Below are 62,801 nucleotides of genomic sequence, written 5' to 3' on the forward strand. Positions count from 1 at the left end.
AGCGAGTGCGCAGAGAGTAACCGGGAGCGAGTGCGCAGAGAGTAACCGGGAGCGAGTGCGCAGAGAGTAACCGGGAGCGAGTGCGCAGAGAGTAACCGGGAGCGAGTGCGCAGAGAGTAACCGGGAGCGAGTGCGCAGAGAGTAACCGGGAGCGAGTGCGCAGAGAGTAACCGGGAGCGAGTGCGCAGAGAGTAACCGGGAGCGACTGCGCAGAGAGTAACCGGGAGCGAGTGCGCAGAGAGTAACCGGGAGCGAGTGCGCAGAGAGTAACCGGGAGCGAGTGCGCAGAGAGTAACCGGGAGCGAGTGCGCAGAGAGTAACCGGGAGCGAGTGCGCAGAGAGTAACCGGGAGCGAGTGCGCAGAGAGTAACTGGGAGAGAGTGTGCTGAGAGTAACCGGGAGGCAGTGCGCAGGGAGTAACCGGGAGCGAGTGCGCAGGGAGTAACCGGGAGCGAGTGCGCAGGGAGTAACCGGGAGCGAGTGCGCAGGGAGTAACCGGGAGCGAGTGCGCAGGGACTAACCGGGAGCGAGTGCGCAGGGACTAACCGGGAGCGAGTGCGCAGGGAGTAACCGGGAGCGAGTGCGCAGGGAGTAACCGGGAGCGAGTGCGCAGGGAGTAACCGGGAGCGAGTGCGCAGGGAGTAACCGGGAGCGAGTGCGCAGGGAGTAACCGGGAGCGGGTTCGCAGAGAGTAACAGTGAGAGAGTGTGCATGGTGTAACCGTGAGTGAGGGCGCAGAGAGTAACCGGGAGCGAGTGCGCTGCGAGCAACCGGGAGCAAGTGCGCAGAGAGGAACGGGGAGTGAGTGCGCAGAGTAACCGGGAGTGAGTGCGCAGAGAGTAACCGGGAGCGAGTGCGCTGCGAGTAACCGGGAGCAAGTGCGCAGAGAGGAACCGGGAGTGAGTGCGCAGAGTAACCGGGAGTGAGTGCGCAGGGAGTAACCGGGAGCGAGTGCGCAGGGAGTAACCGGGAGCGAGTGCGCAGGGAGTAACCGGGAGCGAGTGCGCAGGGAGTAACCGGGAGCGAGTGCGCAGGGAGTAACCGGGAGCGAGTGCGCAGGGAGAAACCGAGAGTGAGTGTGCAAAGCGTAACCGGGAGTGAGTGCGCAGAGAGTAACCGGGAGAGAGTGCGCAGAGAGTAACCGGGAGCGAGTGCGCAGGGAGTAACCGGGAGCGAGTGCACAGAGAGTAACCGGGAGCGAGTGCGCAGAGAGTAACCGGGAGCGAGTGCGCAGAGAGTAACCGGGAGCGAGTGCGCAGAGAGTAACCGGGAGCGAGTGCGCAGAGAGTAACCGGGAGCGGGTTCGCTGCGAGCAACCGGGAGCAAGTGCGCAGAGAGGAACCGGGAGTGAGTGCGCAGAGTAACCGGGAGTGAGTGCGCAGGGAATAACTGGGAGCAAGTGCGCAGGGAGTAACCGGGAGCGAGTGCGCAGGGAGTAACCGGGAGCGAGTGCGCAGGGAGTAACCGGGAGCGAGTGCGCAGGGAGTAACCGGGAGCGAGTGCGCAGGGAGAAACCGAGAGTGAGTGTGCAAAGCGTAACCGGGAGTGAGTGCGCAGAGAGTAACCGGGAGAGAGTGCGCAGAGAGCAACCGGGAGCGAGTGCGCAGGGAGTAACCGGGAGCGAGTGCACAGAGAGTAACCGGGAGCGAGTGCGCAGAGAGTAACCGGGAGCGAGTGCGCAGAGAGTAACCGGGACTGAGTGCGCAGAGTAACCGGGAGTGAGTGCGCAGTGAGCAATTGGAAGCGAGTGCGCAGGGAGTAACCGGGAGCCAGTGCGCAGGGAGTAACCGGGAGCGAGTGCGCAGTGAGTAACCGGGAGCGAGTGCGCAGTGAGTTACCGGGAGCGAGTGCGCAGGGAGTAACCGGGAGAGAGTGCGCAGGGAGTAACCGGGAGAGAGTGCGCAGGGAGTAACCGGGAGCGAGTGCGCAGGGAGTAACCGGGAGCGAGTGCGCAGGGAGTAACCGGGAGCGAGTGCGCAGGGAGTAACCGGGACCGAGTGCGCAGGGAGTAACCGGGAGCGAGTGCGCAGGGAGTAACCGGGAGCGAGTGCGCAGGGAGTAACCGGGAGCGAGTGCGCAGGGAGTAACCGGGAGCGAGTGCGCAGGGAGTAACCGGGAGCGAGTGCGCAGGGAGTCAGCGGGAGAGAGTGCGCAGGGAGTAACCGGGAGTGACTGCGCAGAGAGAAACCGAGAGTGAGTTTGCAGAGCGTAACCGGGAGTGAGTGCGCAGAGGGTAACCGGGAGCGAGTGCGCAGAGCGTAACCGGGAGTGAGTGCGCAGAGGGTCACCAGGAGCGAGTGCGCAGAGGGTAACCAGGAGCGAGTGCGCTGAGGGTAAACAGGAGCGAGTGCGCAGAGGGTAAACAGGAGCGAGTTTGCAGGGACTAACCGGGAATGAGTGCGCAGGGAGTAAACGGGAGCGAGTGCGCAGGGAGTAACCGGGAGCGAGTGCGCAGGGAGTAACCGGGAGCGAGTGCGCAGGGAGTAACCGGGAGCGAGTGCGCAGGGAGTAACCGGGAGCGAGTGCGCAGGGAGTAACCGGGAGCGAGTGCGCAGGGAGTAACCGGGAGCGAGTGCGCAGGGAGTAACCGGGAGCGAGTGCGCAGGGAGTAACCGGGAGCGAGTGCGCAGGGAGTAACCGGGAGCGAGTGCGCAGGGAGTAACCGGGAGCGAGTGCGCAGGGAGTAACCGGGAGCGAGTGCGCAGGGAGTAACCGGGAGCGAGTGCGCAGGGAGTAACCGGGAGCGAGTGCGCAGGGAGTAACCGGGAGCGAGTGCGCAGGGAGTAACCGGGAGCGAGTGCGCAGGGAGTAACCGGGAGCGAGTGCGCAGGGAGTAACCGGGAGCGAGTGCGCAGGGAGTAACCGGGAGCGAGTGCGCAGGGAGTAACCGGGAGCGAGTGCGCAGGGAGTAACCGGGAGCGAGTGCGCAGGGAGTAACCGGGAGCGAGTGCGCAGGGAGTAACCGGGAGCGAGTGCGCAGGGAGTAACCGGGAGCGAGTGCGCAGGGAGTAACCGGGAGCGAGTGCGCAGGGAGTAACCGGGAGCGAGTGCGCAGGGAGTAACCGGGAGCGAGTGCGCAGGGAGTAACCGGGAGCGAGTGCGCAGGGAGTAACCGGGAGCGAGTGCGCAGGGAGTAACCGGGAGCGAGTGCGCAGGGAGTAACCGGGAGCGAGTGCGCAGGGAGTAACCGGGAGCGAGTGCGCAGGGAGTAAACGGGAGCTAGTGCGCAGGGAGTAACCGGGAGCGAGTGCGCAGGGAGTAACCGGGAGCGAGTGCGCAGGGAGTAACCGGGAGCGAGTGCGCAGGGAGTAACCGGGAGCGAGTGCGCAGGGAGCAACCGGGAGCGAGTGCGCAGGGAGTAACCGGGAGCGAGTGCGCAGGGGCTAAACGGGAGCGAGTGCGCAGAGAGTAACCGGGAGCGAGTGCGCAGGGAGTAACCGGGAGCGAGTGCGCAGGGAGTAACCGGGAGCGAGTGCGCAGGGAGTAACCGGGCGCGAGTGCGCAGGGAGTAACCGGGAGCGAGTGCGTAGAGAGTAACCGGGAGCGAGTGCGCAGAGAGTAACCGGGAGCGGGTTCGCAGAGAGTAACAGTGAGAGAGTGTGCATGGTGTAACCGTGAGTGAGGGCGCAGAGAGTAACCGGGAGCGAGTGCGCTGCGAGCAACCGGGAGCAAGTGCGCAGAGAGGAACCGAGAGTGAGTGCGCAGAATAACCGGGAGTGAGTGCGCAGAGAGTAACCGGGAGCGAGTGCGCTGCGAGTAACCGGGAGCAAGTGCGCAGAGAGGAACCGGGAGTGAGTGCGCAGAGTAACCGGGAGTGAGTGCGCAGGGAGTAACCGGGAGCGAGTGCGCAGGGAGTTACCGGGAGCGAGTGCGCAGGGAGTAACCGGGAGCGAGTGCGCAGGGAGTAACCGGGAGCGAGTGCGCAGGGAGAAACCGAGAGTGAGTGTGCAAAGCGTAACCGGGAGTGAGTGCGCAGAGAGTAACCGGGAGAGAGTGCGCAGAGAGTAACCGGGAGCGAGTGCGCAGGGAGTAACCGGGAGCGAGTGCGCAGAGAGTAACCGGGAGCGAGTGCGCAGAGAGTAACCGGGAGCGAGTGCGCAGAGAGTAACCGGGATCGAGTGCGCAGAGAGTAACCGGGACTGAGTGCGCAGAGAGTAACCGAGAGCGAGTGCGCAGAGAGTAACCGAGAGCGAGTGCGCAGAGAGTAACCGGGAGTGAATTCGCAAGGAGTAACCAGGAGCGAGTGCGCAGGGAGTAACCGGGAGCGAGTGCGCAGGGAGTAACCGGGAGCGAGTGCGCAGGGAGTAACCGGGAGCGAGTGCGCAGGGAGTAACCGGGAGCGAGTGCGCAGGGAGTAACCGGGAGCGAGTGCGCAGGGAGTAACCGGGAGCGAGTGCGCAGAGGGTAACCGGGAGTGAGTGCGCAGAGAGTAACCGGAAACAAGTGCGCAGAGAGTAACCGCAATGAGTGCGCAGTGTGCAATCGGAAGCGAGGGCGCAGGGAGTAACCGGGAGCCAGTGCGCAGGGAGTAACCGGGAGGGAGTGCGCAGGGAGTAACCGGGAGCGAGTGCGCAGGGAGTAACCGGGAGCGAGTGCGCAGGGAGTAACCGGGAGCGAGTGCGCAGGGAGTAACCGGGAGTGAGTGCGCAGGGAGTAACCGGGAGCGAGTGCGCAGGGAGTAACCGGGAGCGAGTGCGCAGGGAGTAACCGGGAGCGAGTGCGCAGGGAGTCAGCGGGAGAGAGTGCGCAGGGAGTAACCGGGAGTGACTGCGCAGAGAGAAACCGGGAGTGAGTGCGCAGAGGGTAACCAGGAGCGAGTGCGCAGAGCGTAACCAGGAGCGAGTGCGCAGAGGGTAACCAGGAGCGAGTGCGCTGAGGGTAAACAGGAGCGAGTGCGCTGAGGGTAAACAGGAGCGAGTGCGCAGAGGGTAAACAGGAGCGAGTTTGCAGGGACTAACCGGGAATGAGTGCGCAGGGAGTAAACGGGAGCGAGTGCGCAGGGAGTAACCGGGAGCGAGTGCGCAGGGAGTAACCGGGAGCGAGTGCGCAGGGAGTAACCGGGAGCGAGTGCGCAGGGAGTAACCGGGAGCGAGTGCGCAGGGAGTAACCGGGAGCGAGTGCGCAGGGAGTAACCGGGAGCGAGTGCGCAGGGAGTAACCGGGAGCGAGTGCGCAGGGAGTAACCGGGAGCGAGTGCGCAGGGAGTAACCGGGAGCGAGTGCGCAGGGAGTAACCGGGAGCGAGTGCGCAGGGAGTAACCGGGAGCGAGTGCGCAGGGAGTAACCGGGAGCGAGTGCGCAGGGAGTAACCGGGAGCGAGTGCGCAGGGAGTAACCGGGAGCGAGTGCGCAGGGAGTAACCGGGAGCGAGTGCGCAGGGAGTAACCGGGAGCGAGTGCGCAGGGAGTAACCGGGAGCGAGTGCGCAGGGAGTAACCGGGAGCGAGTGCGCAGGGAGTAACCGGGAGCGAGTGCGCAGGGAGTAACCGGGAGCGAGTGCGCAGGGAGTAACCGGGAGCGAGTGCGCAGGGAGTAACCGGGAGCGAGTGCGCTGCGAGTAACCGGGAGCAAGTGCGCAGAGAGGAACCGGGAGTGAGTGCGCAGAGTAACCGGGAGTGAGTGCGCAGGGAGTAACCGGGAGCGAGTGCGCAGGGAGTTACCGGGAGCGAGTGCGCAGGGAGTAACCGGGAGCGAGTGCGCAGGGAGTAACCGGGAGCGAGTGCGCAGGGAGAAACCGAGAGTGAGTGTGCAAAGCGTAACCGGGAGTGAGTGCGCAGAGAGTAACCGGGAGAGAGTGCGCAGAGAGTAACCGGGAGCGAGTGCGCAGGGAGTAACCGGGAGCGAGTGCGCAGAGAGTAACCGGGAGCGAGTGCGCAGAGAGTAACCGGGAGCGAGTGCGCAGAGAGTAACCGGGATCGAGTGCGCAGAGAGTAACCGGGACTGAGTGCGCAGAGAGTAACCGAGAGCGAGTGCGCAGAGAGTAACCGAGAGCGAGTGCGCAGAGAGTAACCGGGAGTGAATTCGCAAGGAGTAACCAGGAGCGAGTGCGCAGGGAGTAACCGGGAGCGAGTGCGCAGGGAGTAACCGGGAGCGAGTGCGCAGGGAGTAACCGGGAGCGAGTGCGCAGGGAGTAACCGGGAGCGAGTGCGCAGGGAGTAACCGGGAGCGAGTGCGCAGGGAGTAACCGGGAGCGAGTGCGCAGAGGGTAACCGGGAGTGAGTGCGCAGAGAGTAACCGGAAACAAGTGCGCAGAGAGTAACCGCAATGAGTGCGCAGTGTGCAATCGGAAGCGAGGGCGCAGGGAGTAACCGGGAGCCAGTGCGCAGGGAGTAACCGGGAGGGAGTGCGCAGGGAGTAACCGGGAGCGAGTGCGCAGGGAGTAACCGGGAGCGAGTGCGCAGGGAGTAACCGGGAGCGAGTGCGCAGGGAGTAACCGGGAGCGAGTGCGCAGGGAGTAACCGGGAGTGAGTGCGCAGGGAGTAACCGGGAGCGAGTGCGCAGGGAGTAACCGGGAGCGAGTGCGCAGGGAGTAACCGGGAGCGAGTGCGCAGGGAGTCAGCGGGAGAGAGTGCGCAGGGAGTAACCGGGAGTGACTGCGCAGAGAGAAACCGGGAGTGAGTGCGCAGAGGGTAACCAGGAGCGAGTGCGCAGAGCGTAACCAGGAGCGAGTGCGCAGAGGGTAACCAGGAGCGAGTGCGCTGAGGGTAAACAGGAGCGAGTGCGCTGAGGGTAAACAGGAGCGAGTGCGCAGAGGGTAAACAGGAGCGAGTTTGCAGGGACTAACCGGGAATGAGTGCGCAGGGAGTAAACGGGAGCGAGTGCGCAGGGAGTAACCGGGAGCGAGTGCGCAGGGAGTAACCGGGAGCGAGTGCGCAGGGAGTAACCGGGAGCGAGTGCGCAGGGAGTAACCGGGAGCGAGTGCGCAGGGAGTAACCGGGAGCGAGTGCGCAGGGAGTAACCGGGAGCGAGTGCGCAGGGAGTAACCGGGAGCGAGTGCGCAGGGAGTAACCGGGAGCGAGTGCGCAGGGAGTAACCGGGAGCGAGTGCGCAGGGAGTAACCGGGAGCGAGTGCGCAGGGAGTAACCGGGAGCGAGTGCGCAGGGAGTAACCGGGAGCGAGTGCGCAGGGAGTAACCGGGAGCGAGTGCGCAGGGAGTAACCGGGAGCGAGTGCGCAGGGAGTAACCGGGAGCGAGTGCGCAGGGAGTAACCGGGAGCGAGTGCGCAGGGAGGAACCGGGAGCGAGTGCGCAGGGAGTAACCGGGAGCGAGTGCGCAGGGAGTAACCGGGAGCGAGTGCGCAGGGAGTAACCGGGAGCGAGTGCGCAGGGAGTAACCGGGAGCGAGTGCGCAGGGAGTAACCGGGAGCGAGTGCGCAGGGAGTAACCGGGAGCGAGTGCGCAGGGAGTAACCGGGAGCGAGTGCGCAGGGAGTAACCGGGAGCGAGTGCGCAGGGAGTAACCGGGAGCGAGTGCGCAGGGAGTAACCGGGAGCGAGTGCGCAGGGAGTAACCGGGAGCGAGTGCGCAGGGAGTAACCGGGAGCGAGTGCGCAGGGAGTAACCGGGAGCGAGTGCGCAGGGAGTAACCGGGAGCGAGTGCGCAGGGAGTAACCGGGAGCGAGTGCGCAGGGAGTAACCGGGAGCGAGTGCGCAGGGAGTAACCGGGAGCGAGTGCGCAGGGAGTAACCGGGAGCGAGTGCGCAGGGAGTAACCGGGAGCGAGTGCGCAGGGAGTAACCGGGAGCGAGTGCGCAGGGAGCAACCGGGAGCGAGTGCGCAGGGAGCAACCGGGAGCGAGTGCGCAGGGAGTAACCGGGAGCGAGTGCGCAGGGACTAAACGGGAGCGAGTGCGCAGGGAGTAACCGGGAGCGAGTGCGCAGGGAGTAACCGGGAGCGAGTGCGCAGGGACTAAACGGGAGCGAGTGCGCAGGGAGTAACCGGGACCGAGTGCGCAGAGAGTAATCGGGAGTGAGTGAGCAGAGTGAGAGGGGGTGAGTGTGCATAGTGTAATCGGGACTGAGTGCGCAGAGTAACCGGGAGGGAGTGCGCAGATGGTAACCGGGAGCGAGTGTGCAAAGAGAACCGGGAGCGAGTGCGCAAAGAGAACCGGGAGCGAGTGCGCAGAGAGTAACCGGGAGCGAGTGCGCAGAGAGTAACCGGGAGCGAGTGCGCAGGGAGTACCCAGGAGCGAGTGCGCAGGGAGTAACCGGGAGTCAGTGCGCAGGGAGTAACCGGGAGTGAGTGCGCAGGGAGGAAATGGGACCGAGTGCGCAGAGAGTAATCGGGAGTGAGTGAGCAGAGTGAGCGGGCGTGAGTGTGCATAGTGTAATCGGGACTGAGTGCGCAGAGTAACCGGGAGTGAGTGCGCAGATTGTAACCGGGAGCGAGTGCGCAGAGAGTAACCGGGAGGCAGTGCGCAGAGAGTAACCGGGAGAGAGTGCGCAGAGAGTAACCGGGAGAGAGTGCGCAGAGTGTAACCGGGAGAGAGTCCGCAGAGAGTAACCGGGAGAGAGTGCGCAGAGAGTAACCGGGAGCGAGTGCGCAGAGAGTAACCAGGAGAGTGCGCGCAGAGAGTAACCAGGAGAGAGTGCGCAGGGAGTAACCGGGAGCGAGTGCGCAGGGAGTAACCGGGAGCGAGTGCGCAGGGAGTAACCGGGAGCGAGTGCGCAGGGAGTAACCGGGAGCGAGTGCGCAGGGAGTAACCGGGAGCGAGTGCGCAGGGAGTAACCGGGAGCGAGTGCGCAGGGAGTAACCGGGAGCGAGTGCGCAGGGAGTAACCGGGAGCGAGTGCGCAGAGGGTAACCGGGAGTGAGTGCGCAGAGAGTAACCGGAAACAAGTGCGCAGAGAGTAACCGCAATGAGTGCGCAGTGTGCAATCGGAAGCGAGGGCGCAGGGAGTAACCGGGAGCCAGTGCGCAGGGAGTAACCGGGAGGGAGTGCGCAGGGAGTAACCGGGAGCGATTGCGCAGAGAGTAACCGGGAGCGAGTGCGCAGAGAGTAACCGGGAGTGAATTCGCAAGGAGTAACCAGGAGCGAGTGCGCAGGGATAACCGGGAGTCAGTGCGCAGGGAGTAACCGGGAGTGAGTGCGCAGGGAGTAACCGGGAGCGAGTGCGCAGGGAGTAACCGGGAGTCAGTGCGCAGGGAGTAACCGGGAGTGAGTGCGCAGAGTAACCGGGAGTGAGTGCGCAGGGAGTAACCGGGACCGAGTGCGCAGAGAGTAATCGGGAGTGAGTGAGCAGAGTGAGAGGGGGTGAGTGTGCACAGTGTAATCGGGACTGAGTGCGCAGAGTAACCGGGAGGGAGTGCGCAGATAGTAACCGGGAGCGAGTGCGCAAAGAGAACCGGGAGCGAGTGCGCAGAGAGTAACCGGGAGCGGGTTCGCAGAGAGTAACAGTGAGAGAGTGTGCATGGTGTAACCGTGAGTGAGGGCGCAGAGAGTAACCGGGAGCGAGTGCGCTGCGAGCAACCGGGAGCAAGTGCGCAGAGAGGAACCGGGAGTGAGTGCGCAGAATAACCGGGAGTGAGTGCGCAGAGAGTAACCGGGAGCGAGTGCGCTGCGAGTAACCGGGAGCAAGTGCGCAGAGAGGAACCGGGAGTGAGTGCGCAGAGAGGAACCGGGAGTGAGTGCGCAGGGAGTAACCGGGAGCGAGTGCGCAGGGAGTTACCGGGAGCGAGTGCGCAGGGAGTAACCGGGAGCGAGTGCGCAGGGAGTAACCGGGAGCGAGTGCGCAGGGAGAAACCGAGAGTGAGTGTGCAAAGCGTAACCGGGAGTGAGTGCGCAGAGAGTAACCGGGAGAGAGTGCGCAGAGAGTAACCGGGAGCGAGTGCGCAGGGAGTAACCGGGAGCGAGTGCACAGAGAGTAACCGGGAGCGAGTGCGCAGAGAGTAACCGGGAGCGAGTGCGCAGAGAGTAACCGGGAGCGAGTGCGCAGAGAGTAACCGGGACTGAGTGCGCAGAGAGTAACCGAGAGCGAGTGCGCAGAGAGTAACCGAGAGCGAGTGCGCAGAGAGTAACCGGGAGTGAATTCGCAAGGAGTAACCAGGAGCGAGTGCGCAGGGAGTAACCGGGAGTCAGTGTGCAGGGAGTAACCGGGAGTGAGTGCGCAGGGAGTAATCGGGAGTGAGTGAGCAGAGTGAGAGGGGGTGAGTGTGCATAGTGTAATCGGGACTGAGTGCGCAGAGTAACCGGGAGGGAGTGCGCAGATGGTAACCGGGAGCGAGTGCGCAAAGAGAACCGGGAGCGAGTGCGCAAAGAGAACCGGGAGCGAGTGCGCAGAGAGTAACCGGGAGCGAGTGCGCAGAGAGTAACCGGGAGCGAGTGCGCAGAGAGTAACTGGGAGCGAGTGCGCAGGGAGTACCCAGGAGCGAGTGCGCAGGGAGTAACCGGGAGTCAGTGCGCAGGGAGTAACCGGGAGTGAGTGCGCAGGGAGGAAATGGGACCGAGTGCGCAGAGAGTAATCGGGAGTGAGTGAGCAGAGTGAGCGGGCGTGAGTGTGCATAGTGTAATCGGGACTGAGTGCGCAGAGTAACCGGGAGTGAGTGCGCAGATTGTAACCGGGAGCGAGTGCGCAGAGAGTAACCGGGAGGCAGTACGCAGAGAGTAACCGGGAGAGAGTGCGCAGAGAGTAACCGGGAGAGAGTGCGCAGAGTGTAACCGGGAGAGAGTCCGCAGAGAGTAACCGGGAGAGAGTGCGCAGAGAGTAACCGGGAGCGAGTGCGCAGAGAGTAACCAGGAGAGTGCGCGCAGAGAGTAACCAGGAGAGAGTGCGCAGGGAGTAACCGGGAGCGAGTGCGCAGGGAGTAACCGGGAGCGAGTGCGCAGGGAGTAACCGGGAGCGAGTGCGCAGGGAGTAACCGGGAGCGAGTGCGCAGGGAGTAACCGGGAGCGAGTGCGCAGGGAGTAACCGGGAGCGAGTGCGCAGGGAGTAACCGGGAGCGAGTGCGCAGGGAGTAACCGGGAGCGAGTGCGCAGGGAGTAACCGGGAGCGAGTGCGCAGAGGGTAACCGGGAGTGAGTGCGCAGAGAGTAACCGGAAACAAGTGCGCAGAGAGTAACCACAATGAGTGCGCAGTGTGCAATCGGAAGCGAGGACGCAGGGAGTAACCGGGAGCCAGTGCGCAGGGAGTAACCGGGAGGGAGTGCGCAGGGAGTAACCGGGAGCGATTGCGCAGAGAGTAACCGGGAGCGAGTGCGCAGAGAGTAACCGGGAGTGAATTCGCAAGGAGTAACCAGGAGCGAGTGCGCAGGGATAACCGGGAGTCAGTGCGCAGGGAGTAACCGGGAGTGAGTGCGCAGGGAGTAACCGGGAGCGAGTGCGCAGGGAGTAACCGGGAGTCAGTGCGCAGGGAGTAACCGGGAGTGAGTGCGCAGAGTAACCGGGAGTGAGTGCGCAGGGAGTAACCGGGACCGAGTGCGCAGAGAGTAATCGGGAGTGAGTGAGCAGAGTGAGAGGGGGTGAGTGTGCACAGTGTAATCGGGACTGAGTGCGCAGAGTAACCGGGAGGGAGTGCGCAGATAGTAACCGGGAGCGAGTGCGCAAAGAGAACCGGGAGCGAGTGCGCAGAGAGTAACCGGGAGCGAGAGCGCAGAGAGTAACCGGAATGAGTGCGCAGTGTGCAATCGGAAGCGAGTGCGCAGGGAGTAACCGGGAGCGAGTGCGCAGTGAGTAACCGGGAGTGAGTGCGCAGGGAGTAACCGGGAGATGTGCGCAGGGAGTAACCGGGATGGAGTGCGCAGGGAGTAACCGGGAGGGAGTGCGCAGGGAGTAACCGGGAGGGAGTGCGCAGGGAGTAACCTGGAGGGAGTGCGCAGGGAGTAACCGGGAGGGAGTGCGCAGGGAGCAACCGGGAGGGAGTGCGCAGGGAGTAACCGGGAGGGAGTGCGCAGTGAGTAACCAGGAGCGAGTGCGCAGGGAGTAACCGGGAGCGAGTGCGCAGAGAGTAACCGGGAGCGAGTGCGCAGAGAGTAACCGGGAGCGAGTGCGCAGAGAGTAACTGGGAGGCAGTGCGCAGGGAGTAACCGGGAGCGAGTGCGCAGAGAGTAACCGGGAGCGAGTGCGCAGAGAGTAACCGGGAGCGAGTGCGCAGAGAGTAACCGGGAGTGAGTGCGCAGAGAGTAACCGGGAGTGAGTGCGCAGGGAGTAACCGTGAGCGAGTGCGCAGGGAGTAACCGTGAGCGAGTGCGCAGAGAGTAACCGGGTGTGAGTGCGCAGGGAGTAACCGTGAGTGAGGGCGCAGAGAGTAACCGGGAGTGAATGCGCAAGGAGTAACCAGGAGCGAGTGCGCAGGGAGTACCCAGGAGCGAGTGCGCAGGGAGTAACCGGGAGTCAGTGCGCAGGGAGTAACCGGGAGTGAGTGCGCAGGGAGGAAATGGGACCGAGTGCGCAGAGAGTAATCGGGAGTGAGTGAGCAGAGTGAGCGGGCGTGAGTGTGCATTGTGTAATCGGGACTGAGTGCGCAGAGTAACCGGGAGTGAGTGCGCAGATTGTAACCGGGAGCGAGTGCGCAGAGAGTAACCGGGAGGCAGTGCGCAGAGAGTAACCGGGAGAGAGTGCGCAGAGAGTAACCGGGGGAGAGTGCGCAGAGTGTAACCGGGAGAGAGTCCGCAGAGAGTAACCGGGAGAGAGTGCGCAGAGAGTTACCGGGAGCGAGTGCGCAGAGAGTAACCAGGAGAGTGCGCGCAGAGAGTAACCAGGAGAGAGTGCGCAGGGAGTAACCGGGAGCGAGTGCGCAGGGAGTAACCGGGAGCGAGTGCGCAGGGAGTAACCGGGAGCGAGTGCGCAGGGAGTAACCGGGAGCGAGTGCGCAGGGAGTAACCGGGAGCGAGTGCGCAGGGAGTAACCGGGAGCGAGTGCGCAGGGAGTAACCGGGAGCGAGTGCGCAGAGGGTAACCGGGAGTGAGTGCGCAGAGAGTAACCGGAAATGAGTGCGCAGAGAGTAACCGCAATGAGTGCGCAGTGTGCAATCGGAAGCGAGGGCGCAGGGAGTAACCGGGAGCCAGTGCGCAGGGAGTAACCGGGAGGGAGTGCGCAGGGAGTAACCGGGAGCGATTGCGCAGAGAGTAACCGGGAGCGAGTGCGCAGAGAGTAACCGGGAGCGAGTGCGCAGAGAGTAACCGGGAGCGAGTGCGCAGAGAGTAACCGGGAGCGAGTGCGCAGAGAGTAACCGGGAGCGAGTGCGCAGAGAGTAACCGGGAGCGAGTGCGCAGAGAGTAACCGGGAGAGAGTGTGCTAAGAGTAACCGGGAGGCAGTGCGCAGGGAGTAACCGGGAGCGAGTGCGCAGAGAGTAACCTGGAGCGAGTGCGCAGAGAGTATCCGGGAGCGAGTGCGCAGAGAGTAACCGGGAGTGAGTGCGCAGAGAGTAACCGGGAGTGAGTGCGCAGGGAGTAACCGGGAGTGAATGCGCAAGGAGTAACCAGGAGCGAGTGCGCAGGGAGTAACCGGGAGTCAGTGCACAGGGAGTAACCGGGAGTGAGTGCGCAGGGAGGAAATGGGACCGAGTGCGCAGAGAGTAATCGGGAGTGAGTGAGCAGAGTGAGCGGGCGTGAGTGTGCATAGTGTAATCGGGACTGAGTGCGCAGAGTAACCGGGAGTGAGTGCGCAGATTGTAACCGGGAGCGAGTGCACAAAGAGTAACCGGGAGCGAGTGCGCAGAGTAACCGGGAGGCAGTGCGCAGTGAGTAACCGGGAGAGAGTGCGCAGAGAGTAACCGGGAGAGAGTGCGCAGAGAGTGACCGGAAGAGAGTGCGCAGAGAGTAACCGGGAGAGAGTGCGCAGAGAGTAACCGGGAGAGAGTGCGCAGAGAGTAACCGGGAGAGAGTGCGCAGAGAGTAACCGGGAGCGAGTGCGCAGAGAGTAACCGGGAGAGTGCGCGCAGAGAGTAACCAGGAGAGAGTGCGCAGGGAGTAACCGGGAGCGAGTGCGCAGGGAGTAACCGGGAGCGAGTGCGCAGGGAGTAACCGGGAGCGAGTGCGCAGGGAGTAACCGGGAGCGAGTGCGCAGGGAGTAACCGGGAGCGAGTGCGCAGGGAGTAACCGGGAGCGAGTGCACAGGGAGTAACCGGGAGCGAGTGCACAGGGAGTAACCGGGAGCGAGTGCACAGGGAGTAACCGGGAGCGAGTGCGCAGGGAGTAACCGGGAGTGAGTCCGCAGAGAGAAACCGAGAGTGAGTGCGCAGAGGGTAACCGGGAGCGAGTGCGCAGGGAGTAACCGGGAGTGAGTGCGCAGAGAGTAACCGGGAGTGAGTGCGCAGTGGGTAAACGGGAGCGAGTGCGCAGAGCGTAACCGGGAACGAGTGCGCAGAGAGTAACCGCAATGAGTGCGTAGTGTGCAATCGGAAGCGAGGGCTCAGGGAGTAACCGGGAGCCAGTGCGCAGGGAGTAACCGGGAGCGAGTGCGCAGGGAGTAACCGGGAGCGAGTGCGCAGGGAGTAACCGGGAGCGAGTGCGCAGGGAGTAACCGGGAGCGAGTGCGCAGGGAGTAACCGGGAGTGGGTCCGCAGAGAGAAACCGAGAGAGAGTGCGCAGAGGGTAACCGGGAGCGAGTGCGCAGAGAGTAACCGGGAGCGAGTGCGCAGAGGGTAAATGGGAGCGAGTGCGCAGAGAGTAACCGCAATGAGTGCGCAGTGTGCAATCGGAAGCGAGGGCGCAGGGAGTAACCGGGTGCCAGTGCGCAGGGAGTAACCGGGAGGGAGTGCGCAGGGAGTAACCGGGAGGGAGTGCGCAGTGTGTAACTGGGAGCGAGTGCGCAGTGAGTAATCGGGAGTGAGTGCGCAGAGTGTAACCGGGAGCGAGTGCGCAGAGAGTAACCGGGAGCGAGTGCGCAGGGAGTAACCGGGAGCGAGTGCGCAGAGAGTAACCGGGAGCGAGTGCGCAGAGAGTAACCGGGAGCGAGTGCGCACGGAGTAACCGGGAGTGCGTGCGCAGGGAGTAACCGGGAGCGAGTGCGCAGGGAGTAACCGGGAGCAAGTGCGCATCGAGCAACCGGGAGTGAGTTCGCAGAGAGTAACCAGGAGTGAGTGCGCAGGGAGTAACCGGGAGCGAGTGCGCAGGGAGTAACCCGGAATGAGTGCGCAGAGAGTATCCGGGAGCGAGTGCGCAGAGAGTAACCGGGAGCGAGTTCGCAGAGAGTAACCGGGAGCGAGTGTGCAGAGAGTAACCAGGAGTGAGTGCGCAGAGAGTAACCAGGAGCGAGTGCGCAGTGAGTAACCAGGAGCGAGTGCGCAGAGAGTAACCAGGAGCGAGTGCGCAGGGAGTAACCGGTAGGCAGTCCGCAGAGAGTAACCGGGAGCGAGTGCGCAGGGAGTAACCGGGAGTGAGTGCAGAGAGTCTAAAAAAAGAGCGTGTACCAGATGTAAACCTGAAGGGAATGTGTTGAGTCTAAACCAGGGCTGAGTGCACAGTCTAAACTGGCTGTGAGCACACAGAGAGCCACCAAGAATGAGTGAGCACAGAATGTAAACTGGAGCGAGTGGGTAGAGCGCAACCAGGGAAAGAGTGCAGCCGATTTTAATGAGAGAGGATCTGGCCAAACGATTGGGTGCAGCTACTTGTAGGAAAATCCACTTCAGAACAGTGGAAGGCATTCAGAGTACAGAGCTAACATATTCCAGAGAATCCTGGATGCCAATGGATACACAGAATTGGAGAGGGAAAAGAAGGGAGGCTTATGGCAGATACATGGGACTCAAAACAGTGGATACCCGAGAGGTATGCTTAAAAAAGAAATGAGGAGTGAAGAGTCGACATAATAAAGTCTATTAAAAAGTTTATTAGTCACAAGTAAGGCTTACATTAACACTGCAATGAAGTTACTGTGAAGTTCCCCTAGTCGCCACACTCTGATGCCTGTTTGGATCAATGCACCTCACCAGCACATCTTTCAGAATGTGGGAGGAAACTGGAGAACCCAGAGAAAATCCACGCAGACACGGGGAGAACATGCAAATTCCGCCCAGTGACCCAAGCCGGGAATCAAACCTGGGTACCTGGCGCTGTGAAGCAGAGTGCTAACCACTATGTTGCCCCCCCCGTTAAGGGCAACAGGGTCACTGGGAAGAGTAGAGCCCCATCTTGGACGAAAGTGGCAATCTGCGTCTGTGGCCGGAAGATTTCGGTGAGGTTTTAAATAAGTTTTTGCATGTGTTCACTCTGGAGAAAGACGAGAAGTCACTCAACACCAGGTTATAGTCCAACAGAAATCACAGACTTTCGGACCTCTGCTCCTTTGTCAGATGAAGTGGAGCGAGGTGCACAGACACAGAATATATAGACGGAATGATGATAGCCCAACACTAACAGGTAAATAAGTGTCAAAGAATATCTACAGACTTTGATACTCTTGTTTACCTGTTAGTGTCGGACAATCATCACTCTGTCTATATATTCTGTGCCCGTGCACCTCGCCCTACTTAACGAAGGAGCAGCGCTCCGAAAGTCTGTGATTTCAAATAAACTTGTGGGTCTATAACCTGGTGTCAGGTGACCTCATCTTATCCACCCCGGTCCAACACTGGCATCTCCACATCATGGAGAAAGACAAGGTGGATATTGAAATTAGGGAGGTCGACCGTGATGTGAACAAATTAACATTGAAAGGATGGTGTCAGTGGTTCTCCTGGGCTTAAAAGTGAGGCACCTCTAGCCAGGGCTAATGTGGGACCATTATTCAACAAGGGAAGCATGGATAAACCAGGTAACTACAGGCCAGTGAGTCGATCAGTAGTAGGGAAATTATTGGAAGAAGTTTTGAAGAATTAATCTCCACTTGGAGGCAAGGATCAATCAGGGATAGTGGGTAAGGTTTTGTCAGGGGGCAGTGTTGCCTGGGCTGGAGAGTCTCAGCTCTGAAGGAAGGCTGCTCAGGATTGGGTCGCTTTCCTTAGAGCAGAGAAGGCCGAGGGGGTCCTGACCGAGGTGTATAAAATTATGGAGGGGCAGAGATAGGGTAGTTAAGAAAGATTTCTTCTTAGTAGAGGGGTCAATAACCAGGGGGCATTGAGTTAAGGTAAGGGACAGGAGATTTAGAGGGGATTTGAGGAAAAACCTTTTCACCCAGAGGGTGCTGGGAATCTGGAACACTGCCTGAAAGCAGTGGTGGAGCAGGGAACCCTCACAAACTTTAAGAAGCATTTAGTTCAGCAGTTGCAATGCCAGATCATACAAGGCTACGGACCAAGTGCTAGAAAATGGGATTAGGATAGGTGCTTGATGGCCTGCACAAAGATGGGCCGGAAGTTTTCATGCTGTAAAGGGTAATATATCAGCATGGATAGATCGGATAGCGCACATAAAACAAGAGAGCTGGCATAAATGGGTCATTTTTTGGTTGGCAAGAAGTTATCAGTGCTGTAGTACACGGATCAATGCTGGGACCAGAACCTTTTATAATTTATAGGAATGACTGAGGGGATGGTTGCTCAATTTGCTGATGACACATAGGTAGGAGAGTAAATTGTGAACCAGACCTAAGGAAGCTACAAAGGGACATACATCCTACAATGGAAGTATAATGTGATGTGAAATGGTCCATTTTGACAGGAAGAGTAAAAAAGAAACTTATTTATCTAAATGGGGAGAGATTGCAGAGCTCAGATTCAGAGGGTTCTGGGTGCCCCAGTGCATGAACAGGTTCAGCAAGTAATTAGGAAAACTAATTTACTGTTTATTGTGAAGGGAATTGATTACAAAAGGTAGGGAAGTTATGCTTCAGTTATAGAGCATTCATGAGACCACATCTGGAGTACTGTAAACAGTATTATCTCCTTAATTAAGAAAAGATGCAAACATGTTAGTAGCAGTTTAGGTGTACGAAACTGATGCATGGAATGGGCGGGTTGAACAGAGCTGACTTGGAATCGCTACGGTTCAGGAGGTGGCCATTTAGCCCATCAAGCCTGCACCGACAACAATCCCTCCCAGGCCCTCACCCTTTAACCCCACGTATTTACCCTACTCGTCCCCCTGACATCGAGGGGCAATTTAGCATGGCCAATCAACCCAACCTGCACATCTTTGGACTGAGGCAGGAAACCGGGGCATCCAGAGGAAACCCACGCAGACACGGGGAGAACATGCAAACTCCAGTCACCCGAGGCCGGGAATCGAACCTGGGTCCCTGATGCTGTGACGCAGCAGTGCTCACCACAGTACCACCGATATTAATTGAAACCTTTAAGATTCTGAGGAATATTGATAGGGTGGATGTGGAGAGGTTGTTTCCTTTTCTGGGAGAACCTAGAATTAGGGGTTATGGTTTCCAGATGAGGGACTACTCATTTAAGATGGATATGAGGTGAAATCTTTTCTCCCAAAGGTTGAGAGTCTTTGGAACTCTCTTCATCAAAAGGCACTGGATGCAGAGTCGTTGAATATTTTTAAGACAGGACCTAAAAAATAGATCCTTGATAAGCAAGAGTGTGAAAGTGTATAGTGGGTAGGCAGGAACATGGGGTTGAGGTTACAATCAGATCAGTCATGAGCTTATTGAATGGCAGAGCAGGCTCGAGGGACCAAATGGCCAACTGCAGTTCCTAATTCATCTGTCTGCATGTGAATTATGAAAACAAGGGAACGTGTGAGGAATAAGTGAGGACGAGCAAGAATATATCCTCAGAAATGAGAGAGAAAACATGAGAGTGAGCGAGTGAAAATGTGAGCAAGTAGGTACAGAGAAAAGAGGAACGCGTGGAGAGATAAAACATAACAGAAGCCAAAGAGAATAAAATGTGATTCCAGAAATACAATAAAAACCCTGCGGGAGGGTGCAGGAAGAAATCACAGCTGGGTAGAGAAAGCACAACGAGAGAGACAATACAGGAGAGATAGGTGAGAAAGAGAGAATGAAAAGGTGGGACAATGTTTAGAGGGCGGATGTGTTAGAGTGCACATTGGGACTGAGAGAGCAGACCACAGGGAGGGCAAACAGGAGACGGTGAGCGAGTGCACAAAGAAAACAAAGGAGAGAGTGTGAACACTAACAGTGAGAATACAGGGAAGAGTGTACAAGAGAGCAAATACAAGAGGCAGTAAGATAAACGAGAGCGCACAGAAATGGAAAGAGCTGACAAAACACAAGCGTTCATGCACACCATTTGGAATAGGCAGCGGGCGCAGACTGAGCAGTGCAGAGAGGGGTTCAGAGAAGAAGAGTGTACGTGCAAAACGCTTTCCTTTTACACTCTTGCACAATGTAGGCATTTTACCATAAAGTTTAATGAAACTTGAAAGCCCCGTACAGATCGTAGTGAGAATATTCTTTAATATAACCATTAAGTTATAGCCTCTTAAAGTACCGAAGCTGCATCCTGTGGCTAATAGGATGATGTATTTTATTGCTTCTTGTCCAGTCAAACATTTCCTCTCCCTGACCCTTTGCTTTATAAGTCCCTGAACACGCCCCCCCCCCCCCCCCCCCCCCCCGGAGAGCCACCATCTATCACAGGAGCCTGGCTTTTATCCGTAAGTAGTTAGCCAAAAGAACAGCAGGGGGTGAAGTTCATTTTAAAAAGGAAGACTCCAGGCAGATTTCAAACAATGTATTTCATTTTTTTTTTACTTTTAAAAATACACAACATTCATCCCTGCAAATACCCAGCTCCTAGCACCAAGTGAAATCTCTGCAAGTTGTAAAAATCACAAATGCACAAACCACTTACCAGAGAGCACCGACTGAAACCCATTTCCCGGAGAGAGAGAGAGAGAGAGAGAGAGTGAGAGTAAGAGAACATTCAGTAGCCATCCTTCTGAGTCCTCAGCTTGTGTCATTGCAAGACTGGGTGTCCGTAACAGTTTAATTATTTCAGAAATACTTGGGGAACTGTGTGCTTTTTTAAAAAAAAAAACAATTCGCAATTTATTATACAGCATTGAATCACTCCCCAAACTGGAGATTTCCTTCAAAGGTTATGCTACCAGCCTCTAAATATTTAATACATCTGCTACTTTCTCCTGCCCCCTCCTCCCTCCTTGTGTAATATGCTTTAATTTAATCAATAATTAAAAAAATTCCACGTTAATTGAATACATTTTCTTTTTAAATATCAGATAGGCTCACATAACAAAATGCTTGAGCCGCTCGTACAGGTTTTGGGTAGAACATTCAACTGTGGTCGGATTGGGGGCGTGGAGGTGGTGGGGGAGGGGGGGGGGGGTGGTGGAAAGACAGTAAAATGGGTGCGCGTAGGTCAGTCACCACCCAACACCTTCCAGTTATGGGCTGCATGGTGAGTGGCCAATCCATTCTGGGCCCCACCACCACAGCTGACAGTTTGACCTAAAGTTGGCCCCAAAATGCGGGGGGGGGGGCGCTGCGGAAAGGGAGTGAGGGGTTTTGGGGATGGGGGGGTTGTTATTGGTGAGGAAGAGAGACTTCATTTTATAAGCGATTTGCTTAACTCAGTTTTGCCAGCATTGACAATGGTGCCAGGATCCACAGCAAACCAGGAAATTATAAGCTGCACCTTCTTGCGGAGGAAAAAAAAATTGCATCCCCATTCTCCAATTGCCACGGCACCTTGCAAAACAAAATAACATCGATTCAGCGAAAAACAAAAATCGCTTCTCCCAACAAAAGGGATCCAGTTCCACAGGTACCACACCCCGAATGGCTGTTCGCCACGGATTTAAATTAGTGTTGACAGCCTCTTCGACTGCAGGGGGTTATCACCAGAGAGCGCACTCCTATTCTCGCACAGTCTCACTCTCTGGCGGGAGAGGGAGAGAGGGGTGGATGTACCGGGTAGTGGTGGAGCGCCAAGATGGCTGCCCCAAAGCGCCTGCCGTTTCCCAATGCGAGTCAAACGTAGAGAGCCGACATCTCAACACATTCTCCCATCTACCCCCACACTGGCTGAAGTCAGCTAGCTCAGGATAGGGCGGGGATGGATGGGGTGGATGGCGTCTGAACCAAGACCCTTCCTGGCTTGTTTGGCCTGGTCACCTTCCCCTGCGTTTGCCCTGGGGAGGGAGTCGGGGATTGAAAGGCCCGGTCCTTTCGATCAAATTCATTTTTTTGTTTAACCAGCTAAAGATGTTGCTTTGCTCAGTGAAAAAAGAACACCATCGCTCGCTATCCAAACAGGAAAAAAAAAACAACCTTTAAGTCAGTACTAGCCACAGATCATCTCGCACAAGTTTTTTTTTAAAAAAACAGAAAAAAGTTTTAAAACTTTTTTTTTTCCAAAAACACACTCGTCGTCACAATTTCTCTTTTTGCTGACATTAAATCGAAAGCAAAAGTTTTTTTTTTAAACATTTTCTTTACATAAAAAAGTCCGTAAAAATTTAATACAGTAAAATGTTTCATTTAAAGTCTGAGTGTACTGTTGCCCGTCGGTGATATACAGTCAGACTGAATTGATATCTAACCAATACTATAGTATTTACACAGTAAAATAGGAAGAATGATCAAACCCTCCCTGTCCCCACAACCTCCCTCCCTCAAAAAAAAAAGTGACTGTCAAAAGTGAACGGGGACTAGTCGTTAACTAGAAGAGCTGTCTTTGCCTTCTCAATATATTCACATATGCGTTAAAACAGTATAATACAGATAGCTATGAGGAGACGGAAAGCTGGTTATAGGTTCACATGGGCTTTGCTCAAGGACGGGGCAGGGCTGGGGGAGGGGGACAGAGAGGGGTTTATTATTCAATCCACATCTGGTTCTTCTTTAGGCTTGTAAATGGCGCCAAATTTCTGCATGTACTTCTTGATGTATTCCTTGGTTTTATGCTTCACATTTTCATTGCACTCGAGGTCCTCGGGATTCTTGCATTGCTTCAGTTCCTTGTTCATCACACCGTGCGTCAGCTGCGGAGGAGAGGAAGAGGAGGCGGGGAGAGAGAGCGCGCCGGGAAAGGTTGGGGGGGGGGGGAGGAGGAGAGAGAGAGAGCGCACAGGGGAGGAAGGGGAGAGAGAGAGCGCACAGGGGGGGGAAGGGGAGAGAGAGAGCGCACAGGGGGGGGAAGGGGAGAGAGAGAGCGCACAGGGGGGGGAAGGGGAGGGAGAGAGCGCACGGGGAAAGGTGGGGGGGGGGGGGGGGGGAAGAAAGAGAGGGCGGGGGGGAAGAGGAGAGAGAAAACCAGGGGGGCGTGGGGGGAGAAGAGAGAGAGAAAGGGAGAGAGAATTGGGGGGGGGGGGGGGAAGGAGAGGGGAGCGAGAGAGTGCACGGGGGGGGGGGGGGGGGAGGGGAGAGAGAGAGCACGCGTGGGAGGGGGAGGGGAGAGAGAGAGCGCGCGCGAGGGGGAGGAGAGAGAGAGCGCACGAGGGGGGAAGGGGAGAAAGAGAGAGAGAGTGTGCGCGGGGGGGGGGAAGGGGAGAGAGAGTGCGGGGGGAAGGGGAGAGAGAGTGCGGGGGGAAGGGGAGAGAGAGTGCGCACAGGGGGAGGGGAGGCGAGAGAGAGTGCGCACGCGGGGGGGAAAGAGAGGGGAGATAGAGAGAGAGCGCACGGTGGGAAGAGGAGAGAATGAGTGCCGGGGCGGGAGGGGGGTGCGAGTGCGGGGAGGGGGGAACAGAGTGGGGAAGAGCATGCGAGGTGGAGGGGGAGATGGGCGGAGATGAAATATAGCAGTTAATACCAATCTGCATTATATCTTCCATTCAACTGCTCTCCTCCAGCAAAAAGATGCCCAGTCTCAATGGGGCTTGGAGCTTGCCTTCATATCTATTGGTGCTGACTTCACACTGATGATTCACTCAAGTGGTAATTTAATCGGTTTAGCTCAGTTGGCAGGACGGCTGGTTCGTAATGCAGAACGACACCAACAGCGTGGGTTCAATTCCCATACCGGCTGAGGTTATTCATGAAGGCCCTGCCTTCTCAACCTTGCCCCTTGCCTGAGTTGTGGTGATCCTCAGGTTAAATCACCACCAGTCAGCTCTCCCCTTTGAGGACCTGCTTCTGGTCACCTGGGATATGGCGACTTTATCTTTAATCACAAAGGAATCTGGACAGAGAGAGCCAGAGCTTAATCCAATGCTCACAATTACACTTCCAACCAGGTCTGATTTCCCACTCTTGCCCAAAAATGGACAAGAGTAAGTGCAGACTCCCCCAAGGCCGAGGTCAGCCATTAACTACTCCGACTGCTGACCGAGCAGGAATCTCTCCTTGCCTGTGTGCTCAGCATCACGGGCAGGCAGGGCAGCTGGGCAGAGGACCATCAGCTAAGCCCGTCAGACATTTCCCAATGAGGTCCCAGAAAAGAAATCCCATAACTTAGCGGAGAGGTGTTTTCTGTGCCCTTACCTTCCGAGCCAGATGCTTAAAGTCTTCTGTTGCTACAATTCTGCCCAATTTACAGTCAGGTTTCCGGTAGGGATTCAGGCACAGAACAATAAACTGGGAGATCTGGAAAGAAGAGAGGGAGTGAGATTGTGGATAAAAGTTGGATTCTATCCCGCTGCCATTTCTATTTGTCTTCACCTCCCAACCTTGACCATTACTGGGCTAATGTTACAGAGCGAGCAAGGCCCGAGCAAGCAGGAACAAAGTTCTTTATACAGCTTATTACGTTTTGTTCAGTTTTAGATACTGCACCTCACAAAGAGCATATTAGCCTTGGTGGGGTTACTGTGCAGACCCATCACGATAATAGCAGGGTTTAAGGGACTAAATCTGGAGGAAGATTGCTTGGCTTGTATTCCCTGGAGAAAGATCGAGGGCTAACGTTAAGGATGAGATTTCTAAATTCTTGGAAGTGCAGGGTCGGATTAAGACAAGTCAGCATGGATTTAGTAAGGGGAGGTCGTGCCTGACAAACCTGTTAGAGTTCTTTGAAGAGATAACAAATAGGTTAGACCAAGGAGAGCCAATGGATGTTATCTATCTTGACTTCCAAAAGGCCTTTGACAAGGTGCCTCACGGGAGACTGCTGAGTAAAATAAGGGCCCATGGTATTCGAGGCAAGGTACTAACATGGATTGACGATTGGCTGTCAGACAGAAGGCAGAGAGTTGGGATAAAAGGTTCTTTCTCAGAATGGCAACCGGTGACAAGTGGTGTCCCGCAGGGTTCAGTGTTGGGGCCACAGCTGTTCTCTTTATATATTAACGATCTAGATGACGGGACTGGGAGCATTCTGGCCAAGTTTGCCGATGATACAAAGATAGGTGGAGGGGCAGGTAGTATTGAGGAGGTGGGGAGGCTGCAGAAAGATTTAGACAGTTTAGGAGAGTGGTCCAAGAAGTGGCTGATGAAATTCAACGTGGGCAAGTGCGAGGTCGTACACTTTGGAAAAAAGAATAGAGGCATGGACTATTTTCTAAACGGTGACAAAATTCATAATGCTAAAGTGCAAAGGGACTTGGGAGTCCTAGTCCAGGATTCTCTAAAGGTAAACTTGCAGGTTGAGTCCGTAATTAAGAAAGCAAATGTAATGTTGTCATTTATCTCAAGAGGCTTGGAATACAAAAGCAGGGATGTACTTCTGAGGCTTTATAAAGCACTGGTTAGGCCCCATTTGGAGTACTGTGAGCAATTTTGGGCCCCACACCTCAGGAAGGACATACTGGCACTGGAGCGGGTCCAGCGGAGATTCACACGGATGATCCCAGGAATGGTAGGCCTGACATACGATGAACGTCTGAGGATCGTGGGATTATATTCATTGGAGTTTAGGAGGTTGAGGGGAGATCTGATAGAAACTTACAAGATAATGAACGGCTTAGATAGGATTGACGTAGGGAAGTTGTTTCCATTAACAGGGGAGACTAGGACGCGGGGGCACAGCCTTAGAATAAAAGGGAGTCACTTTAGAACAGAGATGAGGAGAAATTTCTTCAGCCAGAGAGTGGTGGGTCTGTGGAATTCATTGCCACAGAGGGCTGTGGAGGCCGAGACGTTGAGCGTCTTCAAGACAGAAATTGATAAATTCTTGATTTCTCGAGGAATTAAGGGCTATGGGGAGAGAGCGGGTAAATGGAGTTGAAATCAACCATGATTGAATGGTGGAGTGGACTCGATGGGCCGAATGGCCTTACTTCCGCTCCTATGTCTTATGGTCTTATGGTCTTATGGTCTAACCTCATTGATGTGTTTAAAACGGCAAAAAGGTTTCATAGGATGGGTAGAGAGAACTTATTTCATCTGTTGGGGAAATTAAAAGCAGGTTGTTTTTTCCTTACTTCTCCATGGGATGTGAGCATCACTGGCCAGGCCAGATTTCCCAAGATGGCGTCGGAGTGTGGTGACTTCCTGCAAACTGTGCCCAGCATCCCCTCTGAATTCTAACCTTTACTCTCGTTCTATGCTTTTAAAACTCTATTCTAACTCTTTTAAACGCTAACAAAGCTTTAATTCAATCTCTTACAAAAGTCTGAGGTCACCAACCAACTCAAGAACAGCTTCTTCCCTGCTGCCATCAGACTTTTGAATGGACCTACCTCGTATTAAGTTGATCTTTCTCTACACCCTAGCTATGACTGTAACGCTACATTCCGCACTCTCTCCTTTCCTTCTCTATGAACGGTATGCTTTGTCTGTATAGCACGCAGGAAACAATACTTTTCACTGTATGTTAATACATCTGAAAATCAACTCAAAGATCAGGCCAACATTTTACTGCCCATTTCTAGTTGCCCACACGGTGGTGATGAGCTGCCTCCTTAAACCACGGTAAGAAGTTTAACAACACCAGGTTAAAGTCCAACAGGTTTATTTGGTAGCAAAAGCCACACAAGCTTTCGGAGCTCTAAGCCCCTTCTTCAGGTGAGTGGGAATTCTGTTCACAAACAGAGCATATAAAGACACAGACTCAATTTACATGAATAATGGTTGGAATGCGAATACTTACAACTAATCAAGTCTTTAAGAAACAAAACAATGTGAGTGGAGAGAGCATCAAGACAGGCTAAAAAGATGTGTATTGTCTCCAGACAAGACAGCCAGTGAAACTCTGCAGGTCCACGCAACTGTGGGAGTTACAAATAATGTGACATGAACCCAATATCCTGGTTGAGGCCGTCCTCATGTGTGCGGAACTTGGCTATCAGTTTCTGCTCAGCGACTCTGCGCTGTCGTGTGTCGCGAAGGCCGCCTTGGAGAACGCTTACCCGAATATCAGAGGCCGAATGCCCGTGACCGCTGAAGTGCTCCCCAACAGGAAGAGAACAGTCTTGCCTGGTGATTGTCGACCGCTACATTCCGCACTCTGAAGAAGGGGCTTAGAGCTCCGAAAGCTTGTGTGGCTTTTGCTACCAAATAAACCTGTTGGACTTTAACCTGGTGTTGTTAAACTTCTTCCTGCGTTTACCCCAGTCCAACGCCGGCATCTCCACATCCTTAAACCACTGCAGCCCACTTATTGGTTGATGGAATTCCAGGATTTTGACTTTTGATGCAGTAACAGGGATGTAGTTCCAAGTCAGGAGGGTGTGTGGATTTGGGGGCAGTGGGGAACTTGGAGGAGGCGGTGTTGTTCCATGCATCTGCTGCCCTTGTCTTTCTAGGAAGCAGCGATGAATCTGCCAATCAGCACTCTCGCAAATACTTCAGCCTTCTACTTCACGCAGGCGTCCTGGGCTCCCCCATCACAGAGCATGGGGATATTTAGAAACATCGAAACTAGGGGCAGGCCATTCGGCCCTTTGAGCCTGCTGCGCTACACAATATGATCTTGGCTGATCCTCTATCTCAATGCCATATTCCAAAGTTCTCCCCGTACCCTTTGATGCAATCTCTCTCTTTCAGAATTCCACAGGTTCACTACCTTTTGAGTGAAGACATTTTTCCTCATCTCAGTCCTAAATGGCTGGCCCCATATCCTGAGATTGTATCCCCTGGTTTCTAGATTCCCCAACCAGGGAAAATATCCTCCCCGTATCTAGTCTGTCCAGCCCTGTTAGAATTTTATGTTTCAATCAGATCTTCTCTCATCCTTCTAAACTCTTGCGAATAAAGATTCCAGTCAAACCAATTTCTCCTCATAGGACAGTCCCGCTGTAAAGATGCTTGTTCACCAGTTTAAGGAAAACACAACTCCTTTATTTACAGGTTAAAACTATACAGAGGCTTGCAGCCTTGTGGCTGCAATCAGTTCCCGAGATAACTCGGAGTACAGACGCCCGCGATTACCAGGGTGAGACCCCACCCTGCTCTCTGATTGGTTACCTGGATCATGTGACCCTTATCCTACAGTTTGATCCTTAAAGGGACAATCACCACACTTGCCAACCCTGGTATCAGCCTAGTGAACCTCCGCTGCACTCCCCCTATTGCACATGTATCTTATTTAGGTAGGGAGACCAAAACTCCATGCAATACTCCAGGTGTGGTCTTGCCAAGGTCCTGCATAACTGCAGTAAGAGATCCCTATTTCTGAACTCAGATCCTCTTGCAATAAAGGCTGACATACCTTTTGCCTTCCTAAGTGCTTGTTGTACCTGCCTCTCCACTTTCATGGACTGGTGTACAAGGACACCCAGATCCTTTCGTACATCCACACCTCCCAACATATCACCAATTAAATAATACTCTTCCTTTCAGTTTTTCACACTGAAGTATGTAACTTCACATTTAGCCGTGATGTACTGCATTTGCCATGTGTTTGCCCACTCACTCAACATGTCTCAATCACCTTGAAAGCTCCATGCATCCTCTTCTCAACTCCACCCAGTTTATGGAATCTCCTCATCCAGTTACCTGTTTAATCTATAGAATCCATACAGTGCAGAAGGAGACCATTCGGCCCATTGAGTCTGCATCGACTTTCCGAAAGAGCATCTTACCCAGGCCCACCCCCACCCTATCCCGTAACCCCTCACATTTACCATGGCTAATCCACCTAACCTACACACCTTTGGACACGAAGGGGAAATTTAGCATGGCCAATCCATCTAACCTCCACAGCCTTGGCTCCTGGCTAAGCATTACCATCATTTTACAACTTCCATCCTTGTTTTCAAATCCCTTCACGGCCTCATTCCTCCCCGTCCCTGAAGTGTAGCCTCCTTTACCCCTGCAACCCAACGAGATATTTGAGCTCCTCCAATTCTGGTCTCTCATACATTCCTGATTTTAATCATTGGACCTTGGCCGTTAGTTCAGGAATTCCCTCCCTCAATTTCTCCACCTCTCTATGCAATAGATATGTATCTCCCTATGTGGTTCAGTATCATGGCACTTTTTACCACGTTTAAGATGCTATGTAAATCAATTTGCAAAAATGTGCAGACCGATAAACACACAGCAAGATCCCACAAATAGCAATAGCAATGGTTAGAGACTCTGTTTAAGCAACGTGGGGTGAGGGATAAACATTGGCAACACACCGGGGAGAACCTTCCTGCTTTTCCTCAGTTCATATCCTGGAATCCTTTTTACATCCAACCAAGAGAGCGCAAACGGGAACCCAGTTAAAAGTTTATCCAAAAGGTGTTACCTCTGACCATGTAACACTGCCTCACTGCATTGGAGCGTCAGTCTAGATTATGGAACGGAGTGGGCAGCTTGAAGGCATGGTGACACAATAAAGTTATGGAGAGATTGAATTACTTAATGAACTGTAGCATTCCAGAACATGACTGCAAATTCAGGAATAATAGTTCCTAAAGGATAAAACAATATCCATGCTCCCGTGCTTGGTCTGCCGCTGTGCAAATCCATGTTGCCTCGCATGCCTGCCTTGGGTGACCTTGGTACGGGCTAATGCCATTCACATTTAAAAAAAAGCCTACTTACAGATTATTGTCCCCTTTATTTGTTTTAGCCTGTGCTTTAGAAGCCATATTCACCCTCACGTCAAGTCCTACAATGGGATTTCCTCTAGGAACATTCAGCCACTCGAGCCTCCTCCGCCATTTAACTCAATTGTGGCTGATCTTCTTTCACAATGCCATCTTCCCGTGCTATTCCCATGTCCCGAGGTCATTGGCATCTAGAATCATAGAATCCCTACGGTGCAGGAGGAGGCCATTCGGCCCATCGAGTCTGCACCGACTACAATCTCACCCAGGCTCTATTCTTGTAACCCCACATATTTACCCTGCTAATCCCTGACACCAGGGTCAATTTAGCATGGCCAATCAACCTAATACGCACATCTTTGGACTGTGGGAGGAAACCGGAGCACCCGGAGGAAACCCATGCCGAACAGCGGTGAATGTGCAAACTCCAAACAGACAGTGATCCGAGGCTGGAATTGAACCCAGGTCCCTGGCGCTGTGAGGCAGCAGTGCTAACCACTGTGCCGCCCAAGATAGATCTAGACATCTGTTGACCTCTGCTTTGAACATATTCAATGACTGAAACTTCACAGCCCTCTGTGGTAGAGAATTCCAAATATTTACCACCCTCTGACCGATAAAATTCCTCCTTATCTCGGTCCTAAATGCCCTACCTGTTATTGATGTGGAGTTGCCGGCGTTGGACTGGGGTAGGCACCGTAAGTAGTCTCGCAACACCAGGTTAAAGTCCAACAGGTTTATTTGGTAGCACGAGCTTTCGGAGCGCCGCTCCTTCATCAGGTGATATGACTCACCTGATGAAGGGGCAACACTCCGAAAGCTCGTGCTACCAAATAAACCCGTTGGACTTTAACCTGGTGTTGTGAGACTTCTTACTGTGCTTATCTGTTATTCTGAGACTGTGTATCCTGGTTCTAGACTCCTTCCTGCATCTAACCTGTTGAGCCATGTAAGAATTTTGTACACATGAATGACATTGCCTCTCCTTCTTCTAAATTCCCAGGAATACAGGCTCAGTCTCTTCAATCTTTCCTTCTAGAACAATCCCGCTATCCCAGGGATTATTCTGTTGCACTTCCTTTAAACACTGGACAGCTTTTATTTTTTTGCTGACTGATGTGATTGCTTCCCCAGAGCTTTTTAAATGTCTCCCCTTCAGCCTCACCCTGCCCGCAACCCCTCCCCACAACCGAAGAAGCTGGTTCTTGACAGGGTGTCAATGATTTCCCGGTGCCCCACAGCTATCCGTGTATAAGCAAGTGGCTACATGTCGTGTGAAGGAGATTCACAGGTGAGCCCGACCTTGCCACTGCTGTTTCTGGTGGGTTAGAAGGCAATCATACTTCCATCACACTGAGCAACATTATCTAACAGCACAGGCCAGTGAGTATCAGTGAGTGACTCGGTCATGGAGCCTTGCCAGATACTGTCCTTGCCTAATATGGGAACACCATAGGTTCCCTTCCAAGCTTCACACTATCCTGACTCGGAACTATATCACCGTTCGTTCAACTGTCACTGGGTCAAAACCCTTCCTAACTGCAGTGTGGGTGTACATACACCACAGGGATTGGAGTAACTCAGTAGGTGGTTCACTGCCACTTCTTCAAGGCTAATTAGGGATGGGCAATAAATGCTAGCCCAGCCAGCGACGCCCACATCCTGAGACAGAGTAAAGAAAAACCCAGCTGATGATATGGCAGCCCCTGGCAAAGAAACAAGAGTCTGTTTGGAATAGTGAGATAAGGTGCAGTCAGGCAGGGATCTGCTAAACGTCTAATCTAGTCTAGCACTTAACCCATTAGCCTACTCCTTCCACCAGCAACACACTGCGGCTGCAGCGTACACCATCTACAGATGCACTGCAGCAAGGCACCTAGAAACACAAGGGAAGCAGGAACATTGCCAGTGTCGAGTTTCACACCAAACCGACGTAGGCCAGATGTCATTGCTACTTCATTATTGCTGGGTTCGCATTTTGGAAATACCCAATACCATTGCAGTAACATGCAGTCCACTTGAACTGCAGCGATTCAAGGTGACGGCTCACCAACACTTTCTCAGAGCTTTGAGGGACACTCATGAGGGTTGGGCACATTTGAGAACTGGCCTTCTGTTTCTGAGGGAAGCAAGGAAGAAGAAAGCTCAGTGAATTAATGACCTATTTGCAATTCAGACAATGAGTCACTTATTAAAAGCCAGGGCTGAACTTTTTTCCTGATGCTATGTAATCCAAAAATAAACCTGCTTTTCCAGAGCCCCATCGCCACCCAATCATCTTGCTATCTCCTCAGTCCATTCTTCCTTCAGAAAGGCATCCCATGTAAAACACGCACATACCAACAACATTAACCTACTTTCTTGGTAACTTGTTCCACAGCACAATTACCCTCCAGCTCTCTCCAATCTCCATCCTTCCGCTTACAATTGCTTACTTCCTTAGCTTTATATCTGCACTTTACAAATAAATATCATAGATAGGAAAAAGTATAAAATAAAGCACTTTGCTGATAATACCTTTAGGAACAATATCCAATCAACTGCTTATGAATCTTTTTTTTGTTACACAGCAACATCCAACAAGCAAAGAGATAAACCACCATTTTATGTAGGATCGTGTGTGAGTGTGTGTGAATGTTGATGAGAGAGTGTGCATGTGTGCGCGCCAGCAAGAGAGAGTGTGTAGGGTTGTGTGTGTGAGAGAGTGTCTGAGTGTGTGTAGGTGTGAGTGTGAGAGTGTGTGGGGGTGGGTGTGAGTGTGTGGTGTTGCTTGGCAGCCATTTTGTGCACAGAAGGTGTGGCAATATATTTGTTCTTGATGCTGATTGATGGAGGAATATTGGCCAGGATACTGGGAGACCCGTGGAATCACTGGGAAACTAAGGTGAGAGGAGATGTTGGAGGGGGTTGGGAGATGGTGGTGAGGGGATGAGGTGGTTGGGAAATGGAGGCAGAGGGAAAAGAGCCAAACCATGTGGCACCGACTTACCTCCTTCCTGAACATCTCTTTGCTCCTTTTAGCGAGCTCGGTTGAGGTGTCGGCCTCTGCAGTTTTCGGTTTTCTCTTGGTTGACTGTAACAAGAGAATGGAAGGATTCTGGTAACTTCAAAAATAAAAACGTAGCAAGATAACTAGTTACACCAGCAGGTTAGGTGGCAGAAATCTGCACTCACTCAGCTATAATTCCAACAGCATAGCAGCATTAAATATGATAAAGCTGTTAATCCAACAAGTCCCTTGGATTTACCTGAACTCCCCTTCACCCATTATCTTCCCATCAACACACCCAAACGCATCTTAACCATATTTATCCTCATCTTTCTCTGCTAACTTCTTTATCATCATTCTTCTCCTTGGGTGAGAATAATTCTCTAGTCTACCCTCCCTGTTCCCTGACGTCTCTATTTGTGACCCTTGCCCACTGGGTCCTCAGTGTTTCACCACAGTGGACAATTTGCCTCAGTTGACAACACCAACTTTCTTCACAAGTTTGTAGATTTTAATTGTTTTTTTAAATGTTGATATCTCTAACACACCCAGATGTCCCTATTATAGGCAGCACTGGTGAGGTGGGGGTTGGGGGGGGTCAGCAGTTTTCAATGGCGCTCTAGAGTGGGTGAGAACATAAAAACACAAACACTAACTCGTGCTGCAGAAGCGAGAGGCAGTCTCAATATCTTCACAGGGGACAGGGGTCAAAAGATGAAATCCAACCACCGACAATAAAATCAATTCAAGACACAATATGCCGATGGGAAGGTCTCAAAAGCTTGAATCTTAGTGGACCCCAATGTTCAACGTCTCCAATTCATGGAGAATAACAAAGTCATAGAATAGAATCTTACAGTGCAACACAAGACCATTCAGCCCATCGAGTCTTCACCAACTCTCTGACAGAGCATCCCCCCAGGCCCTATCCCTGTAACCCCACATACTTATCCTGCCAATCCCCTTAATGTACACACCTTGGGACACTACGGGGCAATTTAGCATGGCCAATCCACCTAACCTGCACATCTTTGGACTGTGGGAGGAAACCGGAGCACCCGGAGGAGACCCACGCAGACACGGGGAGAACATACAAACTCCACACAAACAGTGGCCCAAGGCCAGAACTGAATCCGTATCCATGGCGCTATGAGGCAGCAGTGCTAACCACTGTGCCACCATGCCACCCCTAGTCAAATAGGAGTTTGATTTCCACAATGGAACAGCAGAGTACAAGTTAAAGGAGGTCCCAAATAAAGAGTAACAGGTTCCTGGAGAAAAAATCCATGACATTAATCAAACCAGAAACGCTGAACGACAAAGGGAGAGAGGCTCTAATTTGTCATTAAATATAGTATATAGCTACAGCTTTGTACCCCCATGGACCCTCCAACCCCTAATATCTGATTAGGTTATGGTCTCTTCCACACACAGTTCCAGGGAACAATCTGAAACGTTTTTGATTTTTGGAGGGTGTGTGTGTGGAATGCTGCTTCTATGAAGTAACTGCAAGCAGGATGTGTGCAGAATGATCAGTCACTGGAGATGGGTAGGTTGTGAAATCGGTGAAGTATGCAACTGTAGCCGCTATGTGCCCTCAGAATCAAGAATGGTTACAGCACAGGAGGCCATTCGGTCCATTATGCCTATGCTGGCTCTCCGTAGAAGCAATTCACCTAGTGCCACTCTCCAGCCATCTCCCTGCACATTCTTCCTTTTTAGATAATAATCCAATTCCCTCTTTAACACTTTGATTGAATCTGTCTCCGCCACAATCTCAGACAGCACATCCCAGATCCTAACCACTCGCTGCGTGAAAAACATTTTCTCTCATGTTGCCATTGCTTCTTTTGCCAATTTCCGTACGCACCTGTGCCTTCCTGTCCACAGACATTTCACAAGTTGGAATAGTTTTCCCCATCTACTCTGTCCAAACCGCTCACGATTGTGAATACCTTTACCAAATCTCCACTCAATCTTCACTAATCCATCACTGATGTTCCTCGTCCCTGGGCCCATTCTCGTAAATGTTGTCTACAGTCTTCTCCAATGCCTGCGCATCCTTCCTGCATTGCGGCATTCAGAACTAGGCACAGCATTCCAGCTGAGGCCAAATTAATGTTCTTTGCGAGTTTAACATAACCTTCTGCTTTTATATTCTACGCCTTTATTAAGGAAGCCTTGGATGCTGCTTTACCGACAACTCTCTCAACTTGCCCTTCAATGTTTTATACATATATACACTCAGGTCCCTCTGCTCCCTTTATAATTGTACCCATCTCTCGAGGAGATGTGCGAGCCAAGTTCTGTTTTTTTTTTACACAGAGGGTGGTGAATGTCTGGAATGTGCTGCCCGGGGAAGTGGTGGAAGCAGGTACGATAGTGGCATTTAAGGGGCAACTAGACAAATACATGCATAGGATGGGAATGGAAGGAGATAGACTCTGTAAGTGCATATAGTTTTAGTTTAGGCAGACATCATGATCGGCACAGGCTCGGTGGGCCGAAGGGCCTGTTCCTGTGCTGTACTGTTCTTTGTTCTTTTAAATGGGGTACTAATATAGCCTTTTTGTGTAATGTATCCCAACACACAGAACAGAAGTATTATAAAGCAAAATGTGACACTGATTAATATAAGGTGATATTAGGGCAGATGGTCAAAGAGGTAGGTTTCAAAAAGTGTCTTAAAGAAGAAAAGCATGATAGAGAGGCACAGAGGCAATTCCAGAGCTTGGGGCCTGGGTAACTCAAGGCATGTCCACCAACGATGGAGTATTTATACTTGGGAATGAGCAAGAGGCCAGAAAAAGATGATATCACAGAGGATTGAAACAGATTACAGAGGTAAGACAGGGCAAGGCCAAAGAGGATTGGAAATCAAGGCATTGCTTAACCAGGAGTCAATGTACGCCAGTGTGCACAGGGGTGGTAGGTGAACGAGACTTGGCACAAGTTGGAACATAGACAGCAAGGTTTTGGATCATCCAAGATTGCACTGGAAAAATCAAGTCTTGAGGTAACAAAGGGGAGTTTGAGTGACAGATGACCCGAGGCAGGACGGAATTGGGCAATATTGGCGGCACGGTAGCACAGTGGTTAGCACTGCTGCTTCACAGCTCCAGGGTCCCGGGTTCGATTCCCGGCTCGGGTCACTGTCTGTGTGGAGTTTGCACATTCTCCTCGTGTCTGCGTGGGTTTCCTCCGGGTGCTCCGGTTTCCTCCCACAGTCCAAAGATGTGCGGGTTAGGTTGATTGGCCATGTTAAATTGCCCCTTAGTGTCCTGGGATGCGTAGGTTAGAGGGATTAGCGGGTAAAATATGTAGGGGTAGGGCCTGGGTGGGATTGTGGTCGGTGCAGACTCGATGGGCCGAATGGCCTCCTTCTGCACAGTAGGGTTTCTATGACTTCTATGAATATCATGGAGGTGGTGATCAGCACTCAATGATTACATGAACGTGTTTTCAGAAACTCAGCTTGGGGTTATATCTGAAAAAAGTTGTGAACAATCTGGTTCAGACACAAACATTTGTCATGCAGAGGGTTGGAGTCAGTAGTGACAAAAGAGAGGTTATTGTGCGGGGGGGTGGGGGGCTTCATTCATCCCAATGTTGGAATCCCTTTCTCATCAACACACAGTCCCGTTCACAGCCATACGCACATGCTGTACCAGCGCACACACCTGACTGTAAGAGTTAGGTGTCCCGTCTCCACTTCCATCTTGCCCGTGTAGCTCAGTTAGCACTGGGTCCTGAAAGCAATGAGAAACAAACAATAACATTCCCCCTCCAACTTTTGTTCAGCTGACAAATATCACTCCCTTCCTCTTCAAGTTACAGCAAGCAGGTAACATCAGTGTGAGTATGGAAACCAGCACAAATGATTAACGATACACCGTCAAGTAAGAAACACAAAAGTAGGTGCAGAACCCAGCGTGACTGGCTCAGGGACACATCATTGAGTAAAGGGTAACAGGTGAGACACTGCTGAGCGAAATATGCTAAAATCATTAGTTCTTTTGCTTTGAAAGCTTCACCAAGCCGGAAACTCCCATCATGGTTCAGAAGCAGGAAACATCACCTTGGCTGGATTTTCATCGTATGTGGGAGTTCCCAGGTCCATTTCTGCTTCATGACCTACGCTCATGTCATCGCTGCCTCCATCCCACAATGGCGGGTCCCACTGTGTTTGCCTGAAGGAACATACAAGATGATTGAGTGAGGTAGGATTTTGCGGTGGGGTCTTGAGTGAGGTGGGGTCTTTGGGTGATGAGGGAAATATATAGACCACAGCAAGAGATTGTCGCAAACTCTTAGCCTCAACTCCTGTCTGGTCAAACTACACTGGGATTTCCTGTCATAGCCACACGTCCCGATCACCTTCTGCACAGCTGAAGTGAATGATGAAAAGGTTTAATTTATATTCTTCCTTGGCGATGTGGGCGCCACCGGCTAGGCCAGCATTTATTATCGCCCATCTCTAATTGCCCTCGAGGAGGTGGTGGGTGAGCCATCTTCTTGAACCGCTGCAATCCAGTCCAGAGGGCATAGGTACACCCACAGTGTTGTTAGGGAGGGAGCTCCAGGATTTGGGCCCAGCTGCAGTGATGATATTCCTGCAGATACTTAGTCATAGAATCCCTACAGTGCAGATGGAGGCCATTCGGCCCATCGAGTCTGCATCAACAACAATCCCACCCAGGCCCTCTCCCCGTAACCCCATGCATTTACCCTGCTAATCCCCCTGACACTAAGGGGCAATTTAGCACGGCCAATGCACCTAACCAGCATGTCTTTCGGACTGTGGGAGGAAACCGGAGCACCCGGAAGAAACCCATGCAGACACGGGGAGAAGGTGCAAACTCCACACTGACAGTGACCCAAGCCGGGAATCGAACCTGGCTCTCTGGCACCGTGAGGCAGCAGTGCTAACCAGTGTGCCACCGAGCTGCTCCATGGGTGGGTGATTCCAGGGAGGGGGACAGAAGAACCTGGCATTTTTATTCAACTCAAGATGCCCAGTTCTATATACTTAGTGACCCAATGACCACAGAAGCAGTTCCTCTGAACAGCTATAATTACACCCTGCCTTGTATTACAGTTTATATCCCGTCTACCAGCTCATTGGGCTTAATAAGCTTGCAATGGAAATAGTCCGAGTTCCCACGAAAACTCACCTGGTTATCACATGGTAATAGTAAATCTTTCCCTCTGGGTCCCGGGCAGTCTTCCAGTTGGAGGGCAGGATGATGGTCTTTGGCTTTGGAGGGGAAGGAGGTGGCAAATCGAGGAGGCTATTGACGACAATCAGTTCCGGCTGGAGATTGAAGATACAGAAGTTATTAAAAAGGGAGGCACCATCCCAACGACAGCACTGAGACCGTAAATACCCAGAGAGACAAGCTAAGGCAGAGTGTCTCTCGCCCACATGGCCCAAAACAGCTGACTTAGTAAGTGGCTGAATCGATATAGACCGAGAAAGCCCCGGGTCCATGTAAAGAACAGCCACTTGGGTAAGTAGTAGAGTGTCCATTGCCACGAGCCAAGAGTGCAGGAGATTTGGTGACAGAGTGAGGGGGATTGAGAGGGGGGGGGGGGTAAAGAAAGGTAATTTGGCCTTTTGCAAACCATGAAATCCCTGTAAAATACTGCGATACAGAACAATAAAACAGGATCATTTATTCATTCTCAGGAAGTGGGCACAGATGGCAAGTGTGGCATTTATTACCTGTCCCGAGCTACCCCAAGAAAATGGGGTTGGGCCTTCTTTTAACAACCAAGTGACCAGATACTCTACTGAAGAGTCAATAGTCAGGTTGGTGTGGGAATGGAGTCATTCTGGAAGAATGAACCATGACCTCTGACTCTGAGGCAGGAACATTACCATTCAGCCAAAGGCTCACTCAGACTATATTGTGCAGCGCTTACGGACACCTTGCTACTAAGACAGGCTGTGCATAAACATAAAGTGATGAGTTTTTACACAAGCGATGGGCCGTTAGTTCACAGCGGGTGGGTGTGGCGATGGGCAGGAAGGTGAGAAGCAGCGTGAAGAATAATGTCATGACAAGGAGGATTGGCACAGGAGGTACCTGCTGTACAGTCTGCGGCTGCCCGGGTGGCTGGTAGGACGGGGCCGACGATGTCACGAGCATTCCCGCTGTCGGCTGTGCGACAGCGCCCTGCGGGTGAGCCAGGAAACACTGCTGCCCCTGTGCGCATTCAGGACTCGACTGAGTGTAACTCTGCAATGAGCAAAGACATAAAGACAGAGGGGGACACAGGAGAGAGAGAGGGGGGGAGGGAGGGACACACGCACGGACAATTGAAAGAAAGACTTGCATTCATTTCCTTCCCCTCCCCAACTGCCGCAAAAGATTGCCTACCTAATACAAGAGGAAAGATCTTTACCTGGACGATTTGCTGAGTAGCTTGTCCATATGGAGAGGATATACTGTAAACAGGCTGGCACGGCTGTCCCTGGTAATAAATCGGTGCCGGGGGCTGTCCACTGGCATACTGCTGGTGCACTGCCATTGTCTGCTGGTTCGGATCCCACACCCCGTAGCTCTGCCCAGTCGTTTGAGCGCCCGACACTTGTATCACAGATACATTAGGGTCCTGGGGGATAACGACAGGGGCCGGAGGCAGGTACTGCTGGCCCTGGACATCCACCTGGGGCGACAGGTGCTGGACTGTAGAGTGACTCGCAGGCATCGATTCCGCCAACAGCGGCTGCTGATGCTCGTAGCCCATCTGCGGTGGGCACAAGGGCTCCACGTTGGGTGTTGGGAGGAGCACTTTACCGGCGTTTGGGTTGACCGGGTCAACGTAAGTCTGCAGAGGGTAGCCCGGTGGGTAACTGGCAAAGTTCTGGTGAGAGTTGCTGTAGGTTCCAGAGTCGTAAGGCACCTGCGAGCTGACACAAATGGGTTGTATCTGTTGTTGCTGCTGCTGTTGTACCAGGTACAGGCTCTGTTTCTGCGCCTCTCTTTGCGCCACTTCTTGTTCAAACAGCTTCCTCCGTTCCTCGGTGGACAGTTTACTCCTGGTTTTCTTCTTCTTCGCTGGTGTTGCACCGTCATACCTTTTCAAAATACAAACAAAAAAGCAACATTGCACAGTCGAGCAAAGTTTATAACTAACCATAAAACAAAAACTTCTCCATAGCAACAGCTGAGGTCTTGGGTTTCTTTCTCAACCAAACCTACCCCATCACCTCATAAACTTTAATGATGCATTTCACGTCAAAATTAATTATTTTATTCTCATGATGTGGTCAGCTATCCCGAGCGAGTGTTTTTTCACGGTTAGGTCACTCCAAAGAGAATTAACCCCAGCCCCGTAAAGTTGTGATAACTCTGCATTCCTCTAACTTGGGCCTCTTGTGCATCATCCATTTCTTTTGCTCCATTGTTGGTGGCCGTGCCTCCAGCTACCTAATTCCCGAACTCTGGAATTCCCTCCCTAAGCCTCTCTGCCTCTCCCACCTCAGGTAAGCCACTCTTTCAGGTCTAACTTTTTGACTCGGCTTTTGGTCATCTCCCCTGGATGGTTCCTCCTTTAGTGTCAATGCCAGTCTGATTCCGCTCTTGTGAAGTGCCTTGGGAAGTTTCACAATGATACAGGGGCTATATAAATGCAAGATGCTGTTGTAGTATGTAACTGGAATCACATTTAAGCCCAGGCCTGGTAGGGATGATTTTGTCCCCGACTGACATCAGGAAATCAGTGGAGTCTACAAAAATCCAACAATTTTCTGGGTCAGCACTGCGGCACAGTGGTTAGCACTGCTGCCTCACAGCTCCAGGGACCCGGGTTCAATTCCCAGCTGGAATGGAGTTTGCATGTTCTCTCCGGGTGCTCTGGTTTCCCACAGTCGTGCAGGTTAGGTGCATTGGCCATGCTAAATTCTCCCTCAGTGTACCCGAACAGGCGCTGGAGTGTGGCAACAGATTTTCGTAGTAACTTCAATGTAAGCCTACTTGTGACTAATAAATAAACTTTACTTTACTTCATGTGCTCCCAACACACAATTTCTGGATTTATTGAATTCAGTTTTACAAGTGTACATACTGTCTGTAGATTCCATGCCAAGGCTTCTGTGGCAGGATTTCCCAAACCCATGACTCTCCATTTCCTAAAAAGGGAGGGCAGCAGGTACATGGGATCATCATCACCTCCAAGGCCCGAATTTTACGTTGCTCTCTGGTGGGTGCAGGCCAACCCAGAAGGGCACAAAATCCCGCAAGAAAATATCGGGCTATGTCCTGATGTCATTGCGCACCGGTGTGCCATCTTGGTCAGCCGACGCCCGCGAGAGTCGGAATCGCACCCAGTTTAGCCCATTGAGGGGCTAACTGAATGCAATTTTACACGGCCCTTCTTACTTTTACGTTCGGCAGGCGGGTGATTGGCAAGGCGACCTTTACATTTTAGCTGCAACCTCAATCCAGGGGCGGGACAAAATGTCACTGAAATAAAACTTTAAAAGGTGTGTGGGGACCGAGGTCTGTGTTTGAATGTGCTGCCTAGACACTGGTTAGCAGCGATTTTTTATTTGGTACAGGTCTGCAGCAGCTGTGTCCTGAGCGAGCACATTGAAAGTGCTAGCCTGTCGCCCCCACTTCTCGGAGCCTACCCTCTTGCCCCCGCGTTTCCCGCAGCACTGAGCCCTTTCCAGGGTGTGCTTCACACTGGCTGCCTGTAACCTATGCTAAACTATGCAGACGCTGCGACAACGGATGAATGAACACCGCTCGACAATCACCAGGCAAGACTGTTCTCTTCCTGTTGGGGAGCACTTCAGCGGTCACGGGCATTCGGCCTCTGATATTCGGGTAAGCGTTCTCCAAGGCGGCCTTCGCGACACACGACAGCGCAGAGTCGCGGAGCAGAAACTGATAGCCAGGTTCCGCACACACAAGGACGGCCTCAACCGGGATATTGGGTTTATGTCACACTATTTCACATAAATATTTCTGCTTTTTTCCTCCTGAGTCTTTATCATGCGATCCTAGAATCAGAATTTATGTCACACTATTTGTAACTCCCACAGTTGCGTGGACCTGCAGAGTTTCACTGGCTGTCTTGTCTGGAGACAATACACATCTTTTTAGCCTGTCTTGATGCTCTCTCCACTCCCATTGTTTTGTTTCTTAAAGACTGGATTAGTTGTAAGTATTCGCATTCCAACCATTATTCATGTAAATTGAGTCTGTGTCTTATAAGTTCTGTTTGTGAACAGAATTCCCACTCACCTGAAGAAGGGGCTCAGAGCCTCGAAAGCTTGTGTGGCTTTTGCTACCAAATAAACCTGTTGGACTTTAACCTGGTGTTGTTAAACTTCTTACTGTGTTTACCCCAGTCCAACGCCGGCATCTCCACATCATGCCTGTAACCTGGCCAGCAAGTGTGAAATTGCACTTTGGGGCCGATTGCAGCCGGAAGCACATTTCATGCCCACTTCTTAAAGTTTATTTATTATTGTCACAAGTAGGCTTACATTAACACTGCAGTGAAGGTACTGTGAAAATCCCCTCGTCGCCACACTCCGGCCCCTGTTCGGGTACACGGAGGGAGAATTTAGCACGGCCAATGCACCTAACCTGCACGTCTTTCAGACTCTGGGAGGAAACAAGAGCACCCGGGGGAAACCCACGCCGACACGGGGAGAACGTGACCCAAGGTGGGAATCGAACCCGGGTCCCTGGGGCTGTGAGGCAGCAGTGCTAACCTCACTGCGCCTCTGTGCCATTCCAGCTTCTGCTGAGTACACGGGCCCAATGGACAAAAACGTCAGGCCCAAGTTCCCCTTCATGGTGCATTCTATTCTGACTTTGGATCTTTCATCGTTGCTGGGTCAAAATCCTGGATCTCCCTGACAGCTTTGAAGGAGGACCGTGAGCACTAGAGCTACGGAGACAAGTGGCTTACCGCCTTCAAAAACAACCGGGAACCTGCGCGAAATGCCAGCAAAACCCACCGGTCCAGGATTATTGCAAAAAATGGAATTTGATCCCAGGATCTCTGGGTTACCAGTCTAATGACCAGCGCCCTATAATAATCTGTAATGTTAGGCACCTTTCCTGAATTCAGGATTCCTTGTTGCCTTTCAGCCAACAAAGTACAAGTTATCATAGAATCTACAGAGCAGGAGGCGGCCATTCAGCCCATCGAGCCTGCACTGACAACAATCCCACCCAGGTCCCTTCACTGTAATCCCACGTCTACAGTCCTAATCCCTGGTTTCCTCCCACAGTCCAAAGATGTTCAGGTTAGATTGATTGGCCATGACAATTTGCCCCTTAATGTCAGGGCGATTAGGACTGTAAATATGTCAGGTTATGGGGATAGGACCTGGGTGGGATTGATGTTGGTGCAGGCTCGATGGGATAAATGGTCTCCTTCTGCATTGTAGATTCTATGAAATCTATAATCCCCCTGACACTAAGGGGCAATTTAGCATGGCCAATCAACTAACCCACACAGCTTTGGAGTGTGGGAGGAAACCCACGCAGACATGGGGAGAATGTGCAAACTCCACACAGTCACCCAAGGCTGGAATTGAACCCGGGTCCCTGGCTCTTTGACACAGCAATGTTAATCACTGTGCTGTCCTTTGTTGTAACGTAGTTAATGCAATAGTCAGTAACTGACATAAAGTCCCAAGAACCTGCGTATTTATTCCAAACTGACACTGTATAGGGCATTGGTGAGACCACATCTGGAGTACTGCACACAGTTTTAATCCCCTTACTTGAGGCAGAATGCAAATGCACTAGAGGCGGTTCCGAGAAGGTTCCTGGGATGAAGGACTTGTCTTACGAAGAGAGATTGAGCAGTTTAGACCTTGACTTGCTGGAGTTCAGAAGGATGGGAGGAGATCTAATCGAGGTTTACAAGATGCTAAAGGGGATTGACAGGGTAGATGTAGATGTTTCTTCTTGTTGGACATTCCAGAACGAGAGGCCATAGTTTGGATGGCAGATTTAAAACCGAAATGAGGAGGAATTACTTCACTCAAAGGATCTGAATCTGTGGAATTTTCCATCCCGGAGTGAGGTGGATGCCAGAACACTAAAAAAATTTGAAGGAAAAGATCATTTTCTAATTAGTAGCAGGATGAAGAGTTCTGGGGAGTGGGCAGGAAGGTGGAGATGAGGCTGAAATGAGATCAGCCAATGTTCGCATTGAATGACGGAGCAGGCCCGAGGGGCTGAATTTCCTAGTTCTTATGTTCTCATGTTCCAGTGCAGTACAGTGGTGGTGCTGCACTGTCAGACATGTTGTCTTCTGGATGAGACATTAAACTGAGGCCTCATCTACCCTCTCAGGAAGGCACAAAAGATGGCACGACACTATTCAAGAGCGCTCTCCTGGCCAAGATATTTCTTTCAACCAATGCCACTAAAAATGACGACTGGTCACTACTTCATTGCTGCTTGTATTTCTTACATTGAAACAGTAATCACAATGCGAAGTACTTTATAGGTTGTGAAGTGCTTTGAGCAACCCTGAGGGTGTGGAAGCCACAATGTAAACACACGGTTTTACGGTGTATGTTATCTGGTCCCTTCAGAATCCTAAAACAGTAACCATACCAACATGCGGCATGGTGGCACAGGGGTTAGCACTGCTGCCTCACAGCGCCAGGGACCTGGGTTCAATTCTGGCCTTGCATCACTGTCTGTGTGGAGTTTGCATCTTCTCCCCATGTTTGCATGGGTTTCCTCCGGGTGCTCCGGTTTCCTCCCACATTTCAAAGATGTGCGGGTTAGGTTGATTGGCCATGCTGAATTGACCCTGTCAGGGGATTTAGGAGGGTAAATATGTGGGATTATGGGAATAGGGCCTGAGGATTGTGGTTGGTGCAGACTCAATGGGCCGAATGGCCTCCTTCTGCACTGTAGGATTGTATGGATGATGCAGATAGGTTCTGCTTGATTCACATCATGACCAAATAGCAGGTGAGAAGTCACTGCCTTGAGTGAAGGAGGGCTACACAGGGGGGGGTGCAGAGAGAGAAAAACAGAAAAGAGGCTTGCCTTTCATCTGGAACGGATCTCTTCAGGCCTTCTCTCTCGTAGGCCGAAGGCGGTGGGGAGGTTGCGGGTTTGCGTTTTTTCCGATCTTTACTGAGCGTCTTGTCAGCGTCCTTCTCCTTGCCCAGATTCACTGGAGTCTTCGGAGTCTGAGAAACATCCTTCTGTGATGTCCCATCCCTTCCACGCTCTGGAATGCAAGAAAAGGCAGATGAGCAATCTTCGGAGGTCTCTGTCTCCATGAGGACAACTTTCAACTAGGATTAAAGTTTATGTTTATTTATTAGTGTCACAAGTAGGCTTACATTAACACAGCAATGAAGTTACTGTGAAAATCCCCTAGTCGCCACACTCTGGTGCCTGTTCGGGTACACGGAGGGAGAACTTAGCATGGCCAATGCACCTAACCAGCCCGTGTATCAAAGGGAAATGGAAAAATGGACAGAAATGAACCTTTGACCCAATTTTGCTCCCATTTCCCTCTTTAAATAAACCATAAGTTAAATGAAACCCACTGGCTTCCCAGGCTACGGAGGAGAAAAACAGGCCAACTTTGGTTGAGGGTGCAGTCTCCCTTGCCAGCTCCCTCCCCCCACCACCTCTCCACCCACCCACCGCTAACACCAATATTCTGCATGGCCAGCAACTCCTGCTCGCAATAATAGAATTAAAGGCTAAACTGTAAATCCCTCTTGTCTTTAGGCTGCCAAAGGAATCAGGAGGGGTGACAGTGAGCCAGATTCAACATGGCGGATGGACTCTTAACCGCTGCCTGAGGAACCTTAGAAAAGTACTCCTTGGTCTTCAACAAAACCACCACCTCTGGACAAAGGGGGATGGGCAATAATGGAGTCACCCACAATCCCAGATTCAATAGTAACAAAACATTGACTTGCAAGGAGCTGGAACCTGTGAGGTTGGATTAAATTCCTGAAACCTACATTAATTTTCCAATTTACCATAACTTCCTGAGGTTTAACTTGTTTGAAAGGCAGGATTACATAAGGCATTAAAATGTTAGAAAATCAACAACAATTTTTTCAGCCGAGTCTTCCAAACACCATTCCAATTGCAGTACTTAGCTGTTGGATCTCCATTTGCCACAATACCTGTGCAACCATTTATTTGCTTAACCCTTCCATCACGATAAATAGTTACATGGGTATGACAGGTATAGAGGGATATGGGCCAAATGCTGGCAATTGGGATTAGCTTAGGGGTTTTAAAAAAGAAAGGGCGGCATGGACAAGTTGGGCTGAAGGGCCTGTTTCCAAGCTGTAAACCTCTATGACCCTTCTCCCCAACTCCAACAATTCTTCACCATCTCTTCTCAATTTACACACTCACTGCTGACATTCCCAAAAGGGCTATCCTCGGCCTACTCCCCTTCCTCATCTACACTCTACCCTCGATGATACCATGATGACTTCCGTACATCAACGATACCCGATTCTACATCATCACTGCCTCTCTCAACCTCAGTAAGAAGTTTAACAACACCAGGTTAAAGTCCAACAGGTTTATTTGGTGTGGCTTTTGCTACCAAATAAACCTGTTGGACTTTAACCTGGTGTTGTTAAACTTCTTACTGTGTTTACCCCAGTCCAATGCCGGCATCTCCACATCATGTCTCTCAACCTCTCCACTGCTTCTATATCATCGCACCATTTGTCCAACATCTAGTCCTGAACATCCACCATTAGCTTCAGGTGAAGAGAGAGTTTGCCAGTTGTCACCATACCCCTCTCTGGTCACCTCCGATCTGACTATTTCAAAGTTCTTCTCCTACCTTGCACCAAGTCCCTCTCACCTATCACCTTGTCCTTCCTTGCTCAGTACATTGGCTCCCAGTTCCTCAATGGCTTCAGTTTGAAATTCACAACTTATAGTTGAATCTCTCCATGGCTTCAACTCTCTCTACATCTGTGACTTTAGAGTCATACAGCATAGAAAGAGGCCCTTCAGCCCATTGCGTCTGCGCTGGCATCAAACACTTACCTATTCTAATCCCATTTGCCAGTACTTGGTCCAAAGCTTTTCTAAAGCCCTAAAACACCCCTCCAAAGCTCTTTGCCCCTCCGACTCTTGACTGTTGTGCATTTTCCCCCGTCTTCGCCCACCATTGGAAGCTGCGCCTTCACCTATATCAACTACATTCTTGGGAGATCCTTTCCGAGACCCTCTAAGTTTTTGGTCCAGTTTGGGTGCTATTTCAATGCAGGTCGAGGTTGCGGTGGGATGGACAGGGGGGGAAAGAGTAAAGTTTATTTATTTGTCACAAGTACACTTATATTAACACCGCAATGAAGTTACTGTGAAAATCCCCTAGTCGCCACACTCTGACGCCTGTTTGGGTACACTGAGGGAGAATTTGGCATGGCCAATGCACCTAACCAGCACGTCTTTCAGACTGTGGGAGGAAACCGGAGCACCCGGAGGAAACCCACGCAGACACAGGGAGAATGTGCAGACTCCGCACAGTGATCCAAGCCGGGAATTGAACCCAGGTCCCTGGAGCTGAAGCAGCAGCGCTAACCACTGTTCCACCGTGCCACCCCAGGGCAGTCATACTGACAGAACAACCCATCTCCATCTCACACAGACGCCAAGATACCATGCAACACCTCACCCATATGGCCATGTTGACTTTAGACAGTGAGTCAAACACACAGGGGGCTAGCAGCTTGCACCCTCCACCCAGAACCTACAGATTCATCACTGGACAGCAAACAGAAGTGAGAACACTGGCCAGTTTCTCCCCCCACCAACCCCAGGAAGCTTTCCTGACCTTTATGGTTTGATAAAGTGATAAACAGAGACAGAAGTGCAGATATAGACACACTTGGAAGATACAGATAGATCGATAAATCTAGCTTATATGTTGTGGACTGGACATAGTCAGCATGGCCTTTTGGGCTGAATGGCTACCTTCTGTGCTATACTGACTCTATGACATTAAATCAAAAAGCATACAGTGTAGATTCGTCAGGATGCAAACTATAAGTTACGAGAGCAACAAGAGACTGGGACTATTTCCAATGGAGCAGAGAAGGCCAGAGGGAAAGAAGTAAAAAAGGACAATAGTTTTGTTAGATCAAACAGGAAAATACTACTTCCCGAGGTATCAGTAACAGGGTGGCATCAATTTTAAAATGTCACTGAGGAGGAGGAAAATGATGAGATTTCCTTGCACAGAGCTGTTGCAGCACGGAATGCTTAGTTACAAGACTGGCTGAGGGGTCCAGAGGAAAGGGTGTGTGAGTGTGTATGAAGAACAAGCAGAGTAGGGCAAGAAGCTACAGAGAGTTTAACCATCAGAGTGAGCAATGTCTATGCAAAGAATAATGGTTAAAAATAAATAAATGAAAGGCTCTTTATCTGAATGCACAAAACGATCACAAGAGAGCATCAGTGGTTGACAGTGTTGCAAAGAATAGGAGTGAGCTTGAGGATTGGGAGAGTTCAGAAACCAGTGAAGGATGACAAAAGTGTTGATAACAAGGGAGTAGGATAAAGGTAAGCCAGCCTAAAACTTCTGAGCCCCCGGGGAGGGGCTGCCGGCAGGGCCGCCCGGGGAGGGGGGCCCCCCGGCAGGGGAAGGGCCCCCGGGGAGGGGCTGCCCCCGGGGAGGGGCTGCAGGCAGGGCCGCCCCCGGGGAGGGGGGCCCCCCGGCAGGGGAAGGGCCCCCGGGGAGGGGCTGCCCCCGGGGAGGGGCTGCTGGCAGGGCCGCCCCCGGGGAGGGGGGCCCCCCGGCAGGGGAAGGGCCCCCGGGGAGGGGCTGCTGGCAGGGCCGCCCCCGGGGAGGGGCTGCAGGCAGGGCCGCCTCCGGGGAGGGGGGCCCCCCGGGGAGGGGGGCCCCCCTTGGCAGGGCCGCCGCCAGGGCCGCCCCCGGGGAGGGGGGCCCCCCCCCGGCAGGGGAAGGGCCCCCGGGGAGGGGCCATCTTAGTAAATGGTGGAGCAGACTCGATGGGCTGAATGGCCTAGTGCAGCTCCTTGTTGATATGTACACCACTCCCCGACTGTCTTCCTCAGCCCTGGATTGCTACCCCTCATCCCTCGGCAGTGCTGTAATCGTCTTATGATTTTATCTGATCCTATAAGAACGGTTAAAGTAAACGTCAGTGCCTTAGAAACAGGCAGCAGGAAAAATGATCGGGGGAAGTGGCTGAGACGTTGAGCAAATTGTATCTGCAATCAAAAACAAATCATATCCCAGAAACAGGGTAATCAAAGGGTAAATAGGAATGAGGGAGCCTCACTCATACGCACCAGTACTTTCCCGCTCCGCTTGGCTTCGATCCTTCTTGGGAATTCTGTACACCTCCTGATTAATAAAAGGCAGCAACGTTAGAAACAGGCACTTATATCAGACTGTCAAATCTCAAGCTGCCAGTTATTGTTGCAGTGGTTTTGCACGGAGCAAGGTCTCACTGATGGCACTGAGGCAAAAAACAAAATCACAACCTACATCTGGATGAGGAATGGTAAAGTCTGGCTCGGAAACCAGGGTAACTCCCCTACTCTTCTTCAAATTAGTGCCGTGGGTTCTTTAACATCCATCTGAACAGGGAGCCATGACCATAATTCAGTCTTTACCTACACGAGGACATAAGGAGCAGGAGTAGGCCACTCGGCCTCATGGGCCTGCTCTGCCACTCAATAGATCCAATGATGGCCTCAACTCCACCTTCCTGCCTGCCTCCCATAACCCTCAACTCCCGTATAGATAACAATCTGTCTAACTCAGCCTTGCTGATCCAGCCTCCACTGCTCTTTGGGAAACTGAATTGCAAAGATTAACAATCATCGTGAAAGAAGAAATTCCTCTAAATGAAATCAGTGATTTACATGACTGTGGACTACTTTGTGGGGCCCTCTAAAGTACGGGCACTGACCAAGAGGAAGAGTGGAACTGGGAAACTTTAGAAAATACAATTCATAAAGTAATTCATTCCAAGTTACAAGATTTGTCAGGAACATGGAAAACTCGCCACTTCCCTGGCTGAATGCAGCTCCAACAGCACTCAAGAAGCTCGACACCATCCAGGAGAAAGAAGTCTACTTAATTGGAATCCCATCCATCACCTTAAACATTCACTCCTTCCACGACTGACACACAGTAGCGGCAGTGTGTACCACCTACAAGATGCACCGCATAAACCCAGCAAGGCTCCTTGGACACACACATCTTCCAAACCCATGGCCACTACCATCTAGAAGGGCAAGAGCAGCAGATCCATGGGAACACCAGCACCTGGAGGTTCCCCTCCAAGCCACACAGCACCCTGACTTGGAGGTATATCACCGTTCCTTCACCGGGTCAAAATCCTGGAACTCCCTTCTTAACAGCACAGGGGATGTGCCTGCACCAGCGGTTCAAGGAGGTTGCTCGCCACCTTCTGAAGGGTGACTAGGAAAGGGCAACAAATGCTGCCCTAACCAGCGACGCCCACAGCCCACAAATATTTTAGAAAAGGATCCAGCTGTTCTTTCACTTTTCCTGTTCAGTCAGGTACTTCCTGCCACATTTGATGTTGAATCTATCTCCCATCCTCGTAGTTGCACAGCGCAACAATAATGGAAGATTGAGGGGAGATTTGAAAGAGGTGTATAAGATTTTGATGGGTATATATAGAGTGAATACAAGCAGGCTTTTTCCGCTGAGGCTAGGGGAGAAAGAAACCAGAGGGCATGGGTTAAGGGTGAAAGGAGAAAGGTTTAAAGGGAATATTAGGGGGGGCTTCTTCACGCAGAGAGTGGTGGGAGTGTGGAATGAGCTGCCGGATAAAGTGGTAAATGCGGGGTCACTTTTAACATTTAAGAAAAACTTGGACGGGTTCATGGATGAGAGGGGTGTGGAGGGATATGGTCCAAGTGCAGGTCAGTGGGACTAGGCATAAAATGGTTCGGCACAGACAAGAAGGGCCAAAAGGCCTGTTTCTGAGCTGTAATTTTCTATGGTTCTATGGAGTTGTTGACTAATCGATCTCTCGGTCAGGTATGAGGTGAGGGAAATTCTCATGCTGCGTAACTCAGGGACTCCAATTCAGAAATCACCTGTTCCTCCCTAGCTTGCTATGTTCTACCATGGCACGTCTCTAATTACTCATTCACTGAATCCCACAACATTATTTTCTGAAAGCAAGTTGCCTAATGTGTATTCGTTTGAAATCGATATGATTGCTCCCACCCTCAGGCGCCTGGTGATCACTCACTTCCTGAAATATTTATTGCTTCCCAGAGTTATTTTCAACTTCCGTCCCTTTCACGCGCCGTGACACCCACCTTCAGGTCCTTCCAGACATCGAGCAGCTTCATCGCCAATTCGCTCACATCTTCCATTTTACCGGGCTGCTCCTGGCTTCGCTCGCTCTCGGCGTCGGAAACGCCTTCTTCTTCGTCCTGCGATGGTGTTTCCGCCAAGGTCCCCTCCTCCAGCTTGGTCCCGTTGGTTGCCTTTGAGGCGGGGTCCGTCTCTTGGGCCTCCCCGTCGTCGGCTGGCAGCTCGGCCGGCGGCTCCTCCTCGTCCAGCGGGAGACACGACGGCGGCGGCGGCGGCTCGACGGCGGCGACCACCTCGTCCTTCACCTCTTTGATCTCGATCTCTCCGTCGGAGGCTTTGCTCGTGTCCGAGAGCCCGCTGTCCATGCTGTTCTCACTCATGATCTTCAGCCTCTTCATCACCAGTTTTTTGGGGGGGTCGCCGTCTGCCTCGGCGCTCTGCTTCAGCGCCGGATCCTGCGTGTTGAGTGGCGTCTGCGCCCGGGAGGTGCTTTCGCTTGAATAACCGTCTGCCTCGCTGACCTGGGGAGCTGATGCCTTCGTCTGGGCCCAACGCTGGATGATGGGCAGCAGCTTGCTTTCCTCCAGCATGTTCTTCGTGGAGATTGGTAACAGCTCCAGGGTCTTCATGATCTGTGAAGACAAATGAGCAACAACTTTAGTCAGTGCTGCTTCCTCATTCCAACTTCTATCATGCTGGATACAGATTCACCCAGTGGAAAAGGGCAGAATCCCTCAGCAATCTCGGTCTTCCTTTGGAAAAGCCAAGCTTTGCTTCACCTACCCGACACATTTCATCCTGATGACACTGGATTGAAGGACCCCAGTCCAAGCTGGCTAACCTTCAGTTACAATTCATTTATATTTTGTATTGTGATTGTAGTTCCTGGTTTCGGCAGCACCATATTGTACAGGTCCTGCATTCGGAGTCCTGGGAGCTCCTCCCCAGGTTTGCAGCAAAACCTCGCCTCTCAGCACCCAGAACTCCCAATCAAGGCCAACTTCTTTCTTAAAATCCCTACAGTGCAGAAGGAGGCCATTTGGCCCATCGAGTCTGCAACAACTCTCCGACAGAGCATCTCACGCAGGCCCAAGCCCTGCCCTATCCCCGTAACCACGTACATTTACCCCGCTAACCCCCCCTGACCAGAACATTTGGGACACTAGGAGGAAACTTAGCATGGCTAATCCACCTAGTCTGCACATCTTTGGACTGTTGAGGGGAAATCGGGAGCACCCGGAGGAAACGTACGCAGACACGGGGAGAACGTGCAAGCTCCGCACGGACAGTCACCCAAGGCCAGGATTGAACCCGGCTCTCTGGCGCTGTGAGGTCGCAGTGTTAACCACTGTGCCACACCGATCAACTTCTGATCCAGCACCTAGAAAGATAGCGGTTACTGGATCCTCCCTCTCCCTCCAACAGGGTAGCACACTTTTAAGAATGATGTCAAAGCCTTGAGAAAGCTACAGAGGAGGTTTGCCAAGGTGATACCAAAGATGAGGAACTGCAGTTTTGAAGAGGGATTGGAGAAGCTGGGATTGTCTCTCGAGAGTGCTGACAGATAGGGGGGTGAGGGGGGCTGAATACCCTGTTTCTGCGCGGGGGGGTGGGGGCTGGGGGCTGGGCTGAATACCCTGTTTCTGTGCTGGGGGGGGTGGGGGGCTGGGGCCTGGGCTGAATACCCTGTTTCTGTGCTGGGGGGGGTGGGGGGTTGGGCTGAATACCCTAGTTTCTGTGCTGGGGGGGGGTGGGGGGCTGGGGGTTGGGCTGAATACCCTGTTTGTGCGCGGGGGGGTGGGGGGTTGGGCTGAATACCCTGTTTCTGTGCTGGGGGGGGGGGTGGGGGGCTGGGGGTTGGGCTGAATACCCTGTTTGTGCGGGGGGGGGTGGGGGGTTGGGCTGAATACCCTGTTTCTGTGCGGGGGGGGCGTTGGGGGCTGGGCTGAATACCCTGTTTCTGTGCTGGGGGGGGGGGGGGCGCTGGGGGCTGGGCTGAATACCCTGTTTCTGTGCTGGGGGGGGCTGGGCTGAATACCCTGTTTCTGTGCTGGGGGGGGCTGGGCTGAATACCCTGTTTCTGTGCTGTACGTTGCTTGCGATTATATTGAAAATGATGATGGGTTTTGATGGAGCAAGTAGGGAGAAACGATTTCCTCAGATAAATGAGTCAGTAACCAGGGGTCTGAGATTTAATATAATTGGCAGAAGAACTGAAGTAGAAATGATGAGAATTTTTCACACAGAGGGATGTAAAGATGTGGACAAGGTGGCGGAGTTAGATTCCATTGGAACTTGCAAAAAGAATATTGGCAGCGTACTTGAAGGCGACGATTTTATAAGGTTACGGGGAAAAGGTTGGAGTGTGGGACTAAATTGAACAGCTTTTCCCTCGATGGGCTGAATGGCCTCCTCCTTCTGTGCTGTCCTTTTATGATTCTAACTGAGGAGGAGTTTGTCCAATGGGCGGACACCTTCTGGACAATAAAAGTGGGAAATGCACAGCACTACCTGTCCGGATCCCTCTACTTCACCTCCACCCCCTGGGTCTTCAGTGACTTGCTCAGCACAGTCTTTCACACTCATGAGTAGAGGGCGGAGCTCCCTCTACACCATTCCCAGGACAGGTACACTACTGGCAAGAATCAGGGCAAAATCTTTCTGCACCGTTCTATCAAACATTCCCAGGTGTTTAATGAGGCAGTGTTGAGTGAGTTTTACTTTGGCAAAGATGAGTTGCAATGAGCATTTATCGGAAAGGTAAAATTCCCACCCCTGGGAAGCAGGGTATAACCCCCACACCAGACAAGGTACATACTGATGGTAAACATTTCTCAGAGATGGCATTTAGAAAAGCACGGATGAGCCAAGGATGGACAGCATGGATTTATTAAAGGAAGATCCTGTCTAACTAATTTGATTGAATTCTTTGAAGTAAGGAGGGTCAATTAGGATCGCATTGGTGTAGCTGATGCCATCCAAATATATTTCAGCAAGGCTTTTGACAACAAGCAGCCTGATCAGTAAGTTTAAAGCTCTTGGGATCTAAGAGAACGTGGCAGGTTGGATCCAAACTTGGTTCAGTGGCAGGGAGCAACGGGCCATGGTCAATGGTCCTTTTTGTGACTACTGTGGGAGAAACCCACGCAGACACAGGGAGAATGTGCAAACTCCGCACAGATAGTAACTCAAGCAGGAATCAAACCTGGGTCCCTGGCGCTGTGAGGCAGCATTGCCAAACACTGTGCCACTCATGTAATGCACACTTTGGGAAGGAAAACAAGGAATGTATAATAGATGGGATTCTGCCAAGTGTAGAGGATCACAGGGATCTTGTCACACATTTCCATAAAGCCCTGAAGGTAGATAAGGTGGCCAAAATGGCATTAGAGGGCTCTGGACCATGAGCTAGAAGGTGGAATTAGACTGGATATAGATATTTTACAGGCAGCACAGACATGATTGGCCTTTTGTGTTGCAAATCGATGATTCCATGAGGCTGCAGCTATGGCTCTGAATTCTGGTAAGACATTGAGTGGGATACTTGGGCCTGGTGATTGTTGGTGCCCCTCCCCACCCCCTCCTCCCATCCGCCCCTCATTGTATGGGTTGTGGGAGCTCAGGAACCCCATGACTACCACAACTCCCACAGCAATAAGGAACTAAGCACCTTAATGGCTGCTGCCGTGGAAGAAATTCTCACATTACATCCTGTTATACACTCAAATCCGCCTGCAAATGGTTCCATTCTCAAGGAAACGTTTGCACAACTATCAGCGCATGCTCAATGCTGACAGTGAGTGCAGTTTTCCAGCACCGACATTGTTTATCTGGACCAGCACTAAAACCCACACAAAAGGAAGTTGTTAAATCCTATTCAGTGTGAGCCGTGGGGCCAACCAGCTTCACCTTGTGCCACTTTGGGCACCCATGTTAATGTTAGAGCTCTCTCTGCTGGTGGAAGGCTAGTATTGCTGCTCCCCAACTCTCTCAATCAGATACAGCGGATATTCCCTTCGGACCGTTCAAACACTTAAGCTCAACGTACTTCGGTCTGAAGCTTGATATTGTTGCTGGAGTTCCCCCGGCTATCACCAAGCTCAGTCATCCAGATCCACAGCAGGGACAGTCCATGATACTCCAGAAAGGACTTCAAGCAACTCTGCGAGTGCGTGTTCTGAAATAAATAAACGCATTTTGTTTTAAAAGAACTCTTTCAGTCTGCCCATCTCCTCTCCGAGCGGTGTTGACCTTATCTTCATTCTTGGGATGGGGTCATCGCTGGCAAAGCTGGGATTAATTTCTCATCCCCAACTGCCTTGAGAAGGTGGTGGTGAGCCCCCTTCTTGAACCACGGCAGCCCACGTGGCGAAGACGCTCTTTCAATCTTACTGATGTGGAGATGCCGGCGTTGGACTGGGGTGGGCAAGGTAAGAAGTCTCACAACACCAGGTTAAAGTCCAACCGGTTTATTTAGAATTACGAGCTTTCGGAGCGCTGCTCCTTCCTCACCTGATAAAGGGGCAGCTCTCCGAAAGCTCGCGACTCCAAATAAACCTTTAACCTGGTGTTGTGAGACTTCTTACCGTTCAATTTTATTAGTTAGGGTGTTCTACATGTTGTGGATTTCACAGCAGTGGCCTGCCGTAACGGAGTAACTTACTGGGCGATGGCAGAGGGTAGCTAAGAGCCAACCATACCGGTGTGGGGCAGTGTGGTCAGATGTCAGGCAGACTGGGTAAGGAGGGACATTAGTGATACGGGTGAGTTTTCACTAATAATCTGATACCTTCACGGTCACTTTTACTGAAAGCAGTACCTTATTTCCAGATTCTAAGGTAAAGTAAAGTAAAGTTTATTTATTAGTCACAAGTAGGCTTACATTCACACTGCAATGAAGTTACTGTGAAAATCCCCGAGTCGCGCCACACTCCGGCACCTGTTCGGGTACACTGAGGGAGAATTCAGCACGGCCAATGTACCTAACCTGCACATCTTTGGAGGGTGGGAGGAAACCGGAGCACCCGGAGGAAACCCACGCAGACACGGGGAGAATGTGCAGACTCCACACAGACAGGGAATCAAGCCGGGAATCAAACCTGGGCCCCTGGCACTGTGAGGCAGCAGTGCTAACCACTGTGCCGCTGTTGCTGTTTGCTATCAAAGTGCTGTTTAGGATTTTAACCCACACTCTGGTTTACGAGTCGAGTAACATACAAAGCTGTTTCCAAGACCTTGCTTTGCTTTTTGGAGAAATAAACACCAGTAAGGTCCGAGTGATTTAGACCAGAAATGGTTTTTCAATGAATGAATGTCACACAAAAATACATTACCATCACCCAGCACTCAGAGCTAGGAATCCTCTCCGGATTGACGTTGGGTTTGAGATTTTCCTCTGGCCTTAATGGTTCACCGCTCCTATAAGTAGTTTTCTCAGTTACCTGTATAATCTTAAGGCAGGTTAGTTTCTGCTCCATAGTCTCTATCCGGACCATCAGCCGAGTTAAACTGAGCACATGGTTCGAGTCATAGAGTCCGTCACCGTTCTCCAGGAAGGCCTCCAGTTCTTCATCCACCTGACAATTGAGAGGGAAGAGGAGCTGGAACATGTATCTTGACTAACATTGCACCGTGTGACTGAGGCTAGTGTCCGAGCCCCTCCACCACCCCACACCTTCCAACCATTCACTCCAGTTAAATGGAAGTATGTAAACCTGAAGCACTGCAGGAGATGGCAGGTTAAGGAGGAAGCATCAATTGTGAGATTCCCCTCTGTGGGTGAAAGGGGAAAAGGGGCCATTGGGCTGTGACACTGGGCAGCACAGGTCAAGAAAGGCGAGATTGGTCCACAAACAGTTACCCTGGTCTCCGCCTGAACAACATTGTGGTGCTACACTTATCAGCAGGTTTCTTCCTCGATTTATAACAGATTTCAAATTCTCAAACTGCTCTGGTGGGCTTTGAACATACGAAATAGGAGGAGGACTAGGCCTCACGGACTAGGCCTCATGGACTAGGCCCATCCAGCCTGATCTGCCAATTAAACTGAAGCTAATCTTGGGCTTCAATTCCATTTTCCCTCCCATTCCCCACGTCCCTTAATTCACCGAGACACAAAAAAATCTGTCTATTCCATATATTCAATGATGGGCCCTCTGGGGTAGGAAACTCTAAAAATTCACAGTGAATTCTGTGTGAAGTGATTTCTCCTTATCTCAATCTGAACTGATTGGCTCCTTATCCTGAGATGGAGCTCCCGTGTTTTCGATTCTCCGACCAATGGAAACAAGCTCTCAGCGTCCGCCCTATCAAACCCTTCCAGAATTTTGTAGGCTGCATTCTTCGAAATTCCAGAGAACATAGGCTGAGTAAATCGGTCCTATCAGCACAGGACAAGCCCTCCTCCCCCATCTTAGGATCTGATTAAGAGAACCTTCGCTGTAACGCCTCAAATGCAATATATCCTTTCTTAAATGTGGAGACCAAAACAGCACACACTACTCCAGATGACAGTCTCACTAAACCCTGTACAACAGTAGCAAGACTTTGTGTACTCCAATCACTTTGCAACAAAGGTCAATTTGCCTTCCTGGTTTCTTTCTGCACCTGCATGCTAACTTTGCATTCTTTTTATCAGCACACTCCCAAATTTGTTAAAACATCAACACTTAAAAGTTTCTGATCTTTTAAAAAATATATCATAGAAATCATAGAAACCCTACAGTACAGAAAGAGGCCATTCGGCCCATCGAGTCTGCACCGACCACAATCCCACCCAGACCCTACTCCCATATCCCTACATATTTTACCCACTAATCCCTCTAACCTACACATCTCAGGACACTAAGGGGCAATTTTAGCATGGCCAATCAACCTAACTCGCACATCTTTGGACTTGTGCTATTTTGCTACCTTATTCTTGTGACCAAAGTGAATAACTTCACATTTCCTTATACTACACACCATCTGCTATCTTGTTGTCCACTCACCTGAAACTGCTTATGTCTCTTTGCAGCTTCTCTGTGCCCTCCTTGCTGCTTACTTTTCCATCTAGTTTGGTATCGTCAGCAAACTTATATACACGGCTCTTGGTCTCTTCATCCAAGTCATTAATATAGACTGTAAATAGCCGAGGCCCAGAACTGATTCTTACACCAATCTACTATTCACTTCCTACCAGCTTGAAAAAGACCCATTTATGCCCGCTCTCTGCTTCCTGTCCATTAACTAATCCTCAGCCACGCTAATATACCACCCCCAACTCCATGCACCGTAATTGCGCCTATTAGCCTTTTGCCCATTACCTTATTGAATATCTTTTGGAAATTGGGCTTTACAAATCTACTGGTCCCCACTATCTCCACTCTACGAGTCACATCCTCAATAAACTCAATACATTTGTCAAACAGGATTTCCCTTTCGTACGGCCATGTTGACTTGTCCTAATCAGACTCTGCTTTTCCAAGTGCATTGTTAAGACTTCCTTAATAATAGATTCCACCATTTTCCCCAACAACTGATGTTCGGCTAACTGGCCTGTAGTTCACGGTTCTCTCCCTCCTTTCTTGAAAAGCGGTGTAACATTTGCCAACTATCAATCTAGTGGGGTTGGATGGTGACGGTGGTGGTGGGGGGGAAGAGAAATGGAAGCAGCAAGTCATATGGCAACAGTCATTCCACAGGTACTTTAGAGCAACACTCACAGAGTCTTTCTTCCGGGACCGATCCTTTTCCTTTAGTTTAACCTTCCCTCCAGCAGCTCGGATGCTAACACGGTTTTCACCGCCCAGGTAACCACGGCAATTTGCTGATCCACAGAAACATTTCTGTGCCTCCTTGCTGCAGTCAGGGATGTAAAAACGTCCATCAGTAACGGGGTTTGGGTCTAACCACAGATAGCCAGCAGGGGTACAACGCAGCTTACCTGAATAACAATTCCATTTCTACAAAGTCTTATCAAATATGAAATCCATACATTTGGGTCCACGATGAATGCAGTTTTTATATGCTCTGCTCTATCTTACCTTCAGGATTCTGCCAAACACCAATGATGACTAATTGCATTTATATCGCAACCTTAACATGATAAAACATCACAGGGTGCCAGGCAGGAACATCACAAAACACAATATAACACCGAGCCATGTGTGGTTTATAACAGATGACCAAGTCTTAAAGGAGGAAAGCGAGGTAGAAAGGCAGAGAAATTTAGGGAGGGAATTCCAGAGCTTGTGGCTGTGAGAGTGCACGGTCATCAACTATGAAGCAATAAAAATTGAGGATGAACAAGAGGCCAGAATTAGAGGAGGGTGAAAGCGAGATTGGAGATACCTTCTGCCAGAACGGAGGGACCAAGGACGGAGGTGATGACGACATATTTAAAGGAGAGGGGGTCAACACTCGGTGAGAGAACTGCTGTCGACATCAGCTCACGAGGGGACCAGGGGGTAGTCAGTGTTGAGTGAGAATAGGGATGAGGGAGCAGGAGGCGTCTTACGGACAAGGTGAGTTTGGAGAGAGCACATGGGGAGATAGGAGAGAAATTAGAGAAAGATGAGAGGGCAGGGCTAGGGCAGGGGTGGGGTTTGTTATTTTACAGGAAGTTTGACTGGATGGACAAGGCGAAGAGAGGTTGCTGATCAGATGGTCTCAATCTTTATGACAAAGAAATGCATGAGTTCCTTGCACACATTGTTGGAGGTGAGGATGGAGGACACGGGGGAAGAGGGGTTTAAGACAACTTATACAGCGGCTAATTGGAGGCGAGGACAGCCCAGGGGTATAACAAACAAAAAAAGAACAAAGAACAGTACAGCACAGGAAACAGGCCCTTCGGCCCTCCAAGCCTGTGCCGCTCCTTGGTCCAACTAGACCAATCGTTTGTATCCCTCTATTCCCAGCGCTCATGTGACTATCCAGGTAAGTCTTAAACGATGTCAGCGTGTCTGCCTCCACCACCCTACTTGGCAGCGCATTCCAGGCCCCCACCACCCTCTGTATAAAAAAACGTCCCTCTAATATCTGAGTTATAATTCGCCCCTCTCACCTTGAGCCCGTGACCCCTCGTGATCGTCACTTCTGATCTGGGAAAAAGCTTCCCACCGTTCACCCTATCTATCCCCTTCATAATCTTGTACACCTCTATTAGATCTCTCCTCATTCTCCGTCTTTCCAGGGAGAACAAGCCCAGTTTACCCAATCTCTCCTCATAGCTAAGACCCTCCATACCAGGCAACATCCTGGTAAACCTTCTCTGCACTCTCTCTAACGCCTCTACGTCCGTCTGGTAGTGCGGCGACCAGAACTGGACTATAGTAACCCCACCCATAATAAGAGTCTGATACAACTGAGGACTTCTAAGGCCACTTTTAAGGCAGTGAAGAGTCAACCATATTGGTATGGCACAGGAGTCACACATGGGGAATCACCTGCTGGACACAAAATGCTTCCTGTCCTGAGGGGGAATTAGTGAAGCAGTGGGAATTTACTACAGTCTGGCATCTACATGGTCACTTAACTGCCATGGTGGGATTCGAACTCCTGATCTCTGAATTACTAGTCCAGTGACATTACTGTTACATTCAAAGACACAACGTCTCAACGTAGCCCATAGCTCTTGGCAGCCCATGCTGCTCCAGGATTTGGACTCTGTGGCAATGAAGTGATATGTGGTCAAGTCAGGATGGTGTGTAACCTGGAGGAGAATTGTGAGGAGATGCTGTCCCTCTGTTCCTGCTGCCCTTGTTCATCTAGATGAAGACGACTTTGAACTTTGATGGGGCTGCTGAAGAACCTTTGGTGGACTGCGGCAGTGCATCCTACAGATAGCACGCACTGCAGCAAAGTGCGCCAGTGACGTTATATTGAATGTGACACACAGGATTGAAGATGACCATGTGAGTTGGGTAAACACAGGGGCAGTTTGGCTGTGCGACCAGCCCTGAACAGTTCTTACCCGTATCTCTGAAACTGATAATCGAAGGTCAACTCTGTTCCTGCTGGGACCGTCTTAGTGGTGAAAAATCCGACCCGTAGCTGCCCATTTACCGTCCACTAGAGAGAACAAGAGACACCAGGAAATGTTACATCAAAGACTTCTGTATTATAGAGGCAACAAAACACACACTTGCAGGACAAGGCTGTCCACTTGGTTCCCATCTCTAGGCCAGAAAGTTACGTGACCCAGCCTCAATGGAGATTTGAGCTCACAATCGAGGCTAACACTTCAGTGCAGGTTGGAGGGTGTGCTGTCAGCTCAGAAGCACAAGTCCAAAGATGTGCTGGTTAGATTGATTGGCCATGCTAAATTGCCCCTTGGTGTCAGGGGTATTAGCAGGGTAAATATGTGGGGTTATTTGGCGAGATTGTTGTTGGTGCAGGCTCAATGGGCCAAATGGCCTCCTCCTGCACTGTAAGGATTCGATGAACTCAGGCTTTCATTAAACCAAGGCCCCACCTTGCTGCTTCTCAGGTGGATAAAAGAGATCCCCTAACACGACTCAAGTGGGAGGGGATTTCCCCCCACCACCTTGGCCAATAGAATCATACAGTGCAGAAGGAGGCCATTCGACCCATCGAGTTTGCACCGACCACAATCCCACACAGGCCCTATCCCCATAATCCCATGCATTTGCCCTAGCTAGTCCCCCTGACACTAAGGGGCAATTTAGCATGGCCAATCCACCTAACCCGCACATCTTTGGACTGTGGGAGGAAACCGGAGCACTCGGAGGAAACCCACGCAGACACGGGGAGAACATGCAAAGTCCGTACAGACAGTGACCCGAGGCGGGAAGCCAGATTTTACCCCCTAATCAATGCCAGAAATGAAGATCCGGTCATTGTAATCTCTGGAACCTTGTTCTTTAGGAATTGGCTCCTTCTACTCCCAATGTTGAAGCAGTGACCTCTTTTCAGAAGTGCTTCATTGGCTGTAAGTTGCTTTGGGACATTGCGAGGATCAGAGACGTGAGATCTAAACATAAGGTCTTTGTTTTAAAGAAGGTGACTGACTCACTCGCAATTCAACACAAGCAATGTGTTGGGATAACCTGTCTTCTTTATAATTGATATCTATCAGGCTTCAGGGACAATGAAGGGAAATATTTCACAGCTTTTCTTTATCCACAATTCCTCTAACTCACATCTGCTGAGCTCCCAAGTGAAGGCTCGAGGGCTGCTGTCTCTCTGACCCATTCTGTGGCAACACTTTCGTTTCGAAGTCCAGCAACACCAGACCTGCCGATTTTCTCATTGAGGTGCACAAACAGTTTAAGACGTGCCGCCCCAGCCCAGCAGATGGGTACAAGGTCAATGTCGATCAGAGCAAGGCTGTCCAAGAAAAATCACTAACTGGCCATGGTGGCACCATTTTAGTCACCCTGATCACTGTCCTCCCTCCCTGCGCCCGTGACCCCTGTGCAGAATGCTAGCTGGATACCCCCTTCCCCACCGATTGTCCCCCCAACAGGCTTCACCCTTCCCAATAGGCCCCAACCCCTTGGCACTGCCCAATGCCCGGTGGACAGTGCCAAGGTGCCCCTTGGGCAGTGCCAGGGGGCTAGGTTGGCAGTGCCAAAGGGGCACCCCCCTCCATTACTCCCGACCGCCTTTGGGGTGGGGGGGGGGGGTAGAGAAGAATCACACGAGCTGGGAGAATCACCCCCAAGATGTTTGGAGGACACAAAAAAGCAGCGAAAGGAGGCAGAGGTGTTAAAGGAGTTGAAAAGGACACGGCAGATGGAATATGATGTGGAGAACAAGTGAAGTTATTCACTTCGGTAGGAAAATAGAAAAGCAGAATGTTTTTCAAATGGTGAGCGACAACAAGAATGTTGCTATTGAGAAGGACCCGGGTGTCCCGGTAAAAAATTAACATGTGGCTAAAGCAAGCAATTTAGGAAAGCAAATAGTATGTTAATAGGGGGGCGGGAGGAGGAAGGGGGGAGGAGGAGGAAGGGGGGAGGAGGGGGAAGGGGGGAGGAGGGGGAAGGGGGGAGGAGGGGGAAGGGGGGAGGAGGGGGAAGGGGGGAGGAGGGGGAAGGGGGGAGGAGGGGGAAGGGGGGAGGAGGGGGAAGGGGGGAGGAGGAGGAAGGGGGGAGGAGGAGGAAGGGGGGAGGAGGAGGAAGGGGGGAGGAGGAGGAGGGGGGGAGGAGGAGGAGGGGGGGAGGAGGAGGAGGGGGGGAGGAGGAGGAGGGGGGGAGGAGGAGGAGGGGGGGAGGAGGAGGAGGGGGGGAGGAGGAGGAGGGGGGGAGGAGGAGGAGGGGGGAGGAGGAGGAGGGGGGGAGGAGGAGGGGGGAGGAGGAGGGGGGAGGAGGAGGGGGGAGGAGGAGGGGGGAGGAGGAGGGGGGAGGAGGAGGGGGGAGGAGGAGGGGGGAGGAGGAGGGGGGAGGAGGAGGGGGGAGGAGGAGGGGGGGGAGGGGGGAGGAGGAGGGGGGAGGAGGAGGGGGGAGGAGGAGGGGGGAGGAGGAGGGGGGAGGAGGAGGGGGGAGGAGGAGGGGGGAGGAGGAGGGGGGGAGGGGGGAGGAGGGGGGGAGGAGGAGGGGGGAGGAGGAGGGGGGAGGAGGAGGGGGGAGGAGGGGGGGAGGAGGAGGGGGGAGGAGGAGGGGGGAGGAGGAGGGGGGAGGAGGAGGGGGGAGGAGGAGGGGGAGGAGGAGGGGGAGGAGGAGGGGGAGGAGGAGGGGGGGAGGAGGGGGGAGGAGGAGGGGGGAGGAGGAGGGGGGAGGAGGAGGGGGAGGAGGGAGGGGGGGAGGAGGAGGGGGGAGGAGGAGGGGGGAGGAGGAGGGGGGGAGGAGGAGGGGGGGAGGAGGAGGGGGG

The 62,801-nt window shown here is 52.4% G+C and overlaps 1 protein-coding gene across 1 annotated transcript; it reads right to left on the reverse strand.

Annotated features, from left to right (window-relative positions):
- Positions 1-19,512: 19,512 nt before the first annotated feature.
- Positions 19,513-60,038, reverse strand: LOC144487838 (histone-lysine N-methyltransferase SETD2-like; the record flags this gene model as incomplete). Its single annotated transcript, XM_078205911.1, has 15 exons — positions 19,513-21,799; positions 23,238-23,339; positions 31,662-31,745; positions 35,342-35,410; positions 35,740-35,851; positions 36,836-36,975; positions 37,751-37,903; positions 38,070-38,745; positions 43,706-43,892; positions 47,972-48,026; positions 49,988-50,617; positions 54,034-54,162; positions 55,427-55,561; positions 57,689-57,824; positions 59,941-60,038. Coding segments are annotated over 15 exons (2,868 nt in total), but the record flags the coding sequence as incomplete, so codon positions are not given.
- Positions 60,039-62,801: the final 2,763 nt, after the last annotated feature.

Source organism: Mustelus asterias, unplaced genomic scaffold, assembly GCF_964213995.1.
Source record: "Mustelus asterias unplaced genomic scaffold, sMusAst1.hap1.1 HAP1_SCAFFOLD_1081, whole genome shotgun sequence".
Taxonomy (NCBI): Eukaryota; Metazoa; Chordata; class Chondrichthyes; order Carcharhiniformes; family Triakidae; genus Mustelus; species Mustelus asterias.